Source organism: Sinohyriopsis cumingii, chromosome 1, assembly GCF_028554795.1.
Source record: "Sinohyriopsis cumingii isolate HCF-2022 chromosome 1, ASM2855479v2, whole genome shotgun sequence".
Taxonomy (NCBI): domain Eukaryota; kingdom Metazoa; phylum Mollusca; class Bivalvia; order Unionida; family Unionidae; genus Sinohyriopsis; species Sinohyriopsis cumingii.
Window position 1 is genome coordinate 135981121 of NC_142961.1, and position 72089 is coordinate 136053209.

The 72089-nt window shown below is 36.2% G+C and overlaps 1 protein-coding gene across 1 annotated transcript; it reads left to right on the top strand.

The window, feature by feature from the left end:
* The first annotated feature begins 314 nt into the window (after positions 1–314).
* Positions 315–45812, top strand: LOC149807915 (uncharacterized). The gene is made up of 12 exons (XM_089948156.1): positions 315–423; positions 952–999; positions 9661–9740; positions 12617–12688; positions 15959–16094; positions 25487–25581; positions 26875–26946; positions 32686–32917; positions 33245–33814; positions 40819–40898; positions 43148–43228; positions 45606–45812. Exons 1-12 carry the CDS (start codon positions 399–401, stop codon positions 45774–45776), a joined length of 1662 nt encoding a protein of 553 aa, XP_089804282.1. The 5' UTR covers positions 315–398; the 3' UTR covers positions 45777–45812.
* The last annotated feature ends 26277 nt before the right edge of the window (positions 45813–72089 follow it).

A 72089-nucleotide genomic window follows, 5' to 3' on the forward strand; every position in this document is an offset into this window, starting at 1 on the left:
CATTACATTAAATAATGTCCGTGAGTGCCGACAATAACGTCAGTGAGTGCCAACAAGGAGGTCAAAAACTATACAATAGTAGTTGACTATTAGAAGCTTTTTGGTATCTTCTTCGTGTCGTCGTATGTGTGTACTCATGTGTCTGCAGAAATGACACAAATTATTTGGTTCAGCAGGATAACGGGTACATTTTAGTATTTAGGTCTATCATTTTTCTCAATAAATGCACCGAGAACTAGAAGTTCTGTTCATTTTACCGTTCTTTTCAGGACACGATTCAAACATATGTTCTTGATTTTGCACCTTGAGTTTGTGAGATACGGTATCAAAATCTTATCTGGCAATAGACTGACAATATAAATCTTAACTGACCCTTCTACGGCGGACGCCAAGGGATAATGGAGATACCGTCACTTTTTCTTGGTAATTACTAATGTTTATGTTCTCATATTAAATTAAATCACATATTTCTGTGAATGGAAGACAGGATCTAGTTCATGTATTTTTCTTAATTAATTTGGATTCTTTGGATGGTAGGTCATTAAACAAATCGATTACTTGCATAATTTTTTTGCCAGTTAATCACTATCATTAACGCTCTTTTACACCAGTCGATCACTATCACGACTGTTTTCAATCTAATTGTGTAGTGAAAACTTATAAAGATCCTTAAAATTCTGAAAGCTTTAAGTTAATTGTAAAGATGCAGTTTCAAGTTGGCATGCTTGCTCGCGATTTCTGGATACAATTTTAATTGAATCCCTTGTTCAGAAATACTTGTATTTTCATATTAGGGAGTTATTAAACGATGTTTATTAGAATAATTATTTGTAGAAGACAATGACTGATATATAGATTATTACGAAACAAAAATATAATCATTTATTGTATTATTTGTCACTTGTTCCTGCAGCTTTTGTTTCTCACTTGGCATCCGTTTTCAATTTGTAGCCTTCCTTATCCTTTTTGTGGAGGGACGGGGGAATGAAAAGCGGCAAAGTAAGAGGTTTTTATTACATCACTGTTTGATTTTTGATAAAACCTGATTATTCTACATGCATAAATGAAGTGATGAAAGATGAATAACATTGTTCACTACTTAAAGAATTATAATAAATAAACAATACAATACAATACATGATAATTCCTCTGTGGACTCGTAGTGAAATAAAATCAAGCTGCTGAGATCAGTGAAATTTAGTTCTGAGTCTTTAAAGGCGGTTAACCGGATATACAATTTCGCCTATTTAACATGACGGTGTTACTTGAACTTTTCCATTGTAAGAGGCAGCTAACTGTCATATCATTACCAAACAAAAAATGCATACTAGTATTACAAACATGCATAATAGTATTACAAACATGCATACTAGTATTACAAACATGTATTTATAACAAAATATTTAATGTTCATATGATGTGCTTACATGTTTAGTTTTTATCTGTAATACATAGCTTTGAATCATTTGTAATGAAATTTATTGTACAACAATACTATCTTGACCTGTCACTCTGTTGCGCCAATCTTAACGCCTCGTTTATAATGTAATATTGTCTTCAATGCCGTTGTTTTATACTATAAAAATGTATTACAATATTGTTTTTTCTTTGAATGGAATCTGTATGCTTTGTTCATCTGCATGTGATTTATGTCAGCTTTTTATGCATCCAACTATTGGCCACTTCCACAGACCGGCTTTGGGCATGCTTGATATAAATAGTTCTGAGTAGTGTATACAGTGATTTGGATTTTTAACGTAGCTTTAACAATTTTTCAGCCACATCGCTACTATGTCTGCAGTGTGGCAATTTATAGTGATGTCTGGCACTGTGGCATCATGCCGCAGACATGTAGCACGATGTCCCACTAGTCACATTATTCTGACACCAGGCCGACCAGTCCTAACACTAACCTCTTAACGCTGAGCTCCAAGCGAGGCAGCTGTTAGTACCATTTTTGTAAGTTTCTGGTAGGACTCGGAAGGGAGTGTATACAGCTTATCAGCGTAATATTAACACATACCAGATAAGTTTCGTTTCCAATAAGGTCACCTAAACTGTAACTGCACAGATATTATCATACTAGGAACTAGAAATCCTTACACACTGGGGCCTTTCCGCCAATCATCAGAAATAAACCCACCTTGTAAATACTACAGCACTCACATGTACCTACTAAATGGCGTGGTGACGTGGTGAACACATCACACAAAAACAATACCGGTGACTCGACTGAGCTGACTTATTCTTGGCGGAAATATACTCACTAAAAAGAAACCCCCATCTTTTACTGAACTTGCGCAACAATAATTCCATAAAGGTGCCATAATGATTTGGACATGACTTCATTTTTCCTTGAGCAGTTTAGTATGCGAATAAGTTCTTACGCAATTAACTATTTTCCCCATCTTACACTGTCTCATTCCATAGAAGTATATGCGAGATGCAATTCTGCAGAAATGTCTCGAGGTTTGTGACCGTGGTAACTGAATACAGTCAAGCGCACAATGTCTGTAACAAAGGTGAAGGAAGAATGTGCATATTCTAGTCTGCCTTTGAATCAATTCATATAAATGCAAAATACAGTGAAATATCGTCCATAATCGCGCAAATTAGCAATCCAGCTGAGGATTGTTGAACATGAATATTTATAACGTACAAATTAATTACTAATCGGATAATTTGAATTTCTGATCTCCTCAAACCCAGCACAATAATTAAACCAATACACCGAACAAAACAACTAAAAACAAAAGAACCCCACCAAAGAAAATACAAACAAATAAACAAACAAACAAAACACCCCCACCCCAGAAAAATAAAAAATGGGGAATACATAAGCTATATGTTCAGAAATTATCCATTCACAATCTGCATGTTAGTTGAGGTTATTAAAATGCACTGAGGTACCAGAAACCGGAAGTTACACCGGATCTGATGACGACACTACCGAGTCAATTAATTAGGAAATACATTACTGCAACAACGTTACAGATAATCTGAAAACACTTTTTCTTGCTACCAACATAATCTGCTTTAGTGAAGACAGTTGGTTGAGTTGTCGGATTGGTGTTTGTGAACCAAGCAACCCATGTTGGTTATTTAGTTCCGAGACGATTTAAACAAAATGCTTTTTCCATGAGCATACCAGAACAATCGAATGCAAACGTCCCATGCTGGTGAGTTTGGAACCCGTATTATTTCGGTTGCACATCCGACATCCTATTCACTGATCCACCGCGATGGCGTAGTGACGGCATACAAGAGAAATGAAGAAAAGAAAAAAAAGATCTAAAATGGCGGCGGCCAAACAACAATAGGTAAATTGCTCTATCAAAAGGCATTCAATGTCAGAGCCAAGGTCTGACAGATTTCCACCGCTGACTACAACTACTCAATTTCTGTCAGAAGAAACCAGAAAGAGAAACAGTGCACCTGCGCCGAAGAGTCTCTCCATTATGTGCATGGTACACGTGATGATAACACATCTATCCAATCAGACACCTTGTCCACCGACATTGATTCACAATTAAAGAAAATGTGTTATTCATATCATTCCCATATTTCTAATCCGGAATGTTTCTCTCATAGATATGGTATTTGACGAAAGATCCATGACTATCTATTTTGGAGACATTCTGAATCTTTCTATGGCATTGACAAAAACATAATGACCTGGTATAAATCAATGCTGATTAAATGGATGAATCCTTGCTCAATTGCTTTCAATGTGTCCCAATTATAAGAAGAAACACTAACAAAATCATTCTAGCATACAAATATGCACAATGATGCTTGAACTAAAACCTAATTATAATGGTGATCGACCTGCTAATATTAAAGACATTTTAGTGTCCGTGATAACCACTATATTAATATGTCGGGCAGTGTTTCTGATGTTCGACAACGGAGTTAACTACCAACTTTACGATATTTATACATTCACTAAAAGTGACATTATTGCACTGCAAAATGACATAAAGCTAGCAGTAATTCGCCTTGCATTCCTTGAACGTGAAATCAGACAATTCATGTAGGATAATGATAGCACGAATGAGGTAATTTACTACAGATTACAAACCCGTCCAAGAACAGCAACTCATCTATTCCTGCTGTGACGGCTGGTAAGAACCATCTAACATCTTGTAACATCACCAAGAAGAGATCAACTTCGACAGAATAAATACACTTTACCATAATACAAGCCTGGAATTCTGAGCATCATCTTCACGACCAAAAGCTGATATCACATCGCCAAGACACTCTTGACCACTTAGATTGGTCAAACCAGGATCTCCTGCAAATAAATATAAAGATGACCCACACACTGAAAAAGATTCTCCAATGTCTTGAAGTCAACGCCAAGTCTCTCTCATGATACATCTTCACAGAATATCTCCTGAACGTCAATGGGGAACTAATAAACTGCGAAAACACGTCAAATTTCTCTCACATCAGCTTATTAACATTGTATGACAGTGCATGCACTGGGTTATATGGCAACAAAGACACAAACGTTCATGCTAATGAACCGCAATTTACAATAAACGTACCAGTAAGACATTCAATTTCTTCTAGCAATCAAAAATATTTACAAATGAAAATAGCCAATAGAAGAAAGATTTTTTAAATTGCCTATGCAAATAGTATCTCAGTAAAAGACGTGATTCAAACTAATTCACAAAATGCATTTGCAAGTTCTAAAACACCTATCATAATCAGAAAAATAAGAATCTTACACGACGTCATCATATATTTGTCTCAACATTTATTGAACCTGTATGATCCTGTCCTATCGTTTCATTCATGTTTTCCCAAAACAGCAAATACAATAATTGTACTTGTTGTGAAGATCTGTTTAATCCTTTTTCTCGCGTTACTTGTCAAAACAGGGTGTTTTGCTGATGTATCGAAAGAACTTGAAACAAAAACTGAGCCAATGAAATATAAAAAATAGCTTAATAGGCGTGAAGTTTGTTGATTTTTTTTGCAAACTCATGTACTTATCGTGTGCATATATGCCTTCGCAAAATGATATCAAAGATTATAGACAAAGCATATAAGTTCTTGATGACTTGAACGATGTTAATTCGAAAAAAAGGTGTGCATTAATTGCAGGTGTTTATTCGAAAGAAAGGTGATGCATTAATTGCAGGTGATTTGAATGCAAGCGCTCTAAAGGAAACATTTCCAGATGTAATGAATTGAAACACATTTTTAATATGACTTGTATCCATGTTATCAATGCTTACCAAACTGCTCTGGACAGAGGTATTCATATAACCCTCTAAGAACATATTTAAGGACGATATTTTCATGTTCATTGTATGTAGCTGTGAAATAAATGATGAACGAAAAACGTTCACAATATCGGATGACAATAGCCAGTTTAACCGCTAAGAAAACTTGGCGGCCAGTTTAGAATAAGCGATGCCTCGGGGTGTGGGGATGGGGGTGGGGGACAAAGTGCAAAGTTCGTCTACGGCACCAAATACCCTTGTACCGGCCCTGCCGCTGACTTGTCTATATTTCGCTCAATCCATACACAAAATAGCGTGCCGCCAGAGCTAACGAAAGTACAATATATAATGCCGTGGTGCAAAGTTGACGAAAAGTGTCTCTGTGTGTGTGCGTACGTGCGTGTGTGTGTGTGTGTGTGTGTGTGTGTTTGATTAGGATTTTTAACCTAGCTTTAAAATGTTCAGTCTTATCGCTACGATGTCTGCAGTGTGGCAGATTATTGTGATGTCTAGCACTGAGACATCATGTCGCAGACATGTATTATGTTGTATCACCCAGTCACATTATCCTGACATCAGGCCTACCAGTCCTAACACTAGCCTCTTAATGCTGAACGCATGCGAGGCAGCTGTTAGTAACATTTTTGTAAGTCTTTGATATGACTCGGCCGGGGTTCGAACCCACGACCTCCCGCTTCCGAGGTGGACGCTTTAACCACTAGCCATCGAAAACTATTCGCAAATATTAAAACTCACTGAAGACTATCTTACATGAATGCCGAGCACTGGCGATTAACGGGCTTTGACATAAAGCAGTAGGAGTAAAGAAAGGGGATTTGGGACCACTATACCTGGGAGCAATAATATTACCCGTTAGCATTTGGAGGGGTTGGGAGGGTGTGTCTATGTAGGTCTCTGGCTGTCAAAGTAACGTGGGTGTCTATAACCAAAACACCAGTTAAAGAGTAGATGGGACTATGGGATTAAGTGAGTGTAGTTGGAGTATTAATTAGGAGCTATCATTTCTTAAGCCGGGTTGTCAGTTTCGGTAGTTACTGCTTATGCAAGAACACTACTGACGGTGTACGTTACTCATGGAATATATATCGCTCCTTTCCAAGTTAAAATATCTTCTCGGAGGTTCTTTCCAAACAGGGGAAATCTGTATATATCTTGCAACGAAAATCTTGTTAAGTTAAAAGTTTCATAGGACGCAATAGCCGCAAAAATGGCAGCTTAGTAAAACAAAAAAGCCCTCACCCACATCGGTTAACAAGTGGTGAACTACACACCAATTTTAGATGCAGGTTACTACGATATTCCTTTATAAACCATGAGTCTCAGAAGATCACAGATATGCACCTGGACGCCCTTAGGCCATTACAACAGTCTTTACCAAGAAGTGCTTTAATACATACTGTGCCATTTACGCCCATAGATATAGACGCATAATTAAACCATACTACGTTCCTAATTGTGTTTTGTAAGTTTGTATACTTGTTTATACTATATATCGACAACCAGGGGATTTAACTCGTATGACCCATGCTTCCACCAATCCGGTGTGTGTTTATAAAGACTAATTATAATGATGAAAGTGGGCTGAAAACAATGTTGCGCACTGGCCTTGTCCATTGAGATGACGAATAAGCTAGATTGCGACTCCATGCCGGCGAGCTATTGGATCCAGCACTGTCGACCTACAGACGGTTCGTCTAGAAAAAAAGCTGGGTGTGACCATATGCATAATGCCACGGGACATTGTCAGACGTTTGCTAAGAGAAGAGTCGCTACCTGGCATTCCTAAAACCCTTGACCAGTATTTCACTATATTCGAGTTGACGGTAACCTGCAGCAATTGCTTCATCGGCTCCCACTCCAAATGAGCTAGCTGTATCCGCCGACAACATCGGAAACATGAGGGCCTCCGACGTGAACTCTTGCTGTTGACCCGCCCGGATATCGTTGAGGCGCCAGTTAACCTGGCCGTTTACCATCCCACTGTTACAACAGGTCGTTTGATAGTACACAGACCGATAAGGGTGCCAGACTGGCCCTTTGAAATGTGGCCGACAACATTCAACCCGCAAATGTTGCAGCAAATCATATATTGACCATCAACATGCGCACGCATGAAAGGTACTCAGACGATAGAGCCTTTTCAGTAAAAAGATATATATACGACGAGGACGGGAAGGCAAAGAGTATGGCAACAACACGAATGTGGCTCTAAAAGACCTCAGTCCCACTATTGAACGGTTGTGACTTCAGTGTGGACAAGGCTCGTGACATCATGACCGGTGGCGACAAACATAATAATTGGCTTTGCCGCCCCTACGAAGTACCACGACACAGCAAAGGAGGATACGTAACCAGAAAAAAGATGGAAAGGGTCTCTGAGGCTGATGATAGCATGACTGATGCCTTGAGTATGGACCAAACTAAAATGATGCTCAGGACAGACTCGTAATCATACAGTGACCATTCTACTAATAACCACGGTTACCTGAGTGCACTGATGTTGCCAAAATCATGCTGAGATCAAGGACAGGCAGACAATGACTATGGTGATGTTAATGACAAAGACCTGGGGGTCTCGAGTGTAGCCATATCTGTCGATACCATGTGGGGACATTTAGACATAAAAGGGAACATAATGGTGGGTATAAGAGAGCATCTTGGTCCAAGCGTCGCTGCCAACAAGCCATACGTTAGCAAGGTTAGTATTTCAGGTTCATTGTGCGCTATATCCACCCCTCTGATTAAGCAGGCTAATACAGAGGTAAACATGCGAGAACCAACCGATCCTCAGGATACCGCTTAAAAGGTATATTACCGATGATGGAAAGCACAGAGCGGACGAGGGGAGGGGTGGAAACTGGGGATATATCCACGGGGTTCGGGCCCGTAACCCGGGACGAACAACACTTTTTAATTTTATGAAAGAAATTTTTGTTTGAACAAGAACTAGGAGAGGTCCGGGTGTTTCTTACCCCAGGGCCCATGAACGCTACTCAACGGCCCTGGGGATGCATCCCACCACCATTTATATGCTACTAATAGGTTTGCCAGTTTATCCTTAATTTATGCTTATTGATTTCATTGCGAATTGCACGGAAGTACTAACAAGTGTCGAATACAGAAAAGGTCCGGTATTGTTAGTCACAAAAAGTACTTTTTCTGACCTTTTCTCCTGCTGCAGATATATCAGCAAACCATTGGCACAGCGTAATGTACCGGTACTGTCATCGATTCTAACCATTGGCACAGAGCAATGTACCGGTACTGTCATCGATTCCATAGAAATCAACAATCTTGACAACAAGGTCATTACAAGCAGAAATACTCATGCAGTGTCACTGAAGGTGAAAAAGACATCCTTAATCGATCTAGATATATATATTTAAACCAAATTTTCATTTCAGTGGCCTCAATACAGAACATACTCTGTTGGCATCGTGCTGCAATTTTTTAAACAAGAAATGGAGTTCAAATGTCATCAGCATTAGAGCTCTCACTTCAATCAAAGCGGTATCTTCATCAACATATGATGAATGCTATATTTTATACACGTACTTGTAATGATGCTCATATGTTTTTGTCCCATCATGTTTTTATTACTTACTCCCTATTGCCCTTATTGTTGTATAAATATACATTGCTTTGCATATGTGAATTCATCCTCGTTTGCTTTAGCAATCTGCTAGATTTATTGTATTTCTTTTGTCATTGTTTGCATCGATATCCAAATACAGGTTATGAAATTGCTTTCATATATTCTTAATTCCATTCCGACAGATTTGATTGTAACGCATATATTCTGTTTTGAAATAGTTTATTCTTTGAACATGCACATTTTTCACAAACACCTCAAACAATATTTTATTTGAAACAGTGTTTTCAAAAAAGGAAGTCCGAAAGAAAGGAATATTCAACATAACAAAATGATGTATGAGCGAAAAACAAGATATATTTAATTGACAATAGGAATTGGGGTGTAGTTACTAATAGTTAACATTATTACACACTTTAATATAAAGCTTTGTTAGCTAATTACACTGTGTTAATAATTTTGATTATCCTAGTATTATATAACAATTTGACGTTGATACTTTATGTTTGCTTTCAAACTACTGCAAAACAAGCCAATGATACTGAAGTTGTAACACCAATTGAAACCGTATTTGCAAAATGTGCTGGTTGTACTTCTATTTTCGCGTTCTTCTAAACAAGTGATGCATCATTATCCAAACAATGTATGCAAATGCTTTACTTTACATCAACATATTTTATACAATCTATACTAGTATTTTTTAGTCAATTAAGAGTTTATGATAATGATGTATTTTTCTACTAACAGTATCTAGCAAAATCGCACTTGTTCTTATATAAAACCTTGAATACCTTTAAACAACTTTAGCTGGACCGGCTTGCTTGCAATGTCTCAAGTACGCAGAAGCCCACGACTGCGAGACTGTTACAAGATGCGAGGCAGACGAGGTAAGATATTTAGAGCATAAGTCTGCTATGTTGTTTTATCTATCTGTTTATTCCGATTGCGCAGACTTGTTTCGGTTGTTACATCGTCGCAAATGTATTCTTATCGGCAAAGCGTTAGATGCAAAATTTATGACAGCATTAGCACAGATATATGACAGAAAATATAAAAACATCATACACTTATCTCTAGTTAAACACCTCATGCAGTTTATCTCTAGTTAAAGACACCATACAGTTTATCTTCAGCTAAACACACCATACAGTTTATCTCTAGTTAAACACATCATACAGTTTATCTCAGCATATCTCTAGTTAAAGACACCATACAGTTTATCTCTGGTTAAAGAACCATACAGTTTATCTCTAAACACATCATACGGTTTATCTCTAGTTAAAGACACCATACAGATTATCTCTAGCTAAACACATGATACAGTTTATCTCAAGTTAAAGACACCATACAGCTTATCTCTAGTTAAATACATCATACAGTTTATCTCTAGTTAAAGACATCATATAGCTTATCTCTAGTTAAACACATCATACGCTTTATCTCTAGTTAAAGACACAATACAGTTTATCTCTAGTTAAACACACCATACAGTTTATCTCTAGTTAAACAAATCATACGGTTTATCTCTAGTTAAATGCACCATATAAATAATTTATATCTAGCAAAATACACCATACAGTTTATCTCTGGTTAAATACATCATACAGTTTATCTCTAGTTAAATACATCATACAGTTTATCTCTAGTTAAAGATATCATACAGTTTATCTCCAGTTAAACACACCATACAGTTTATCTCTAGTTAAACACATCATACAGTTTATCTCTAGCTAAACACATCATATGGTTTATCCCTAGTTAACGACACCATAAAGCATATCTCTAGTTAAAGACACCATACAGTTTATCTCTGGTTAAAGAACCATACAGTTTATCTCTAGTTAAACACATCATACGGTTTATCTCTAGTTAAAGACACCATAAGTTTATCTCTAGTTAAACACACGATACAGTTTATCTCTAGTTAAACACATCATACGGTTTATCTCTAGTTAAAGACACCATACAGATTATCTCTAGCTAAGCACATCATACAGTTTATCTCAAGATAAAGACACCATACAGATTATCTCTAGTTAAAGACACCATACATTTTGTCTCTAGTTCAAGACACCATACATCTTATCTCTAGTTAAAGACACCATACAGTTTACCTCTAGTTAAATACATCATACAATTTATCTCTAGTTAAAGACATCATACAGCTTATCTCTAGTGAAACACAGCATACGGTTTATCTCTAGTTAAAGACACAATATAGTTTATCTCTAGTTAAACACACCATACAGTTTATCTCTAGTTAAACAAATCATACGGTTTATCTCTAGTTAAATGCGCCATATAGATTATCTCTAGCAAAATACACCATACAGTTTATCTCTAGTTAAATACATCATACAGTTTATCTCTAGTTAAACACATCATACAGTTTATCTCTAGTTAAAGACACCATACAGTTTAAGCCAAGTTATAGACACCATACAGTCTAACTCTACTTCAAGACACCATACAGTTTATCTCTAGTTAAAGACACCATACAGTTTATCCCTAGTTAGAGACACCATACAGTTTGACTCTAGTTAAAGACACCATACAGTTTATCTCTAGTTAAAAACACCATACAATTTATCGCTAGATAAACACATAATAGTTATCTCTGGTTAACCGTATAATGCAGCTATTTGTAGTTAAGCACGTGATATAGTTACCACTTGTTACACACATCGTACAGTTATCTCTAACTAAACACATCATACAGTTATCCCTCGTTAAGCACATCATACAATTATCTATAGTTAAACAAGTTACAGTTAGCGCAAGTTACACACGACATACACTAATATATAGTTAAACACATCATACAGTTATTTCAAGTATAACACATTATACAATTATCTCTAGTTAAACGGATCATATAGTTAGACAAAATTTGATAGGAAAAATCACTGCTTCACCTGAAAATATAATTGTTTGTTGTACTACATCACAAGCTGACTCATTACGTCACAATGATGTCAAAGAGTTTGTGTCTGCTAATCTGCAGTATATTCTATCGTTCAATAAATCTAGAGGCATTTATGTCATATTTGCATATATGCTAGAGTAAATTTAAATCCAGTCTCAACCAGGGTAAAGACAATTTAATTTGGGATATATGTGACCTATATAAATCTCTTATGCGCTTTTTTGTCAGGCGTTGACCATCACTGAAAGTATGGGCTGAACGTCGCTACTCTTTAAGGAGATTACTTAAACAAATGCAATTTGCAAACGATTAAGTACAAAAGAACAAGAAGAACAAAAAAGGCAAAACAATTTTAGATGAATAGGATTTAACAGTTATGGTTCATTAAATGAAAATGTTCATATATAATGACTAACTCCTATATTTCTTTAATGCTCACCAAAAAAGGTAAAATTGCTCAGCTCGCTTCAGACATTTTATTCGAAAGGATGTCTGACGTAAAATCTTCACCATAAAATTTTATTTTTTAATTTCCATTGCATATATAATACAGTTTTCAATTCAAATTGGATGAATTATTGTGCCATTAGACTTTGTGTCATATAAATCCGAAGAAATAAAAAGCAAATACAAACACAGTTTGGCATGTTTTATTATAGTTATTGGCCGGAACTAGATATTTTCTTCATTTCGGATTGAAAGATAAGTACGAAATCGATATGTAACAAGGAGATACGCAAACCAACGGGGAGGTATTTACAGTATGTCTAGCAGTGATAAGACAATGCAATATTGTAATGTAGACTGCTCTTTTAGCAATTCTCTGTATTATTTCAGGAATGCTTCACAGAGCAGTATATTACCTTAGAAGGACATATCTTCTTCGACCTCGGATGCAAATCAAAGCAGGTGCGTTCATTTAATAATTATGTTCTAAATTTTACTAATTATTTGTAACCAGCATTTAGATTATGTGAAGCTAAAATCTAGGAGTTGTTTGTCCACAGCAGCACGAAGAAACTATTTGCGTATTCAGTTCCTACATGATTTAACAATATTTGCTATTAATGGTCTGAACCCATTTCTTGAAATTCGTTAGACGACTTAGACTTCTTTGTGTACAGAATTCATGAAATCATGAAGCTGCGAATCGAATGCATATAATCCAAGAGCGGCGTTCGATTTGCTACGGCGGTTAGTGCAATATAAACGATTTCCAATCTTTATGATACATGAATCCTGCAAAATATGAAGTTCAGTACTTAATGGGTGGCATATTAGTGATATCAAACAGGAATACAGTAGATTTCAATAAGAATAATTCGCCTTTTCGACACATAGTTTCCAACATCGTTAATTCGTGTGTATTTTAAATATGAAAACCATTCATGTTCAGCATACGTACACCATCCAATAAGGAAATGCATTACATTGAAAAGATTCAAAATCCCTTTCGCTAAAATGTTTACTCTCTTTTTACTTTTGTTTCTGTGAAGTGAATGCCATTTGAAAGAAAGTGATAGCTTTCAAACGCCACTTTGCTATGTTACATTCACATATAAGCATTATCAATTATGTTAAAGAGAAGCTGACGGCCTGTTTGATCCGAAGGGTTACCATCATTTCAATTGATTGCATTGGGAATAGTTTTATAGCTTGCTGTTATTAATAAAGTTCGTACGGTGCACAGAGTATTTGTTACTGCTACCATTCCGGTATATTCCCGTGTGTTTCTCCATTTTGTGAGAAATTAATTGTAAGGAACTATTCAACCAAATTCCAAGAAATTGCAATACTGACTTAGAAAAACAATCTTTGAAATAATGATTTCGTTATGAACTATCAACAGTTCATCAAGTACATACATCACTGAATTTTAAGCTCATTCAAGACATAGTACATGTAAACATAAGCCTCTGAAATTGTGACCATTTAAATATTACTCTTTTCTTTACACATTAATAAATCAAACAGATAAAGAAAGATTTAAACAAGACTAGTCAATTTAGAAGTTTTAAGTTGTAACAATGAGGAAGTTACATACCCTTCTCACAGCAATCCTTTTTCAATACATATGTGGAAGTTACATACCCTTCTCATATCAATCCTTTTTCAATACATATGTGGAAGTTACATACCCTTCTCGTAGCAATCCTTTTTCAATACATATGTGGAAGTTACATACCCTTCTCACAGCAATCCTTTTACAATACATATGTGGAAGTTACATACCCTTCTCGTAGCAATCCTTTTTCAATACATATGTGGAAGTTACATACCCTTCTAATAGCAATCCTTTTTCAATACATATGTGGAAGTTACATACCCTTCTCATAGCAATCCTTTTTCAATACATATGTGGAAGTTACATACCCTTCTCATAGCAATCCTTTTTCAATACATATGTGGAAGTTACATACCCTTCTCGTAGCAATCCTTTTTCAATACATATGTGGAAGTTACATACCCTTCTCATAGCAATCCTTTTTCAATACATATGTGGAAGTTACATACCCTTCTCGTAGCAATCCTTTTTCAATACATATTTGGAAGTTACATACCCTTCTAATAGCAATCCTTTTTCAATACATATGTGAAAGTTACATACCCTTCTCGTAGCAATCCTTTTTCAATACATATGTGGAAGTTACATACCCTTCTCATAGCAATCCTTTTTCAATTCATATGTGGAAGTTACATACCCTTCTCACAGCAATCCTTTTTCAATACATATGTGGAAGTTACATACCCTTCTCAGATCAATCCTTTTTCAATACATATGTGGAAGTTACATACCCTTCTAATAGCAATCCTTTTTCAATACATATGTGAAAGTTACATACCCTTCTCGTAGCAATCCTTTTTCAATACATATGTGGAAGTTACATACCCTTCTCATAGCAATCCTTTTTCAATACATATGTGGAAGTTACATACCCTTCTCACAGCAATCCTTTTTCAATACATATGTGGAAGTTACATACCCTTCTCAGATCAATCCTTTTTCAATACATATGTGGAAGTTACATACCCTTCTCGTAGCAATCCTTTTCCAATACATATGTGGAAGTTACATACCCTTCTCACAGCAATCCTTTTTCAATACATATGTGGAAGTTACATACCCTTCTCGTAGCAATCCTTTTTCAATACATATTTGGAAGTTACATACCCTTCTAATAGCAATCCTTTTTCAATACATATGTAGAAGTTACATACCCTTCTCATAGCAATCCTTTTTCAATACATATGTGGAAGTTACATACCCTTCTCATAGCAATCCTTTTTCAATACATATGTGGAAGTTACATACCCTTCTCGTAGCAATCCTTTTTCAATACATATTTGGAAGTTACATACCCTTCTCATAGCAATCCTTTTTCAATACATATGTGGAAGTTACATACCCTTCTCGTAGCAATCCTTTTTCAATACATATTTGGAAGTTACATACCCTTCTAATAGCAATCCTTTTTCAATACATATGTGGAAGTTACATACCCTTCTCATAGCAGTCCTTTTTCAATACATATGTGGAAGTTACATACCCTTCTCATAGCAATCCTTTTTCAATACATATGTGGACGTTACATACCCTTCTCATAGCAATCCTTTTTCAATACATATGTGGAAGTTACATACCCTTCTCGTAGCAATCCTTTTTCAATACATATGTGGAAGTTACATACCCTTCTCATAGCAATCCTTTTTCAATACATATGTGGACGTTACATACCCTTCTCATGGCAATCCTTTTTCAATACATATGTGGAAGTTACATACCCTTCTCGTAGCAATCCTTTTTCAATACATATGTGGAAGTTACATACCCTTCTCGTAGCAATCCTTTTTCAATACATATGTGGAAGTTACATACCCTTCTCGTAGCAATCCTTCTTCAATACATATGTGGAAGTTACATACCCTTCTCATAGCAATCCTTTTTCAATACATATGTGGAAGTTACATACCCTTCTCGTAGCAATCCTTTTTCAATACATATGTGGAAGCAAAATATATATATGTTTAAGCACAGTTTGAAGAGGAGACTAAACTCGGAACGCTTCTATACATTAAAACACAGAATCATGAATTACTTTACATGGAAAATATATCACCATTGCAATCAAATATTACTTATATTTTCAGTGGAACTATATCGTATTTTTTAAATTTTAGATTTGTGATGCCATAAACAAATTCGGTAAAAGGTCACTAGGTCAGCCACAAAGGAGACAGTCGGATGGACGTATAACTCTTTGTGAAGAATGCTGTACTGGAGAGTATTGTAACGGCAAAGGATGTGACTCGTACAGTAAGTTTTCTAACAAGAACAGAACACAAAACGTCAAAGGACACAAAAGGTCCCACATTAACGTTGAACATAATACCTGTCAATACAGATTCTTAAATTAATTGTGAAAGTCAGGTTTCATATGTGCTATATTTTTTGACTGATATCTTGTTTTTATTTATTTATATATTTCATCTATGTATGAATGTCTTATTATATGCTATATATATATATATATATATATATATATATATATATATATATATATATATATATATATATATATATATATATATATATATATAGCATCTTCTTTTGAATTTAAAATAAAATGAATATCATTTCAAGGCATTCATCATCGTCCAGTAGGTATATTTCGCCTATTTTTTGCTTCTTTAGTGCCCTCCTTCTACGTCTATCTCTGTTTATTTCTTCTTCTGTCAAGGTTGTTTGCTTTGGTTCTATTGTTATTGTCTCTTTTGGTGTTGTCATTGTAGTTGGCTGATTATCCATCATGTACTCTAGGCATTCATCATAGACTTCCAGGTACATTTCTATCTGTTCATCTGTCTAGGCATCCATCTTAGTCTTCCACGTACACTTCTATCTGTTCATCTGTCTAGGCATGCATCATAGTCTTCCAGGTACATTTATATCTGTTCATCTGTCTAGGCATGCATCATAGTCTTCCAGATACATTTCTATCTGTTCATTTGCCTAGGCATTCATCATAGTCTTCCAGGTACATTTCAATCTGTTCATCTGTCAGACCTGATTGTGCTGATTGTACTGTTCCAGTTGTATTTGTTACTGTTGCGGTTGTAATTGTCGCTTTGTTGCACTGTTTTTCTCCTTGTTCCTTTTTTTGCCTAGCTATCTGTTTCTGCTTCTCTTTTTGTGTGTTTTCCTTCTTAATAATTTGATGTGTTTGTTTCTTTGTTTTTTCTCCCATTCTTTGTTTTTCTTGGATTTCGTCTGCTTTTTGTTTCTGTATTCCTGTTACTTGTTTCAGCAATTTCTTTTGTTGTTGTTGCTGGACTTGCTTTAGCTCTAGTTGGTGTTTTTGTTTCCTTGTTGGTGTTTTGAGCTTTGATTTTATTGTCTTTAGGTGGGGTTTTTTTGTCACTCCATCTCTTGTTTCTGATTGTATTGCTGCTGTTGTTGTTTTTGTCCATTTTGTTGCCTTTGCTGTTTTTTGTGGTTTTGTTTTAGGTTCTGTTTTTTCTCTTGGTGTTGCTGTTTGTCTAACTATCTCTTGTTTCTGATTTTCTTGTTGATGTTGTTGTTGTTGTTCCTCTTGCCTAAAAGTTGGGAAAAATTCCAGCGTTTCAGAGTAAGTTTGTTTATTTTCCTTTCTCCCTGTGTGGGTCTCCGCTGGGTTTTTGGGGCCTTTATGTGGAGTGTGCCCTGTCTCTCCACATCTGTTACACTTTCTGTGGTGTGTGCATCCATTCATCCATATACCATGCTTTTGTCGAAAATCCATGTAGATAGAAAGCCCTTTAAATTCCTCTAAGTTTTGTCTTTTCAATTTCAAGTATTCTAATTCCGTTATATATTAAAAATCATGGGACGGTCGCTAATCTTAATTTTCCTACCTTTACGTCAAATTTATTTTCGAACCGGTCGACGGTGTCTTCTAAAGGTATCTCCATGGGAATGTCGGATAAGTCAAGTTCTCCTGCTTGATTCTTGATTGTTTTAGGATTGGTACCGGTGTTTTTTACTACTACTGTCTCTCCTGAAGTGTTTAATTTTCCATACGGCATTACCGGCAGGTTCCCTCCGGGTCTTATCCTTTCCTGTTTATAGCGTATAGTTGTTGCAAGATGTCTGGGTTTCTGATTTTCAAGGCTATTATTACAGTTGATGTAACAGGTACTCTTTCTCTTGGTATGTTCCTCATGTCGACTTCGTGGGTACCATCCTGATAATAACATTCAAGGAATGACCCTTCTTCTCTCTCAATTCTCTTTGTCTTAAAATATTTTTCCAAGTTTCTTATTGCATTGTGGGCAGCCGCCATGTTTTCTTGCTTTCCTTGTTCGTGAGTAGAATTCACCTTTCATATTTACTTTTTCTGTAATTTTTTCTGTCTTCTTTGTATATTTTTTTATACTTTTGTATAATATTCCATCGATTCCTTACTTCTCTCTTGAAATAAAGTTAATGTGCGCTCTTAGGAGCAGCCTTGATTGCCAATTGCTTTCTCGGAGCCTTTCCTCTGGTGGACTTCTTGCTGTTTGCTTTGTACGTGTCATTGCCGATGATAAAACATACTTTTCTTCTCAGGAAGGAGTACCAGTATGAATAAATTGAGATAAACATTTTCTTAACATTTTTTATTATGTATAATGTATTATTTTTATTATATTATATCATGATATAAGATTGAAGATTGTTCAATAATCCATCAGAACTCAAATTATAAAATAAACATTATGATCTGCATAATACTTACACACATATATATATATACATTAGTAATCTATGAAAAATTAATCATAATCTATCGAGAAAATAATTCCTAATACCTCTTCCTTTTAAATTAATAAGTAAACTTATTATTATGATATTAGTTTATAACGTTCACTATTTTAAGTTATTCTTTAAATTAGAAAAATATAAAACTATTCTTAAATTATTGTAAAAAGGGACGTAATTCAAATGCCAATCCTTAACATAGTTTAAAGAACATAACACATTATATTAGAAGAAAATAAAAGAAGAAAAAAATTAATGAATGTCGTATAGTGTTTTGGAATTTAGACCTTTTGGATATGTCGTTTTAAGACGGTGAATCGATTGGGTTTCCTTTAACTGACGTTCCATCTCAGAATCAGACTATTGTTTAGACTTTTTAAATTGAAAGATCAATATTCAATATCATTTTATGAACATTTGTAGAGGGCAAAGGTTGGAGCCGACTACGTACTCGAATTGAGTGTTTTTATTAAAGTGCAACCAAAACTAGCCCTACATTTCAATATGACTTAAAATTAACGTGTATGTATTTATACAAGGATCTATTTAATGTCTGAAAACAAAGAGATTTGTCTAAAGTGAACCCTTACTTTCCATGATTAACATGTTACTCTAAATATCATTAGTACAATAAAATTAGTTTACAGTAAAATATATGATTGTCATTAGGACTCCAAAGGTACACTTTTATTATCAAAATAATATCCAGCATAGAAAAATATATAGGAATATTATCGTATTAAAAACATACAGAAGTCAGTCGAAACATCCTCAGTCTTGTCTGTCGCAATCAGTTTTTTATATAGAAATAAACAACTTTCTCTTTGAAGAGAGCGAGCTTATCAGGCATTATAATCATGTAGAGGAACATTACGTTTCATTGTGGATATCACGTTAAAGGAACCAAATTCAACAAAATTCCAGGAACTAACAATATTGTTTGATTTTGTTTTCACCTTGAATGTGGAAAAAATCAATCTCCTACATCAGAAAATTGTACTGGTTTAATTGAAGAGGGCAAGGTTGCTCATGTTGGTACGTTAGTGATATTAAAAGCATAATATTGACTCAGAAAACGGTTTTCTGAATTACTCTAAAACACACACAAACGGTAACATTCTTAGACACAATTTCTTTACCATTATATCTCATTCAGATGCCATCAGCGCGTGTTATAGACTTATCTAAGATAGGTTTGGAAATTATATTAAATTTTATCTGTTAATTTCAGAATTCATTTTTAAATTGGGTTTTGTATTTATTTTGTTTCTCTGTATGTTCCAATCGTAGTATTTCCTTTGTGCTTTGATGCTTACTCTAATGTTAAAAATGTGAACTTACATCATCATCCTTTTTATACAATGTGAACTTACATCATCATTCTTTGTATACAATGTGAACTTACATCATCATCCTTTGTACGTTTTGTATCGTCCTCTTGGCAATGAATTGTTTTAAATATTACATGATGCGTAAAAAGACAATCACATTTACGACTTGAATTGTCGTAAAAAGACAACCACATTTACGACTTTTATTGAGTACATGATAAGCATGCACTAACAACCTCAAATCGAATCTAGATGAATAAATGTGCTCCATGTTACGGTTGCATAAGCGTCAAGGGAACGCCGTAAGGCCGAGAGACAGTAGCTGTCTGATAGTACATAACAAATTTATGAAGGTGCCAAAATGAATTGCTTATGCGCCAAAATCCACCTATTTCAGTATAAAAATCACCGAGAGTAACAGCTATTCTGCACCACAGACAAATTATTGGCGAGAAAATTATCTACACCAATTCCAACCACATTCTTCCCAGAGCGTCTACCAGATCATTTTGCTAATTTCTTCCGTAACACAGTGATAATTATCAGACATCGATTTGACAGCATTTTATTAAAGTGCTTGGATGCTATACTGCCAGCTCTGACTGACAACATACATACTTCTCTTTATGCTGGTATTTTACAACCACATTTTAAAACTATTTTAAGGCTCCTTTTAAGAAAGCCGCTTATGGATCCTAACAACTTGAAAAACTATCGGCCTGTGTCTAACCTCTCTTTCATGTAAATAAAAGCTTAGAAAAAGTAGTTCTGTCTCAAATGGCATTTCACTTTAATTTACATAATCTCTTTAGCAATTCCCATTCGGCTGATCGCCCCTGTCACAGCACTGAAACTGCCATCCTAAAAATTGTTAATGACCTTTTGTCCTTTTGGATAATGGTAAAATATCAGTTCTCACACTCTTTGACCTATCCGCATCAGTTGATACATCGACCATGATATATTACTTGCCGTCTGCAGCATGTTTTTGGCATTCATAGTACAGCTTTATCATGGTTCAAGTAATAACTAACTGACAGAAGCTATTTCAGTAGATGGTAACATTCCAGCCCATATAATCTTTGTTAATGTGACCCAAAGGGTTCTGTTCTAGGACCAAAGCTCTTCGTTCTGTACACATAGCCCCTATCAAGTATTATAAACCACCATTCTGTGTCTCATCAGTTGTATGCTAAGGACACTCAGCTGTACAAATCAAGCTGTTCAAATGAAGTTGCTTTTACCATTCAAAACATAGGGAAGTGACATCTGACATTAAGTCATGGATGCGGTTTAACAAGTTAGAAATGACTGCTGATAAAACTAAAATTATGATCGTTCCCTCTCAAACGCCCAACATATACCAGAATCAGTTAATATCAGCGACAAACCCACTAAATTAAGACAATCACTTAGCAATCTAGGTGTTACTTTCATAGCTCTCTCTCTCTCTCTCTCTCTCTCTCTCTCACACACACACACACACACACAATGTACCAACATGTCTTTAACATTTGTAGAGCAGCATACCTTGAGCTGAGACGCATCATAACTATTTGCAATCTTCAAATACCTTAAAGCCACATACAACCCTGCCTGTTCATTAGTACTCTTCTTTCTAGCAGTGTTTTTGAGACATTTTCATGTGTTTTATGTCTTATGTATGCAAACTGTTATTATGTCGTATGTACGCAAACTGTTATTATATGGTATGTATGCAAACTGTTATTATGTCGTATGTACGCAAACTGTTATTATATGGTATGTATGCAAACTGTTATTATGTCGTATGTACGCAAACTGTTATTATATGGTATGTATGCAAACTGTTATTATGTCGTATGTACGCAAACTGTTATTATATGGTATGTATGCAAACTGTTATTATGTCGTATGTACGCAAACTGTTATTATATGGTATGTATGCAAACTGTTATTATGCCCCTATGTGGTAACTTGATGCTGTAAAGCACCTTGAGAGTTTCTTAAACATTTAAGCGCTCTATTAAGTCGTCATTATTATTATTATTATTATTATTATTATTAAATGGCAAACACAACAACAATACTAAATTAAAAACAAAACATGTCCCACCTTTAAATAAACGTGTTTGTTTAATGCAGCTCCTTTAAGAATGAATGTATTTCGGTAAAAATAGAATCTGTACCTGACCTACATTTGTCAACACTTTTTATTTTACATGAAAGCTATCACTCAAGCATGGATATGTTTTTTTGCAAACATCTGTACCGGGCGATAAGGCATAGTCGCCTGAGTGTTTGGAAAGAGGTCCAATAAGTCTATTTCACCTATGCTAGCGCGATAATCAGTATCACAAACTAATCGAGCATCTAGTTAAAAAAGGCAACATATGACGTGTACATAGAAAATCATTCCATTTTGTAGCAGGACTTTGTAACACTTTGCGCAAGATTACATGATAATATATGACTTTGTTATAACACTTTACACATGAGTACATGATAATAATGACTTTGTTATAACACTTTACACATACATACATGATAATACATGACACTTCTTTGAAAGTACAAAATATGTTCCTAGATGAATGAACTGCAGAAAACGAGATTCGGATCACGTTGTCATGAATTGCTTTTAGTAATGATTTCAACTCCGAATAACTATAATAAATACAGTTCAATATTTCACTTACACCACAAATTTACGTGGAATATTCCTGGATGTTCTTGACATCAGTACATCTGCAAACGTGTACAATATCAGTAACAATAACAAATGTTTAGTATGATGTCTTAATTTATAATTTAGGATTTTAGTTCAGTTTGTAGACTTAGTATTATATATGTGTTTTGAGTACCAGTGGTCATGAGGAAACACTTTCAGCACTTAAATGATACTCATGCCCAAAACACCAACCTCAAAAGTACTACACTCCGAGGATCTAAATAGGACAGAAAGTGGGTATGTAACAGTATTTGATACTAAATGGATTTTCGTTTTCTAACGTTACTTCTAACTCTACTATTCTTTAAATTTTCGCACTTTTTCAATTTCCGGACCTAAACAATTTCTTGGTGGTGGCATCCGGATGAACAGTATTGGTACACTGACCTGAGACATTTGTCCTCTTGATGGATTCTCCCAAAATGCCTTTTTGACGTAATGTTAATGTCTACCCACCATGCTTTCCTCTATTATAAAGATAACCTGAAGTTCATCACTGTCATGCACGATTAAAGCAAGAAAGGCATAAAAAGTCTCGCATTAATGGAATTAAGATATTGTGTATAAGTTGTGAAAGTTAGGAATTCCACCCTGTAGTCTTAAAGAATTCATATAAATTAAAAACATATTATACAATTAATAACACAATACTCTCTGACGAGCACAGGGTGGTAATTAATACATCGTTAGAATTCAATTAAAAAGTAATTAATAATAATAATAATATTCGTCATCACGTCATCAAAGTAAGTGATATCCTTAATACTATAATATTTACTTTAGTTGAAAATATTTGCTCAAGTCGGTGTTATGTTTATAACCTTAAGTTTGCAAATCAACTAAGTATCATTCGTTGAAAATGGGACTTCTTATGTGCAAAATTGAAGCTTGTGGATGTCTTTCATACGCTTACATGTACTTGCTCAATATTTTAAATCTATAATCATATAATATTCATACCAATAGTCTTGATTTATGCTTCCTATGGCCGGCCAATCCTATCCAGTCATTAGAACTACTATACTCGGACTGTCCTATCCAATGATTGGACTTCGTATCGTTGGCATATCCTACACAACGATTAGACTTCCTATTAGACTTCCAATAATCGGCCAATCATATGCAGTTATTACAGTTGCAACCACTGGCAATTCCTTTATAATAATTAGACTTACTGCCACTGGCAAATCCCACATAATGATTAGACTTCCTATTGGTGGCGCTCACCAGATAATATGTACTTTTGAGAGAGTGACGTATGTAAGGTGAAGTAGTTCGCATTTAAAACATGCACAGTGGAGAGAACGTTTGCATATCTCTATGCTACATTAATGTAATGTGGATGATATTTCTTTTGGATATTGTACTTTTGGAAATTTTACATGATTTAAGCACACTGCTAACTAAAATGACTGCTCCCTTGTGTTAAAAAATCAGTCTGAATTAGTCTAAAGTACACTATACATAGCAGCTATTAAAATAGGGAAAATGAATTTTGCCAGACTAGACAATACCAGCTTCTGAAAGTGCAATGAATGAATTACCAAATATATAAAATGTAAAAAAAGTTATCGGCTCTTTTTTATACAATTGACCTCTGAAGTTCAGGAAGTGAAAATGACCAAGTAGAGCTAGCACTTTTTTGAAAGGTGCACATTTGAAGTAAGGCCAAGCTGTATACTCTATAACCCATAGTACACCCATCAATCATACACCAAAATAAAGGGAATTAAAGGTTCTTTGCATTATACCTAAGATATACAAGGTCTTTTTTAAATAGCCAGTATAACCAGTGAAGAAAGCCGGGGACATTCTTTTTCTTTAAATTCCTAACCCTATGCAAAATGCGAAACTGTATAGCGCCACCATTATTGGCCAGTCTCTTCGAATGATTAGACTTACTATCGCTGACAAACAATATACAATGATGAGCCTTCCTATTGTTGGCCAATCCGATACAGTGATTAGAGTCCCTATCATTGGCCATTTATATACTACCAATTACCAATTCTATAAGACTAATTACACTTACCAGCACTGGAAAATCCAATATTATCATTGGTCATTCCCATATAATGATTAGACGCATAATTGGCCTGTCCATTACAATGATTAAACTTCCTATAATTGGCCACTCCCATACAATGATTGGACTTATCATTTGTCTGTCCTATACAATGATTAGTATTATTATCACTGACCAGACCTATACAGTGATCAGATTTCCTATTACTGGTCATTCCAATACATTAATTAGACTTCCTAGTATTGGCCAATCCGATACAATGATTAGGCTTGCTATCATTGGCAAAATCCTGTACAATGAGCATGTTTCCTATCATTGCCTAAATACTAAGCAATGATCAGACTTCCTATCATTTCCATACAGAACTTAAATAGTTCCTTCATATATTTACACATTTTCTCAACTATTATATTAATACATTTGTTCGCTTCTAATACCTATTTCTAAAAGAAATATCAAAAATACGTAGATACTATTTAAAATGCGGTATCGGGGTTACTAGGCAGGTATTGGAAGTTTTCGACAACAGAGGCTGTTTGTTGAAAACGGCTTTCGTTGAATTTGTTTATATATAATGAAGGAAACAATCCAGATATTCAGTATTGCACCACCATACAACTAAATTACATTCGATTATAAGACATTTATGCGGAGGTGGCTATTGAGTTTGATGTTTCGTTCAAAAACGCGAAGACTTAATTCTGCACTTGAACATGTCTACAGAGTTATAGCTCTATGTACTGTTGAACCCTTTTATGCGATTTAAGCATGATACTATGATATGATTGTTCTAAAGAGGAAGAATTACTGTCATAACAAACTGTACAAACTAATTAGTTTTGAACTGTAAACTTATTTCTAGATTCCACTAAACGAATGTGCTACACGTGTTCTGGTGAGCAAGCGGTGGAAAACCCGAACGATTGTGCAACAGTTACCATGTGTGGGACACATGAGGTAAATATTTTCTCTTGCATTCGTCTCATATTTAAAGACCCACATTTATCCTATCTTTCAATGTGTCCTGGCTGCCAAACAAGATGTCGCCCGTTTGAAACTCGCGGCGGCATCCCAATTAAAAAAATTGTTTGCATTTTTTTTTTTTTTTTGAAAATTTCTTTATCATTCCCGTCCTAATAAGCTGGTAAGCATATAGTAAACCAAGGTAAATACCTTCTGCCGGACACGATGTAACCAGCAATGTAAGGACTTACTCCCGACATGTTTGACAGTAATGTAAATCTACCTTATTTCTCTGACAATATCAAATGTGTTGCAGCCATAACGGTATTAAATACAGATGGGATCATGCTATTAGAGTTACGAAATGTACCTGTCGTATCCATAGTAATTAATAATCATTACAAATTTTTAGCAAACCTTTCTAAGAAGCATTAGATTGGCTAAAATCGCATCATGTGACTTGAAAAACAAACAACAAACTGGAAGTTATTAGCTTTGAACACCAGTTACAGACTTGTAAAAACAAAAAGTTTTACAAGATTCTCGAGGTCATGAAGATTGAAAATTTACTAATTTATTAATTAACCACTTTCACTTCAGTAACAGCCGTTCGTGAAATATGCTATCGATTTTCAAGTTTCTTGACTTTATAAATGAAGCAAAATGTAAAGTTCAATTCCCATATAGCCTTTAAGATCGTAACACATTTTCACATTCTGTTTGTTGATATTTGTCTTTCGGTCTACATGTAGATATATACTTGGATTTGTAATAGCTGAAGAGGGACAGCATTGCATTTTACACAAATGTAGACTTGAAAACGTAACCTTCTTCTTCCTTGTACACACATTCTATATTTATGTAAAATGTCCTTAGCGAATACTAGTCAAAATAATTTTCGATGGTAAAGAGACCACTATCTATCTATCTATCTATCTATCCATCCATCCATCCATCCATCCATCTATCTATCTATCTATCTATCTATCTATCTAGTGGCCAGGTTCTAGGTGACAATTTAAAGATGACCAGTTTGAACTTATGTTTTTTAAGGAGCGGAAACCTTACAAATGCATACGGGTAAAGTGCAAAGTACTACTGTGTCTCATGGGGATATTTTATGCCTACGAAGCTTCTGTCCATAACAATGAAAAATAAAACGTTTATTAATATAGAGAAAGTTAAGACATCATCTTTGATTTCATTAATTAAAAGTGTACAGAAACATTACTGAGTAATATTTAGGAATTGAAAGAGATGAATAAACGATCCTCTCGAAACTTTCAGCAATGTTACCAGGCATATGGCCTAACGGATGAGTTACAGGCACGCTATGCCATGGGCTGCATATCAGATCGGGTGAGTCTCTCTCTCTCTCTCGTTCAATTCAAACAGTACTTAGAACACGTATATGCCTAAACAAACAGAACATCTACTATTGATATTTACAATACCTGAAGAAAGTTTGTTTTTCTATTATAACATTTTACTGCGCGAATATTGCATCATGAAGTCGTGGACATTGACATTCCACTCGACAATTTCTTATTTTTCACAGATTTAAATTCCTAAAGAAGTGAGTTTCGACATACGACCTGCGCAGTCATAAGTTTTGGAATGTGAATCCTTATGAGGAACGCTTATCTTCTTGTGAACTGGGCCTTTTTTTAAAAAGCATTTTATATGTACTAGATATCGAGTGTATCTAGCTCAGTTTCGTTCCGACAGTTAACTCCCAGTGTCAGAAAGCAAAAATATATACCAGATGTTTGGGGAAATCAAAAGTTGACATATTTAGTTGGCCAGGTTTATTTCACATCTAGCCTATCTTATGGTAATTGTTTAACAATAAACAGTATTAAAGAAAGAGTGAAAACAACAAGCTTTGACAAATTTAACAAATAATTTATTTCCCTGGAAAAACAATGTAAAAATGAAAAATTAAGAACTTACGGTTTCAAGAAATCAAATCCAGAAATAATCCAAGAATAATCCACGAATTAAATTTTAGAAGTCCTAGTAATTAAATGTTCTAATGAATTCACGTTTGCGTCCCGACGAAAAATCCAAAATGGAAGGCGAAGACGTATACTGTATTCAGTATAGTGCTGTAGTGTATACAGTTCTTTGCTATTACACAGACAATAATAGTCTAGTGTTTGAATTTTTGAATAAAAATTCAAGAAATGTCTTTGTCCAAGAATTCTGTATGAGCACTCAAATATTTCCAGGACTCATCTGGTCACAACGAAGCATTTTTCAGTGTCCAAAGTAAAAGCACAATTGAGATTATTTCTCTATTGACAAAGGTATTAAACATGACTAGTGCGCAATTCTGGTAAAACAAGAATTTCGAAATAGAGGCTGTTAACATCTAAAGTCGCGTATTCCCAGTATGACCCTGACAAAAACGAATCATTTACTCTAAGAATAAGATACAAACAGAAAGTTATTTACTTGATTCTCAATCGAGGTAAGAAATCTAGGTCAGCATAAGGATACAAATTTCTGTTTTTAGGTTTTTCGACAGAACAGTCAAGTCAAACTAATTTCTGGAAAATATCAAATTAATAGTAAACAAAATTACATTACTTTGACATGCAATGAAGTAAAAATACAAAGATTTTAAAACTTACAAACAATTAAGTTAAATCAAATATAAATTAAATCAAATATACATAACACCTACAGAAGGCAAATATAAGTAAGTACATCTGCTTTCAAGTGTATGAAAATTCGTTTTTCAGAACAGAGACAGGCAATCTAATTTCAGCTACTTTAAATTCATTTGTGCTAACTTTCAACCTAGATTTAAACAGGCTGAATAATCCGACTTGATATATTATAAAAGCATCAGCGACACTGATAAAGAATTTTATTTTCGATCGTATGATATAAGAAAAAGTTCCATTGTTTGGCAGTTTTCAATGCAAAGATTGAACCTCAAGCAGGCGACATACGTATCAAAAAGTGACTTTTTTTTACAACGGTGGAACGTAACATAAACTTATCTTGGTGCTATGAAATCTGGTTAAGACTTGATGAAAATGCACTGGTTGCAACTGCTGTGTCTCATGAAATAATGATAAAAGAAAAATGATTGATCAGTTTTAAGAAACTCGTTAGCAGCTATGTGAAGGAAAATGATAATGACAGCAACAAGCACACAAGAACTTGGAAAATCTAACGTACTTTGGCCGCACAGGTATTCTGCTGCGGAAACCCGATGTGATCTCAGTACCCGTGTCATACTGGAAACTTCGATAACCAACATACAATTCTGTTTGTCTGTTTTATACAAGGAGTCTACTTTCTCCAAATTGTACAAATTCGGTCAATTCTTAAATACTCATTCACCAAAACTTTATGGACAATTGGTAACAAGTTACAATTCTCATAATTTACTATGTAACGATCATTACTTTGTAATAAATTTTCAAGGAAACAGAAGATGCAAACCTGCAACGTTTTTAAGTGCTTTTAGATCGCTTTGAATATTACCTTTGTAAATATATGAAGTTTTGAAAAAATGACATTCATTAATGTTTCACAAGTGCCCATCATTAATGTGTTCTGTATAACTATAATTTTGGTAACACCAACATGGTTTTATCTCATTTATGCAATTTCTATTCATGGTTGTAAATCGTGCAGTTTACCTTTAGGTAGATTTTACCTACGTGACTAGGGTCTGTTTTAGGATTATTAAGAGTATAAAATTGCATAGGATCCATACATAGTTAATTATGTATGTGTTGACAATTACTATTTATAATCTTAATAATAAGACTTGACGACTTTGGGTTAACGTCTCTTTGTCTGGTGGGTTGTGGCGGTTTTAGAAAAGTTAAGTAACTTACCATCAGTTGGGCTAGGTCACATGAATAGGCAATTTCGAACTAAATTGATTAGTAAAATCTGTCAAGTGGTTATGTTGTGAAATATAGTCGTAATGGAATCTGTGTACAAGGAGAAAACTGAGATAAGAGATTCATTCCTATTTAGGAGTTATCCTCATTTCTTTTGTTCATGTTGTAAGTCTGCAGACGTGTTTTATGGTGTACTTAGATAATTGTTCTAGAGGAGATATAATTGTTTGGACTGTTCAGTGGAAATAAAGGTGCTTATTATTTGGACTATAATACTATTCTGGAACTATTGTGTATTATTGAAAGGAGTGCTGGACAACGCCATCTTGACAACGTCATGATTATAGGCGACCAGTACATTTCCCTTCTTGAAATTTAATCGGAACTTTTCAGTCTTTTGTGACTTTAATGGAACTTTACCAATATTATTTTGGGTTCTCTTCATGATACGGTAAGTTCCTCTCACATTTTCATTTACAACATTTATGATAAAATTATGTGTTATGTTTTACATAGCTTATTGATTTTGCTTCTTTATGTTGCTTAGTTTATGGTCTCTATGGACCTAATGTTAGTTGTATTTTATCTACGATTCAAACTCACCCAGATACGGCCATCAATATTTTTTAAAGGCTTCTCTGGCTCAAGATCTCAATCAGAAATTTTGTGACCGTTAAATTTCTAATTAACACGTCATAGGTCACATGACCTCTCTGTTAGTTATCGCAGTACCCATCACTTGCCTACCGTTTTTTTTTTTATCATATTACCTATTGCATGACTACTGTTATTGGTCACGTTACGTATCAGGTGGGGTAATGCATTATTATTGTCAGGACACTGAACAAAATACCGATCACTTGACCTGTGTTCTATTTTATTTTTTTTAAATCGGCGACCTACGGCACGCGTGCCACATGGCACGCCTAGAGGTTTTGTGTAGCAAGCGAAGGGTAGCCAAATATCTCAATTATTTCAGTGTTACTCTCTTACTGGTGGCACATGCTCGTTCATTTTATAATTAATCCGGAAAAAAGTGGCACGCTTTTAAAAATAGGTTGCCGACCCCTGACTTATCGGCTGAACCTTTAACCTGCCATTCGTTATGTGATCAGAGAGTATTCTCGATCGTCTTATATTATATGTGCAATATTATTAACCTGGGCGGTATAACGGAATCTTACAACGATTACTACTGAGCTGAACTGTTTCCCTTTAACAAGACCGTCGCATTCCATCTTGTTATGGTGGCTATTGAAACAAGTGCCGTCTGCACTAGGCCGATAAATCAGCCCTTTACCCGTGATGATATTGATTTTCGGGTGAGGGGCTGATATCACCTATTCATTAAAAGCTGCAATTATCTGCATCCAAACTTGGTTGCACACATCGGTGTACATGTTATACACTTACCGGTATTTATGTGGCTGTGCAGCTAACATCGGCTGAAGGGTTCTTTTGGTGACATGTAGATTATATTTACTGAGCAAATCATATGTTTGGTGACTTGTAAATCCACAAGGAAGAGCTGTTACCAATTACCGGTATGTGTCTAAAGTGTATGCAGGTTTGTTCCGGGATCATTCGCATGCAGCACAATTTCACATTTTAATGAATAGCTGCCATCAGACCTACAACATCGTCCATCAGTATCAACACAGATTTGTGGGGTTGATTTATCGGACTACGTCTGCACTGGCTTGGAAGTTTGGTCCAGCTGGACACAACAAATATCTTGATCTATCATCGCATAAAATGACGGCAAATCAGGGTCTGTGCTGTTTGTTCTATTGATTAGTCCTAAGGAATTGCATAGACCCAAACCTGCCTTTGCATTATGCAGTGATAGAGAGGAAAATGTGCAGTATCCAAGTATACAATTGGATTCGACTTCTTCGCTAGACGGCAATCACGGTGCATGTAGGACTACAAATGTTCAACTAAAACGAATAAACGTGAAGACAAAGAAATTGTATATGCGTTTATGTGTATCAGTAAAAGTTATATTGTTACTTTATATATAATTACATTTTTCTTTCGTCGTTACGATTTACAACAGTCTAATTGTCCAGGTCCTTTTGAACGTTTTGGGTTCATACCTATACGAATCCAATTTATCTTAAACCACGCCCACCTGCACTAGTATTCCCTACATGTACTCAATGAATGATGACTATATTTAAAATATAGGATCACTCAGATTCAGACTTCTTACGCAAGGTTTTAATTATGAGCCAAATGTTTGACTTTTTATTCCTATAAATGAGATATTTTTACTAATGCTACGAATGAAATACACTTTAAATGAATAAATAATCATTGTCTACTTACACATCTTGATTTGAATACATGAGGGTACTGTGCGCGTATGTATTAATGTATTATATGAAATTTTTGTACCGTTACAATAAATAAAATTACATAAAAGAATGATATTAAAATATGAGTGTCTTTAACTATGTATGGTGTTGAATTTAACCATAAGGATTGACCGTTAATTGTTTTTAATTCATCGAAGTATGATCCGAAAAATGCTGTGCAAACTTTTGTAAGATTCGCTTCGCGGATCATACACCTTGCAATGCGTTTGTTTGGTATATATATATATATATATATATATATATATATATATATATATATATATATATATATATATATATATATATATATATATATATATCTGATCCTATTTTAAATACAGTCATCAGTCGTTGAGTACATGTAGAGAATACTAGTGCAGGTGGGCGTGGTTTAAAATAAATTGGATTCGTATAGGTATGAACCCAAATCGTTCAAAAGGACCTGGACAATTAGACTGTTGTAAATCGTAACCACGAAAGAAAAAAATATATATATCACTGCTCCATAAATCAAGGTTTTAATTAATCCTTACTAAATGGAGCAGTACATAAAATCTGTAAAATGCACGTTGTGTGAGTCCATTAAGAGTAAATCAATTACGACGTAAATAATTTTTATGAACTGTATCCAAAAAAAATACATGAAATTTTGTAGTTCTAACGGAATTTAATACAAGTAAACAGGTCTGTGTCCTACATAATCTACCGACACTCATCCTCTATTTTAGTATTTTTAGTATTTCTGGTTTGCTTTGAGCTGCGCTAATTATTAATATTATTATTATTTTATTTAAATGATGTTAGCTTGAAAGAATATTACATTGGAGCAAATTTATAAAACTTCTGTCAGTTTAGATCTATCTCTTTAGGCTTGCAGCGTGATGTACACATCAGGTGGTCCCAGCCTTGGTCATCCCAGTACTCTATCTAGGCCCGGACGAGATGTAAGCGAGATCTATGAGCGAAATCATTTGAAGAGAGACATGGGTGATATATCCTTCAAGCGTCAGGTTAGACCTGATGGCAGCCCAATGTTCACGCTGACATCGTGCGAATACTGCTGTAATAATAGCTACTGCAACAAAAACGAATGTGTTAACGGTTTGTATATTTCACTTTTTTACTCTTTAGTTTTCCGTATCAATCATTACATAAGGTCTCATACTTTATTTAGGCTGAGTTCATGGAATACATTCTGAAAAACATGACTAATTTCAGTTAGCATGTTATGTAATGGCAAAGAGACAAGTAGAATATTAAAGTTTCTTGTCCAAATAAAAAGGCCAGATGACGGGTTTCAAAAAGACAGGACACATACTGGTGTAGATACTAAAACACTATAGTAAGAATGATACCAACGAGACACCTCTGTGCCTCCGTCTTTGTGTCCCAAATAATTTCAGGGTTTATTTTCTGTTTCATCTGCAGGATTTATCAGGACTGCTCCACCGACTACCCATACGACGACAGATGCCCCGAAGACTCCAAAGACAACACAGGCACTAACTACAATAAATCACACAAATGCGCCAACGACCCATGCACCTATAATAGCACTCACAACACAAAAACCTACTACACATGCGCCAATAACTGCAGCACCAACATCGGCATCCACAACTCAGAAATTTACTACGCATGCACCTACAATAGCACCCACAACACAAAAACCTACTACGCATGCGCCAATAACTCCAGCACCCACATCGGCATCCACAACTCAGAAACTTACTACCCATGCGCCGACGACACATGCACCTACAATAGCACCCACAACACAAAAACCTACTACACATGCGCCAATAACTCCAGCACCCACATCGGCATCCACAACTCAGAAACTTACTACGCATGCGCCAACGACACATGCATCTACAGTAGCACATACAACACCAAAACCTACTACGCATGCGCCAATAACTGCAGCACCCACAACACATAAACCTACTACGCCTGCACCAACAACACAATCTCCAACAACCAAGCCTACAACTCCAGGTTAGTAATTAATTGTCGTATGAATTTATTTAATGTTTGCTTTCTATTTCATAATGTTTCCAATATAAACATTAATACATTCAAAGGTAGTAAAAGAAGATCTATCCAAAACTAGGGTGGTGCAAGTAGAGCAGGAGTGAGAATATATAACATATCCAATGAGCAAACCTTCAACTTCAAACAAGGCAATCACCCTTGAACTTCAAACAAGGGAATCAACCTTGAACTTCAAACAAGGGAATTAACCTTGAACTTCAAACAAGGGAATCAACCTTGAACTTCAAACAAGGGAATCAACCTTGAAGTTTTGGAACATGTGCCTTACAATTATTTAGTGTGAACACAAATTGCTCATCACATATAAATGAAGTCCACTAGAAATGAATGTTTGCAATTAAGTCAGTTGCGGCTTTTAACAGACAAATTACATGTATATGATTTAATCCTGCATTTCTGTTGCAAAGGCAGATTTTAAAACATTCACGAAAAGTGTGTCACAAGGGTTTTCACTCACATGGAACAAGTTGCTACATTTCTGATCGAATACAAACACGTATTCGATACTGTTAAGAAGCGAAGAGATCTCTGTGGATTTAGATACAATATTACATGTAGTAAATCAAAATAATAGCAATAAACTAAATTTGAAAACAAACATGAAATTATTCTCCTTAATGACTAATTTATATTTTCATAAATTCATTTGATTTTAATATTATTTAACAATATATAAATAGTTTTAAAATAAACTAATTAATCAAACAGTGGTCGAGACAGGCCTAAGATTTGCTAGGAACCATGTATATCTGAAAAATACTCAACTCGTTGAGCACTAATTCAGATGAATACACAGTTTCCAATGTTAGAAGATAATGCCGAAAATATCAAGGTTGATAACTTTCAAAGTATGAAGAATTAAGTTCGAAAAGTATTTACCTAAGAACATGAAATAGGCATCGAGAACCTTTCACAATAACAAAACAAAAATTCCTATGAAAGCTTCATATTCTTTGCTGCTCTATATAAAATTGAACAATTATAGATCAATCGGCTATGTTTATATTTTACGACTACTGCACATAGTAAGTATATACGTGGATTGCATTTGTTCAGATATTCACAGATAAAACATCGACACAATGGCAAGATTAGTTTTGAAAACTTATCATTATTACGGTGATAAAACCCACGATAAATGAACGTAAAATTAAAAAAATAACGATAAAAAAGCCCAACATTGTCGCCACTTTGCAAGCAATAAGATAATGTCATACCTATAATTAAGAGAAAAGAACTCTTAGTAATTCCGACACAGTTATCCTCTCTGTGTCTGCATCACGAAAGCAGCTTGCATTGAATTCACTGCCCCAAATTTGCTGCACCTCACCGAAAATGGACACAGCGAACAGGTGACTAGCGTAACCCTTGTAGCGTAACGCTGTTACGAGACAGAGTGCACGCTTCACTTTACATTACATAATATGTTATCTGACTTCATGGACATAATGAAAAAAAAAAGAGAAGAAACTGACTGATTTTCTGTACTCTAATGAAATGTTAAATGCTTCTTATCGACATGGTACATGAGAGATGATGATGATATTCTTTTATTCCTCCATTTTCTGAAGATTTTAAGACAAAAAAGAAATGCATTTAAATACATAGAATCACAAAAATAGTAGATTCGTTACTTATTGAATTATTTCCAATAGCAAACGAATAAATAAATTAAAATCATTATTAATCTAGATAGAGATATATATACGATAAAACATTTGAAAATGTATCCTCACAACAAAAATAGTTTCCTACTCTCTTTGCAATCCAGTACAAGTGTTTCTTTCCTTATATTTTGAGTGAGCTCTCTATTGAATCGAATATATAATATCCTTTATCTTAATGAAATACTTGGTAGATAGTCTGATCATATTTATCCATGCCTCATATTTATCCAAACCTGCCTTTGCATTATGCAGTGATAGAGAGGAAAATGTGCAGTATCCAAGTATACAATTGGATTCGACTTCTTCGCTAGACGGCAATCACGGTGCATGTAGGACAACAAATGTTCAACTAAAACGAATAAATGTGAAGACAAAGAAATTGTATATGCGTTTATGTGTATCAGTAAAAGTTATATTGTTACTTTATATATAATTACATTTTTCTTTCGTCGTTACGATTTACAACAGTCTAATTGTCCAGGTCCTTTTGAACGTTTTGGGTTCATACCTATACGAATCCAATTTATTTTAAACCACGCCCACCTGCACTAGTATTCCCTACATGTACTCAATGAATGATGACTATATTTAAAATATAGGATCACTCAGATTCAGACTTCTTACGCAAGATTTTAATTATGAGCCAAATGTTTGACTTTTTATTCCTATAAATGAGATATTTTTACTAATGCTACGAATGAAATACACTTTAAATGAAATAAAAATTAGGGTAAAAAAACGGGAAAGCAACATGATTTGGACGTAGGGGGATCGAATCCACGAGCGTCACGTTTTTACTACGTTTAAAGCATCTGAGCTATGCAGCCACTTGACAGATGTGGTATTAGATAACGCATAAAAGAAAAGAAAGTATAGTTTACTTAGAGAGTTTATGCATACACCGTCAATTTAGCATTGACTGTTTAGTATGAAACATATTAGACTTGCATAAAACACACGTTAGAATCTAACATCTTCCAGCTGACAAGAGTTGTGTACTGGCGTTAGCCAGCGACTTTTTCTCTGACTGGCTCTATATATATATATATATATATATATATATATATATATATATATATATATATATATATATATATATATATATATATATATATGTTCTGCACCTTATTGAATGAAAATCAAAATAAAATTACATAAAAGAATGATATTAAAATATGAGTGTCTTTAACTATGTTGAATTTAACCATAAGGATAATGAATTTAGTAATTCCGACACAGTTATCCTCTCTGTGTCTGCATCACGAAAGCAGCTTGCATTGAATTCACTGCCCCAAATTTGCTGCACCTCACCGAAAATGGACACAGCGAACAGGTGACTAGCGTAACCCTTGTAAGCAGAAAAGATGTTATCACTTAACGCATTTCTAAGTGTCGGCAAAAGAAAGGCACGCTGTTACGAGACAGAGTGCACGCTTCACTTTACATTACATAAGATGTTATCTGACTTCATGGACATAATGAAAAAAAAGAGAAGAAACTGACTGATTTTCTGTACTCTAATGAAATGTTAAATGTTTCTTATCGACATGGTACATGAGAGAGAGAGAGAGAGAGAGAGAGAGAAGTTATCTGCATGCCTGCAGGTGTTATGTAACCTCAGCTGAAATGGAGGAACATGACAGTGGGTTCACTATCTGATTTTCTTTCGTACTTAAAAAGACAATTCTTTACGGTCAATAGGCGGAGTCTATTTTATGAAACACTGCAGCAAATTCATTTGTAACACTTGTACAAAATCTCGGGCAACGTTAGGTAAATTACCTAAGTATATGTAAACAATGCCTTTACAACGTTACATGATTTTGCCTAATGATTTATTTTGAGCGCGCCTTCCCTGTCAGGGTTGCTATAGGTTCAATATCTAGAAATATATTCTGACTCTCATATTTGCATATGTATATAACATATTAGATTTTGTCCACATCGTAGTTTGCGACGATGCGTCAATATTCTCTCTTATTTGGTGAGTTCTTTCGTACAGATCTTCCATTGTCAAACCTACATAAGAATGTTTCAGTTGGCTGTCAGGATAACATTTGTGACTTCCGAGCCATGGATGACTATCAAATTAGTACTCTATCAGTGGGATTTATAAATCATAACCCTCGACGGAGTGAGAACCGAGCTTCATTCTACACTGCTTTTGACATGTTGTATCCATTTGTCTAGAGTCTGGACAAGTAGCGTAATCAACGCTAAGCATTAGTCGCATACAGACAACCAGCTGATAGATACGTTTGAAACTCACAAAATCTAGGGTGTTCTCTGGCCTAAAATTATTGCAGTATACCAATCAACAAACTTTGATCATGGCATGCGCTTCGTCCAATGGATCGATACCTCCATTCAAGAGGAATAACTCACAATGTTTCTTCACAACCTAAAATTATTTCAGTACGCCAATCAACAAACATTGTCATGAGTTTCATCCAACGGATCGATACCTCAGTGCCCGAGAAATGCCTCACAATGTTCCTTCACATCATCGTCGTAGACTGTCGTCATCAGACAGACAATGCTTTAGCACTTTTTTCCTGCAAATCATTAGGATTCGAGGAGTAATCTTGCTCTCATGCGTTGAAATTTTCCATTTGCTCTGCTCCCAAAAACATTTGGGTCGTACTAGTGTCCTACAGACACATGAGGTAGCAAATGAGGAAATCGATTGTCCACTTAAGTCATTCAAAACCTTTTTGGCATTTTGCTGAAAGACAAACATATATAGAATGGTGTTTCATGTATCATGATATCTTTAAACTGTAACGTTTTCCATTTTCATGCAAATGAGCTTGACTCCATTCACGGTGACTTGAATAAATTAGGTTCCCTTTTCCGAAAAAAAAGATCTTTCAAAAGAAACTGCCCATCGCATTCCGATGGGTTTTTAGCGATCCATGTGGTGATGTTGTCGATAGGATCTAAATCTTCTGCGCTCCAGTTTTCCATGAGTTCGAGATTTCATGCGGGTTCAATTATTTTTCAAGGGTTGTTCAGATGACGATATATATATATATATATATATATATATATATATATATATATATATATATATATATATATATATATATATATATATATATATATATTGAAAGAGAGGCATATAAACGATCACCTTTCTTCATTAAAACAGGCAGAACAAAAGCATATGCTTGACTCTGTCTGCAACTAATCGTTTGCAAAATTATTTTTTAGTATTATTTGCAAAAGATTAGTTGCAAACAGAGTCAGTCTATTCTGGGACACTACGTTTAACGAAAATTGCCAAAGTTCACATTGACTTTGATGCCTTTTAGTCAAGATTTTTTGTTAGTCGCTGTACTTTTGACCCATTGGTCAGTGTTAACCAGCACTTGCATTTTTGCTGCGCGATTTGCTAAGAACAAGAATTTTATAGACACCGTGAAATTATAAATCTCCAGGCCTTGCATTCTCAAGGTAAGGTCCTATATTATGAAGGATAGTCCCTCTATGTTGGCCCTGTATTCTCAAGGTAAGGTCCTATATTATGAAGGATAGTCCCTCTATGTTGGCCCTGTATTCTCAAGGTAAGGTAATATATTATGACGGATAGTCCCTCTATGTTGGACCTGTATTCTCAAGGTAAGGTAATATATTATGACGGATAGTCCCTCTATGTTGGCCCTGTATTCTCAAGGTAAGGTACTGTATTATGAAGGATAGTCCCTCTATTTTGGCCCTGTATTCTCAAGGTAAGGTCCTGTATTATGAAGGATAGTCCCTCTATGTTGGTCCTGTATTCTCAAGGTAAGGTCCTATATTATGAAGGATAGTCTCTCTATGTTGGCCCTGTATTCTCAATGTATTGTCCTATATTATGACGGATAGTCCCTCTATGTTGGCCTTGTATTCTCAAGGTAAGGTCCTATATTATGAAGGATAGTCCCTCTATGTTGAATAACACGTAATATGTTACGAAGGATAGACGATCTATTTTCAGGACATGTCCTATATTATCAGTGACTATCCCACTAGTTTCAAGGTCAGATCCTATATTTTTACGGACAGACTATCTATTTTCAAGGTAAAGCCGTATATTATCAAGTGTAAAATCTGCAAAAGGGTTCATTTGTGTTTAGTGGAAGAATCCTAGATTTCCTTATACATTGGCGTGAGAGCATTGGCTTTTGGACACGATATATTCAGTGTTCTTGTAAAATAACAACGTATAGGACTTTTCCACTTATAAGTGTATACCCTATGTGCAGTGTCGGACCTGTTTGGAAACGGAATATCAAAACAACAGTTCATTGTTTCGAAGACAGATTGCGGAGATCAAAACTAAAACCGAAACCTGGAGTTTTACATTGAACAAGTGACCATACTGATCTTCAACCACTCGCTGTCTGGAAGCTCGGAAAATATTTACGTGACAGGAATTGATCTTTTGCAAACATTGCATAATTAACAAAGTGTTCAGTTTCCTCTGAGGATGAGTATTATTTGTAAAAGATTAGTTGCAGACAGAGTCAAGCATATGCATCTGTTCTGCCAAAACCCAGACGGTTAACACAATGTTATGTGTCAGCAAATAACAGATTCAGCAGGCATAGTAGTCTCAAACTATCTTTTCTGTCAGGACGATGACACTCTACTTCACACACAGTTGATTAAAGGAGTGGAAAACCTCGTCTTTTTAGACGACCATGTACGGCAAAAATCCTTGTGCTTGGCGCCAAATGGATTGGAGCTGATGTACAGAATAGCCAATGAACATGAACACGATATCTAACAATATATTTGTATATTATATTAACTCCAAAAACCCTTTTAATGTCTGACCACATTACATATTATTTACAACTCGTAGTGTGCAAAGAAGAGATAACGAGATCGGTCGTTTTAAAAGGTCCTTGCCAAATGTAAATAATTCAAATTCGTCCAAGATGTTTTTAGTATGTCATTCTTGATGATGCTTCCTTTTATAATTTCTTTTCCTGTGGGTCTTCTCGCTCATGTGATTTTATATGGATACGTTTGTCAAATCTTCCATTTCTATGATATTTTTCTCCTCTCCCCCCGATATTCGCTTACTTTCACAAAAACACGTATGTTAATAGACACACGCATCCATCTATCGATACATACATACCTACATAATACATACATACATACATACTATATCCATGCATGCATGCATACATACATACATACATGCATACATACATACATACATGCATACATGCATACATACATACATACACGAAATAATGGATGAAATACATTTTTTTTCGTTGTCAGCCCATCTGTCTTGCCTTGAGTGTTCTTACAGCAGTCACGAGATTGAATGTAATCATACCAGTGTTTGTAATTCCGGCGAGGTAAACTATTATTGTTACTTTTATTACTATTATTATTATTATTATTATTATTAAAATACAATATTCATTGTATGAATGAAATTTATCCATATTCTGTATTCAGCCATACCTGTTTAGCCAGTTTGCATTTGTTCTTTATACTGGTATTGTTTACCAGGTAAACCCATTTTCCGGATAAAACGTGTTTTTATGGAACATAGATAATGAACGTTTGTCCTGTAGATGTTTATGATAACGATGATGATAACAGGTGTTATATTATTATTATTAGCAGTTGTAGTAGTGTTAGCAGTAGGAGGAGCAGTATAAAGTCACACCGTTTTGTGGGATACAAATTTTGAAAGGCGATTTCGTGCTTGCTGCAAATCGCGGATTTAAAGATCGACAGGAAATATGATTCTTCTGTTGAAATTAAAAGGACCCTTTCACCAATCTATGAATTATATAAGTATCAACGAAAATACCATTTATCCCTAAACCACAAAACTTTATACCAACTGTAACGTCGCCCTCTTAGTAAGAGGGGTGATTAATTGGATTTGGCTGGCGTTATTTAGAGGATGACGTCCCTCGATATTACAGCCCGGTGGGAGTGGAAAGATAAAATTTCAACAGAAAACTGAGCAAGAATATTGGGAAGAAATAATACAATACCAGTCCCGTTAGAAAAGAAAACTAAAACATTTAATCAAAACAAATTAATAGCGGAAATTCAAAATCAATCTAAATTATGTCAACATAATTTAATACCAGTGTCTAATTTGGATTCATTTCATCATGATAAGGAGTGGTGAAAAGGGCGCAATGTCCACGACTGATTGCATCACCTTCCTCCCTTGACCGTGTATCAACGTCTTCCTATTTCCTCGAGCCTTCCTATTCTCTATGCTTCACCCCTTCCTGGACTTCTTAGTCCTTTATTCTGAACTCGTCACTTCTTTTTTCAGACTTCCGTCTTCGGGTTGTCCTGTCTCTCCCCAAAAAGCTGTTTCTTAATACTGTTTTCTTTCAGAAATTGTGCGTCCTAGCATAAATCCTGTCTTTTCTTACAAGACAGCCACCTGGTCCCCTTTTCTTGTTTAATGAGGAAAGCACAATTCTTTTTAGGGTTCCTCGAAGCCACTCACTCCTCTCAGGATTTTTAGACTAAATAATTTAGACTAAGGTCGTCACTTTAAATTTACATTACTTCTAGAAAGTAAGCCTTAATTCACTCTGGCCAATCGTAAGCAACATTTTCTAAATTTTTCCCAAGATAATCATTTCTTTCGTCAGATCTCAGACAGCATAGAATCTGTGAAGTACGGGAATATCAATTTCCCTTTGAAATGATAATTTGACCTGGATTCCTATCAAGCGGTGATGGTTGGTAGCTCAAATGTTTACTTTCTCAGGACAGGGTAGCAATGCCCTGGTCAATCTCACTGAGTCATAAAAATTCTAGCCTTTCACGTTTTAACACTGACATGGGGGAGAAAAGAAGAATGGGTTTAGTGACCCTTCACAAAGACTTTTATGGCTTAAATGTGATACATTTTAATTCTCAATGCATTCAATTTTAAGGTTCAATACAATTGATAATTCGACACTTTACACAACATAAACAAATTAGCATTATAATTGTTGTCATTATTATTGTTGCTCATGTTGTTACTATTGCTGATGTTGCTGTTTAATTGAAGCTATACTTTTTCCTCGTGCTGCCGTTGTCTTCTCGTCTTGATTAGCTACATCTTCTTCTTCGTTCCAGACGAAGATGATGAATCAAGATTTTCACCTGCATTAGCAGTAGCAGTAGTTGTTGATGGTGTTGTTTTTCATTATTTTGAAGTAGTTGCTGTTCTTGTTATAGTTAATGTTCTTGTTGTAATAGTAGTAGGTGTGTTGTTGCTGTTGTTGCTTTTTGTGCTGGTAGTAGCTATAGTGGTAGTAGGTCTTGTGGTTGTAGTTCATTTTTATTAATAGTAGGCGTGGTAGCTCTTTGTATCCGGATTAATCTGTGAACTTAAATTGTCCTGAAGAATGTTACAAGTCAAAACACGATGAAACCTTCAAATGGATATCATATCATTTTTTAAGTTTTATTTCGTGCCGCGAAAAGACTGCAAAGACAATTTAAAAATTGAGTGAAATTGCAAGAGTACATTTGTAACGTATCCCAATATTGCAGCAGTGGGGCTAAATGAGAAATATTATAAATATCCGCCTTTGTCTGCATATAACAGAAATCTTAACTTATTTTTTCTTAGATTTGTTTCCTTGGACGTTTAGACTCAACAGAACTGAATAACAAGTATTGCTTTTACACAACGGGATGCATGCAGAAAACGGCAAGTATCTAAAGATAGTGATATACGAATTCATACCTACCTACCTACCTACCTAAATACTTACGTACATACATACATACATAAGTACGTACGTAGATACATACATACATACATACATACATGCATGCATGCATACATACATACATCGAGCATGCATGCATACATACATACATACATGCGTACGTACGTACGTACGTACGTACATGCATACATACATGCATGCATGCATGCATGCATGCATACATACATACATACATACATACATACATACATACATACATACATACATACATACAATAAATAATGCAATATCTACAGAGACAAGGCCAGTGTAATATCAGTATTCATGGTATCGTGATTATACAATGCATTCATATAACTATCCATATATTTGTAATTCATTTATTTATATATAGCAACCTCTGATTCAGTGATAGTTACACATAAATGTAGTATCACGTCTGAAAACTATTCTGAGTAATTGAAATTAGGCATAGTTTCGGAATCCATAAGGGAGATGAAAATAATGACCAATTATACCATCGACTCAAATATGTTATACCATTTTTTTTAATAGAAAAATATATCGAAAAACATGTCAGCAGACATCTTTCAAATATTCAAACAATACCAGCTCTTCCATAATTCAGTTTTCCGACAAAGTATTCATGTCAAACTGACTTCACAAAAGGCATTGACCAAGGCGACTAGCCATTTTGAGTGGATAAATCTTGTTTTTGAAAACCATTCGATTTAGGTCACCATTTGGTGCTGATCAAGAAAATATCAGCCTTTAGGTTTTCTTCAAACTCATTTTCATGTCTCGAGTCGTACGTGCACTTCTAAGCATGAGGAAAGGATCTTCTGATTCTAACCATATTATTAGTGGTGTTCCCCAATACTCTATTGTACGGCCTCTTCTTTTTCTACTGTTAATAAACGATTTACCTATGTATTGAGTGCCCTCGAGCACTGGTCTCTTCGCAGACGATTATACACTACAACATACGATAAATATCTGAATTTTAAATTTGATTAAGTCGTTCTCGACACCTTTTCTGTTTGGTTTTGAAACCTTGCATAAGAATGTACCAAAAACGAACTGTGCTACAATCAGACCACTACGGCGCCTAACTACTGACATAGACTTACTTCTCACTCTTTGGATCATATTTGCTACGGTTATGAAACAAAAGCGAATATTCATGGTGTCTACACTGATGAACTCCTTTGCTGGAACTAAAGTAGTGATCATCTAATAACCACCAAAAACCGTATGTACTAATATTCGTGTCCAAATTTCTTCTACCCAAGTCACTTGAGCTTTATTTTTCTGGATGTATAATTCTCTAATAGACTTCGGATGTACGATCTGGGAAACACATCAACATATAATGTGTCCAGGATTGATAATTGATATTGTTCCGACGTATACCATGTAAATGCAATCAGCAATTTGAAGGAATCATGACATAACAAGTCTCTAAACAACCTTTCTCCAGATCGTATATCCGAACATAACGAACTAAGATCGTAAAGTACGGAACAGAATCTTACGTTACCACTAATCATAAACTTTAGACTTCTAGGTCTACAAAGTGTTTTAAACTCCTTTACCGTATCAGCATATGCATTTTGCTGTTCCTTACCACGTTGATACGTAATTCAAACTTCCTTACTTCATTTGAAACTTTATTAGACAAATAGAAATTTTGGGCGAGTAAATTGTTCAACTGCAGAAGAACTTTAATATTGTATCAAGATCTAACGAGACAGCGTGTAAGTGTGCAAGTAAACAATGCATGAGTATTGTTCTAGATTATTGTTTTTGCTTTCAAAAGTCTTATTTGCGTCTTATTCTACGCATGCGCGTAAGTGCGTGTGGTTTTATTATAAAATACGTTTACATTCGTATATGGCAATATGCAACGGAAATTTTCAAATAGAATCTATATATTAACTAGCACATTTGTAAGAACTTTAAAGGATTTGGGCCAAGTTTGATTTTAACCTAATTACGCAAGTACTTCATGCCCATGACTTTTTCGTTACGAATATATGAAGTTGTGACGGTGCAATATTCACATAATCTTGATTCTGTTCTTGACGTCAAACAATCACAGAAAATGCTGGTTTGGATTGTAATTGATGCTAACTGAAAATATGTAAAGTCAAGCTAAAAATTGAAAATGTGATGGGCGATTATTCTTGGTAAGGGTGTTTGGAAAGTGGTCTAAATTATATTTTTTGTCAACCACCCTTCATTGATATCGTCTGCTGTGCGCAATATAAAGCTGCTATTATACAATCGACTAAAATGACTGAATGAAACAAAACAAATAAACAGGCTAATTTAGATGGTCTTTTTGCATCTCAGGAATGTGATGGATACCAGAAACAGCAGACCAGTCAGGGCATCGTATCTGTGTATGGGGACAACTACGAATATTTCAAATGTTGTGCTACATCACTTTGCAACGAACACACTGTAGAAACAGCGCCTGCGCACTGCATACCTGTGCCACAGGTTACTACTCCTAAACATTAGATGTATCCGAAATAAAACTTAGTTCGTTTAATGAAATATTGACTACTGTTACTTTTTAATGTTATCTACCTTCCTACAAAGAATGAATAGCAAATTAATCACAAGATCTCTTTACAAACAATTTTGGAGAATTATGTAGGAATGCCAAATATTGTTCCTGTAATTACCTCTTTGGAACAAAAAATCATTGACCTGAACTGACCTCGTGGAAATACGATAACATCTACATACTTGCTGCTTAACTACTTCTTTCAAACATTTTGGAAACGATATATGTGATGGCTGATACCTAACCTTTAACTATATGGTGCCTGATTCTGCAAATTTTAACATATATTGTCAATGTCAGACAGAATTAAAATTGTATCCTTTACGTAACAAAAGCTACATTGGTATATATTTCTTATCAAGTATATTTACGTTTTTATTTACACAGAGCTAGCGATTGGATTCGCTGGCAATTCATTGACCGAGTTGTCAATTTGGATGTAGTCTCATTTACCCACTTCATTGTGACGGGACGTTTATCGACAGCTCGATCGAATTGTCATTCCACATAATGATATCAATGGAAACGTCAACATAATTATAACAATAGAAACTTCCATATAATTATAACAATGGAACCTTCCAAATAATTATGTTAATGTAAACTTGCACATAAATATACCAATGAAAACTTCCACATAAAGATATCAATGGAAACTTCCACATTATTATAATAATGTAGCCTTCCACATAATATACGAATGGAAACTTCCACATAAAAATAGTAATAGAAACCTCCTCTTAACTATAACAATGGAAACTTCTGTTATGTACACTTGCTTAATAGCTTGGGCATATAAATATAATATAAATATAAACAAATAGTATAACATCGCTTCAAAAATGCATACACATCCAGACACACACACACTTACACACACACACTATGTATATATATATATATATATATATATATATATATATATATATATATATATATATATATATATATATATATATATATATATATATATGTGTGTGTGTGTGTGTGTGTGTGTGTGTGTGTGTATCTATTTATATGTATATATATATATCTCTCTCTCTCTCTCTCTCTCTCTATATATATATATATATATATATATATATATATATATATATACATATATGGAGCAGATTTACATATGCACGTACTACACTGATTTAATAACGGGTCCATCTTGTCATCTGGTTTTGTCACACTTGATGATTAATGTACAAGTGTAGAGATAGCAAAATTCATGAAAACGTATTTTAAAACAAAGGAGTTGATCCATATCAATCGCGTCATATATGTTACGTGTTTTAACATGGTAGCTTGCCGGCGTATGCATCATAGCAGGGTATCAAAATGCATGACGAACGTAAGCATTCTTAGTACAAATAACATCTATTAGTAGCACATTATTTAGTCACAAGTGTAAGCAATATATACGTGTAACGGGTAAAACATGATAATAAATTACACACATGCGCAGTGATAACTGTAAATTACTCCTCCACATGACTATGAAAGTAAATGTTACTTTCTTGCAATACGGTTAGCGAAAGGAAAACTATCAATTTCCATTATATAAAATATGGACAAACTTTTTAATTAATGGTAAGCTATTAAGACAAATATCATTTTTTACCTTAAATGTTTTGAACTTTTTCGTATTTTGGTAAAGGTTTGGAAATTGTAATAAAATTAAATCATTTTTCCAGTGCCGGTTGATTAAATATTTATACAAATGTAATTCGATGATCATACCAGTGTTAATTAATTAAAATATTTTATGTCTGCTGTTCTCATTTGAAATCGTGGGGGACATATTTCAAGGAATAATGACTAAAAAGGGAAAATTAATTTGAAGACATTTTCATTTTGCTTACCAATTAAGGGACACCAAAATAGACTATGATTCACATACTGTGACATTTCAATACATTTCATCCTTGAAGCATTTAGGTCATTCCTAATTATCTGAAATTACCCATTGCAAGGATAAAAAATACATGTGTTGGAGATGCAGTGAGTGAGAAATGCCATGATGTACGGTAATATGCTCGAGATGACAAGGTGAACTGCAAAATAGTACAGATGAATTGGCAGGCATAACACGATTAACTAAAAATAGTACAGATGACTTGGCAGGCATAACATGATGAACTACGAATAGTACAGCTGACTTGGCAGGCATAACACGATTGATTAAAATAGTACAGTTGACTTGGCAGGCTTTACACGATTAACTAAAATAGTACAGATTACTTGGCAGGCATAATACGAAAAGAAACTACGTTGTAGAGATGTAATTGGAAGACATACTACAGTTGACTTGACATGTATAACATAGTGAACTACAAAACAGTACAGATGAACTGGCAGGCATAACGCGATAAGCGACACATTAGTAAAGATTTTCTTCGTAGACATTCTACAGTTGACTTGGCATGCATAACAAGGTGAACTACAAAACAGTACAGATGAATTGGCAGGCATAACGCGATGAGCGACACAATAGTAAAGATTTTCTTGGTAGACATACTACAGTTGACTTGGCAGGCATAACATGGTGAACTAAAAAACAGTACAGATGACTTGGCAGGCGTAACGCGATGAGAAACAGAATAACACAGATGTGCAAATAAGGAATAACGTTACTGGCATAGTATATAATATATTAGTCACTGAATGTGTGCGTGAACATCATGAACTTGTGGAATGTGTTGCTATTTTTTCTATTCCCCATGTATTGTATATATTGAGTTTGCATCATCACTATTTTTGCCTTTGGGCACGCGGACGATTTGTTCTGCCCAACTCCCTCTGCGGGTCCGGGGTTGTAGAATTGGCCCGACGTGTCCTCACTACGTGTCGTTAGAGGCGACTAAGTAGAAGCAAGCTGTTTGCCGTGGGTTGCGTCTCTTGTCAGAGGAGGAAAGGATCCTGGTAGTTGAGCAGAGGCTTTCTGATGCAATACACTGCTTTGGTCTCTACGTCTTCAAGACGGGTGGTCGGGATGGGCCCGGTCTCGACAAATCGGCTGGTCAGGTCGAGCCCTAGGAAGTCTTTATTTACTCATTCACTTTCTTTATATTTCTCCTTGTATCACTCTTGATACCATTGTTGCCCCTGCAGTCCACCCCTTTAGCTTTCCCTTTTCCAACCCTTAGAAGACTCACTACAAGGCGGTTGCTTAACTGGTTAATTGGGAGGTAATTTTACCGACTGAGTATAAAATCTGTGTATTCGTGGCACTTGAAAATGTCCCCTTGATGGGGTCCGTGGTAGGGGTGGAGCATGGGTGCTGAATTTTAACCAAATCAACATGAAGAATTCAACAAAAAATCAACACAAACGAACGAAAACTTTATCTGACTCGGACGACGAACCATTTAGTGTGGAGCCCTTCCCAGGCTTCATGGTAATACAGTCAAAAGATGCTTGTGGCACTCCCTCCGTTTGTTATAGAAAAGACCATTACAGGATCAATCGGCACACCAAAAAGTGTATAAAAAAGTTAAAATCGAGCTGCCTGCTGGTTGAGTGTAAGCGACGACAACAATCAGAAAATATCCAGAAAATTAAAACTTTCTTTGATATTCCAATAATCGTATTCGCTCACTCAACACTCAATACGTCCAAAGGCGTGATTCGCTGTCGTGAATTGGCTGGAGTCAGCGACACAGATATCATCAAAGGGATGCAAAATAAGGGTCCGTAGAATACGTATTAAACATAACGTTTTGCAGGATATCAACACTATCGTACTCACCTTCGACAAGCCAAGAGTACCCAGAGTGGTCATAGTTGGCCTTTTACAAGTAAAGATTGAGATACACATACCGAACCCACTGCTATAAGTGTCAGAAATATGACCAACATGAAGATAAATGCTCACAAAGTCAGGTATGTGGTCGATGCGGAGACCATTCACATCGGGAATTCGAGTGTAGAGTAACTCCTCATTGAGTGAACTGTGTGGCAAGGAGTACCACGCAAATTCTAAAGACAATGAAACAGAAGCAAGAGAAGGAAATACAAAGGATAAAGTACACTTCTAACATTCCCTATCGAGATGCCAGAAAGCTTGTACAGGCTACAACGTCACTTCCTGGCCCAGCCTTCTCTACTGTAGTGAATAACAATCCCAAAACAACGAAGGACGCTCAATCTCAGAAAAAATCACCGATTCACCATCGAGTTCTAACACACCACATTGCCACGCATAGAAAAACACGGTATCTACTCAAACAAATTTGAATAATACCCCACCACTGAAATCATCAAAGAGTAAAACAAGATCTCAAGGGTATAGGCAGCAAAAGGTGTCAGATAAACCCATAAACCTCTATGATTGGTTTGGAGACATTGAGAACATGAATGCAGAAGAAACTGCTCCATATGATGAAGGTGGCTCCAGACATACCACCAAAAAATTCATCACAGTACTTCCTCCAAAGAAATAACCACATAGATAGGCCCCGCGAAAGGTCTAACCTAGCTCCACAATCTCCACTTTAAACATATAATGAAGAATACCATTATACAATGGAACTGTCGAGGACTTAAAGCCAACTACAAATTAATTTCCTCTGCTTATAAACGAACATCATCCTGCAGTTCTATGCCTTCAGGAAACTTTCTTGAAAAATGCGGATAATATCACACTTAAAAATTACTCTCTTTTTAACACCTACTTTAAAAATGTTGACAGGGCATCAAGAGTAGTTTCTGTTGTTGTGAACAATGGGTCCCCTCATTGTGTCATCCCTTTAAACACAAATTTGCAAGCCATTGCTGTAAGTGTCACTCTACATCGAGTGATTACCTTTTGTTCTATTTACATACCACCAAACACCAACCTACTACCAAATGAATTAGACAACCTTGTTAAACAACTGCCTGCGCCATTTGTTCTACTCGGGGATTTTAGTGCCCACAAAATTTTATGGGGATCAAAGCATATAAGTGACAGAGGCCAAAAAAGTACAAGACTTCATTTCTAGGCATGATTTGTGTCTTTATAACACCAAACCTCCGACGTACGTATATCCATGAATGGATACATACACGCGTATCGATTTGACTATTTGTTCTTCTTTGCTGCTTTTGGACTATGACTGGAAGGTCGCTGATGACCTTCACAGCAGTGATCGCTTTCCAATCTCTCCTGAAAATGTTCACTCTACAATTGATGATGCAATTCCACAATGGAATTTAAAGAAGGCGGACTGAGCTAAGTTTGAACCACTTTGTACAACTAGGTTTAACAGGGATACTTTTCAAACGACACTAACCCTATTCAATATTTTACTTCTGCCTTAATCGAGATTGCAGAAGAATCCATTCCCATGTCCTCACCGAAAAGAACCCCAAAACCGTGGTTCACCAATGAATGCAAAAAAGGCATTAAACAACGCCGAGAAGCACTGAGAAAATTTAATAATCGTCCAACGTCCAAACATTTAACGTTTACCGTATTGTTCGGGCCAAAGTTCCCGTACGATTAAAGAACGTAAAAGAGCATCATGGAAAAAATATATTTCAACTTTAAAGCTTCGTTCCTCTATAAAGAAAGTTTGGGACACGATCCGCAAAATAAATGGAAACGGGAACACACATTTCGCTCCGACATCTGAAATTAAACAACAATTTCAATTCCAAAAACGATATTGCTAATATACTTGCTGATAGTTTCTCTAATAATTCATCATCGTCTACGTATTCAGAAGCCTTCCGAAGATTAAAAAAGCAAAATGAATAATCACGGTTGAAATTCGATTCGAATCACTCAGAAGGTTATATTCAACCGTTTTCAATGTTGGAGCTTATGGAAGCTTTAAACGAGGCCCATGATACAACCTTGGACCTGAAGAAACACATTACCAGTTTTTGAAACACCTACCAAAACAATCATTAACGGTTCTTCTGGAAATCTTCAATGATTTATGGATTACTGGTAATGTACCAAAAATTCGGAAAGAAGCAACAGTAATACCAATTCCCAAACCAGGTAAAGATAGTACAGCTCCTACCAAATATCGTCCCATTGCTCTGACGAGCTGTGCGTGTAAAACAATAGAACGAATGATCAATTCTCGACTTGTACGGTACTTGGAAATTTAATATCTCTTTTTCAAAGTAGCTTTTGATATGGCCGTAGCACCAATGATCATCTGGTTAGACTGGAGACATTTATTCCTGACGCTTTTATCAAGAAGGAACATTTAGTAGCGGCTTTCTTTGATTTAGAAAAGGCCTATGACACGACATGGAAAAAAGGATATTGAATGATCTGCACGATCTGGATCTAAAAGGCCGTCTGTCATCTGTCATATCGAACTTTCTCTCCGAATAAGAATTCAAATTACGAGTGGGTTCCATCATTTCTGATATGCACGAGCAAGAGATGGTGGGCCCCAGGGCAGCATTCCATCTGTGACTCCTGGTGTGAATTGTTCCCTATACGTTGATTATTTTCTAATATGTTATTGATCAATCCACATGAATACAATTGACAGACAACTACAGCGAGTCATAAACAAGATTCAAACTTGGGCCAATGTTGAAGGTTTCAAATCCTCGAAATTTAAAATGGTACGTATGCATTTCTGTCAGTTTCGAAGACATCATGATGAACCCAATCTCACGCTGGACGGAACACCTATTCCAGTTGTTGAGGGAACGAAGTTTTAGGTTTTATCTTCGACAGAAAACTGACTTTTATTCCTCACTTAAAGATCTTGAAAGCTAAGTGCTTGAAATATCTATATCTACTTAAAGTAGTAGTGCACACTGACTCGGGTGCTGATAGAAAAGTCATCCTCAATTTATATAGAACGTTTATTCACGCCCAACTGGACTATGGTTACGTTGTTTATGGTTCACCTAGAAAGTCATACTTGAAGATGCTTGACCTAATTCATCATCAGTGAATAAGTCTCTCTCTAGAAGCATTTAAGACATTCGCGTGTGATAGCCTTCTCGCTGAAGCGAACGAGCCACCTTTATAACAACGTAGAGAAATGCTTTCCATACAGTATGCTCTCAAATTAGGATCAAACCCACTGAACCATGCTTTTTCGGATGTTTTTCAATCCAAATACAAAACCTTATACGAAATTTAAAAAAAAAAGTCTTACCGTCCTTTGGCATTACAATATCAACGAACCTTGACAGTATAAAAATTGATCTTTCTAAAATTCAGAAAACATCCATCTACAAACACCTCCCTGGCTACTGAAACAACCAATGATTGAAAAGAATCCGAGACAAAGTCTCTATCTTCCACAACTCTTATCATGAACTCCACGACGAATTTAAAGACTACACAAGAATTTATACTGATGGATCAAAAAAAAGGAGGAGGAAAAGGCTGCTGCAGCTTTCGTTAGTGGAAAACACACAACAAAAGTTCGCTTACCAAATGGTACATCGGTTTTTGCAGCCGAAATCAGAGCAATATACTTTGCTCTGCAATATATCGAAAGTAAACGTATTTTAAAAAACATCATCTTCTCCGACTCACTATCAGTACTTCAGTCACTACACAACAGAAAACTGCAGAACTCATTATTAACCAATATTCTCATCAAAAATACTGAGCTGAGTACCTCCCACAATATAATATACTGTTGGTTACCCAGCCATATTGGTATTAAAGGTAATGAAAAAGCAGATGGCGCTGCTAAACTGGCCCTATCCCTAGAACCAACGGATTTAAGATGCCGTATACTGATTTTAAACCTAGTATCAAAGAGTCTTTACGTCAGACATGACAGGCATTATGGAGCGATGCAGTGAAAAACTATACTTCTTGCAGTCAAGCAAATCCTAGGACTAGAGCCATCCGTAGAGAGGAGAGGTGAAGACCCACCAGAGTGTGTTACTTACAATGAACCATTCACTGTTTAGCACATTATAACGGAGTGTTTCGACCTCCAACCTACGCGCGATCAGTACTACATCGTGCATAATATGAATGAACATTTTGATACAGTAAACTTCTCTTGTATTTGAAAATTCCTGAAAGAAGTAGACATGTCTTCTAAGCTATAACTTTTATGATATGACCTTGAGCATTTTTATGTAATGTATATAGCGTCCTTTATATTCAATACCTTTTCATCTAAATCTTTTTTAACATACACCATTCACATTCCCCGTTGATGGGAATGCTTATATATTTCTTGTACCATCTTATCGTGTTACTTTTAAATGTTTGGTTTTTATATCGTTGGTCAATACGAAACCTTTTATCATTTTTAAATTATCACACATATAACCTTTTGTATGGTGCTAAATAGTGCTGGTGCGCCGTAAAAACACAATCATTCAATCAATCAGTCTTGCTTAGCGTGAAGACAGATGTGATGTCGGCCTCGTGAGAACCGCAGTATTAGGAATTTTGTCTTACCACTTTATCTGCATAAATCCGTCGTAGAAAACTCATGTGGATCGATTGTGTTGTAGGAAATGTCCGAAAGTTGTGATCCCTCATCGTGGGTAAACCGATCCTCTTCTCCGAGCCCACGTCCACCATCGACAGCAGAAAAACCAAGCTCCATATAGTTCTCCTACTCACGATCCGAAATCAGCTATTAGTATAGTGGCTAAAGCCGTGTAGTACACGATACTCGGTCAGGAACGAATGCTGTGACATACATTATGCTTGCACTCAGATGAATTTGCTTCGTTATATATTATATCATTTCATCCTTAAAATTAATATTAATTATTACAATAACCAGGCTATCCAACAAGAATAATCTCACTGAATTATAAAACTAGTCCATACGATAGCATGATGTTATATAATATAGATCGGATTATGTATAAATTTATTTTAAATGCCTGGAACATACAATATATCAAACAATTCCATCACATAACACGGATAGTGGAAAACGAAAGCAATTTGAAAGTTCACATACCTCTACAACTGAGGATTGCATCCGTAAAGGTTAATGGTTTACGTCTTATTCAACACACAGTGAATACCTGGTTTGAGCGAAATCCGCTCTAAGATTTTATGAGTGATAGCATGAACTAATTTTATATGGAAAAATGATATTATCGTTAGTATTATGCAGCTTAGATGGTTAGAGGGATAGCACTTCGGCCCTGTTTGTTGTCTATTGGTAGCTTACAATGGAAACAGTTATATACCTTGATTGTACGCTGGTGAAATCAGGAGTGACATTATTTATGGAGCAGTGCTAAGCATTATGTCCTCAACATAGCGTGTCTGTTATGCATGAATGCCTGTATTTAGGAAAAAGGTTTATAATTTTCATGGTTGGGGTTCTTAGTTGTAACGTCATGGAGGTTTGTCTGTGCAGGAAAGGCTTTTAGTGCCGTAACTCGTCAAGCTAGGATCGATTCTCAGTAAGGAACGAATCATATCTTTCTACCCTGTATCATAAAATAATGATGATACTCTCTCTCTCTCTCGCTCGCCCTCTCTCTCTGCCTGTCTCTTTGTCAATCTGTCTGTCTGTCTTATTTAGTGTCATGATTTACTTCTTGTATGGTATACTGTTGACCAGTGTAATTCCATTACGACCGATGGTATATGAGAAACTCTGTGGCCGTGTGTTTGATATCACATTAAATGGGTATATTCCCAAGTATGAGTTTAGCATTAAGTTTCGGTCTACGGAAACTGTTCAATTCGTATAGGCAAGTATGACACCATGTGGGAATTTATCATTACGTTTCCTGTTATGGAAATTCAACATTATGCCTTTGATATTATGGTCTATATTGGAATTAAACAATGTGTATGGACAGAAATCACACAAACATGTTATGGCGAGAAAAGATCTCTCTGCGTGTGTTTGCTTTTGAGGATGGCACTTTTAATACTTTGTTAACTATATCATGTCGAGGAGATACGAGTTTAGTGCCTTTCACAAGGACACACCGAGTCAAGCGACAAGGCTTGGCGAAGGCAGGTATCACGACCGCGACCTTTAGATTACGAGTCAATCGCTCTTCCGACTGAGATACCGCGTCTAATGTCTTATAGCAAGAGCACCCAAAGAGACATACAAATGTCTTATATCTTTCAAAATGTCGAAAGAAAAGTTTCAGGACGTGAAGCGGTTGCTCTACGTACCTAGGCTGGACAAAAGAGACTAACATCCTATATCTTCCTAAAAAAGTAGAGTCTCCAATGGCGCAAAAAGCAGAAGGTTGTTTGGTGTGGAAAATGCAGGCGAACATCATATAAGCGGAAACGATATAGACAAACACTCTTTGGCGGGAAAAAGAAGAACAACATTCTATGCAATAATTCAGACACGCTCTGCCAAACATAAATCCTACCCATAAAACCAACATCTATGGGAGAGTGTGGTATGCACACACGCGCACATACACATAGGCGCACTTGAAAAAGGAATATAAAAGTCAACTTGATTAATTCTTCTTTTTATTCTGTTGTTGTCCATTTTTTATTATCTGAGAAAATAATAAAGGCGCTGACTATAGAAGCTAAAACAGGTTGAGAAGTAGACAATTATACATTCGTACAAATGTCCATAAAGACAAATACACATTTGCTAAAAAAGATAAGTACATATCGTTGTCGACCATTTAATCATCCTACCAGTGGCCTCGCCACGTCACACCGTTTTAACAACAGTTTTGTAATGTGTAGGTACAGATTGGTGACGACCTTGTTTTACTGTACCTCATATATAATACCGTATTGAAAACCTTTTGCGCACCAATAATGACAGCAGGTACTGTTCATGGTCAGATTAACACAATGGAATCAGTGACCATGCTACATCAAACTATATTGGAAAACTCTCTGCAGAAAGTACAGGTACAGGTACGTTATAGATCGTCGTCAACTTTGATACAATACTCTCAGTATTCCTGCTTTTTATGCCGTAATAATAACAATTTTATAGAGATAGGTATAAATCGCTGTAGGTTTCTCTTAAGTATAAACGACGCTTTTTATGCCGTGATAATAATATTTTTAAAGAGCGATAGATACAGATCGTTGTCAGTTTCACTAAAATACAACGTCGCTTTTGAAGATATGCAATAATTTTGTAAATTTTCGAATCTTAGCTTTATGTTTAGAACATTTCAACTGAAAGTAAATTTAAAGACAAAAAGGCATAAATAATGCCGCCCAATTGTTTGATAATATACTTTCACATAATCGAGATATAGATAAATTATAATTTTAGCTGAGATTAATTGATTTAGGGGAAAACAAAATAAAAATAAATATTTTAAAGTTACCGAGAGACGGATAAGAGCAAGAAAAATGTGATGCTTATTTGTTTCATTTCTAGATTTTGAGTATTTCTTTTTAATACTGAAAAACACTGTAAGTGCTGTGCTTCCAATATGAATTAAAAGTTCTCATAATGGTGTTATATGCTCAAATGAACTATATCTTTTTATACCACAAGGAATCACATACACGCACAGATACAAGAGAGAGAGAGAGAGAGAGAGAGAGAGAGAGAGAGAGAGAGAGATTATTCGTTTGTTTGTTTTTTTTTTTTCTGTGCCAATTAACACATTCGTGTGCCCCTCTCATCTATACCAATAACTCACTAACTCGGTAACAGATAATAAAGACTGGGAATGCTCGATATATAGGTTTTCATATCAAATTCATTCATTGTCACGGTGTGCCGCAAACAGTTCAGAGCACACATTGGCCTAATCAGCCATTCACGCAATCACAGAAATCAAATCCGTCAGTGACATCACAATCATCTTCGATCTCGAAGTAAGAAAAACATCTTTTATGCGAAGATATTTGGTTTAAGTTTCTTATCAGTAATTTCAGAAAATTATACCTTTATATTTAAAAGGTTGCTAATATGCCTCAATATTAACTTATTTAAAGTAATATCTTATTTGCAAGCATGCGATATCACAAAAACATTTTTTTCTTTTGTATATTCCGCATTTCTAAAATGAAAATTAAATATTGCAGGGACTAACATAACTTTGTCCTTTGCGAAAGGCACAGTATAAAGAACTGCCACAGTAATAAATATAAATTTGGTTGAAATCATCGTGCTAATGCATTCAGTAACCGTCTTTATGGTTCGACTGTTGGTTTGTCTACTTGGAAATTACGTTCATGAGACATTACTCTGTAGTATTGTTACCTACAGAGACAGATAGGAACAAGAAACGTTTATGAATTGTTTATTGATTACCATACGCTGCGGGAAAGTTCCATAACATTTTTATCTGAAATCTTTCAATAATAATGACAAATAGTGCTCTCTTTTTATTTACCAAACTATAAATGTAATACTGAAAACAAAATTAAAAATAGTTTAATTTATTTTAATGATGTGTTGTGAACTTGGTTATATGTAAAATACAAAGGGAGACTATTCCTCAGCATAGGACATGGGACCTTGATCCAGCGTTTGAAAATGGTGTCACAGTGATTTTATTTTATATTTGATTCACAATGACGTGATCTGGTTTACTTTATAAATACTACAGTCATGCTGCCATGGTGGGTGGATGATAGAGTAATAATTGATTTTGTAAATGCATAATTGTTCTAAAATATTTAGAATGTTATCGAAGAAATTCGTGAATATTTATTTCGCACTTCACCCACAAGTAATATATAACGTTATGTTTATTTAATTTCCTTTGTTTCCTAGTTAGTTTTGTTTTATTTTATTTGATTACATTCTATTGTAATGTAACATTGTATGTTGGAGTTGACCTTGTCCAAAACTGAGTTCATTTCTGCTTGACCCAGATTGGCTTTTTTATTTTATTCTATGTAATCAACTAATACATAGCTAAACTATTTTCTATATGTATGGCTTTAAAATCAATATTGTTATTAATATAAAAAGTAAATATGTTTGTTTGGGTCCAAGTTTTGGAATTTGCTAAGTGAATTATACATAATTCAGGTTATTGTTTTGTAAACATCAGGATCATTCTAGAAGGTTATTTTCCATTAGGTAATATTTTATTTTTAGAAACTGCTAATTGTCACATGAGGTCAAGTAGGGAACTATATAATTTTGCAACTGTGAGGACTTGGTCATTCGTGCTTTAAGTTTTAGCAAAATTTAATTGTATGCTGTGTCCAGTATTTGGTTTTTCTTCGGGCTGAAAGCAAAATTGTTTTCTTTGGAGATACAAAAGAGCTCTGAAGATATTTTTGGATAAAGACATTCATTGGATTTATACTGAATTCAGACATGGAATTTTGTTACTGTGATTCAAGAAAAGACTGTTGAAAGATCAACAGTCTATAATCTATAACATACACGTCATTGCCTTCAGCCTTTGGATTTCTTCGGGACTTGAGTTTTATTCTGGACTTTACATTATAAGGACTTGTGCCTGTAATTCTTGGATTATTTTGTGATTTAATTCGCAATACCGTACGCTCTCTTTTCTACGTTTCACTTTTGTATTCTAGGGAAATAAATTGTATTTGTTAAATTTTACAAAGCTTGCTGTCTTTTACTATTTTCCGTTACTTATTTTAAGAGCACAGACTCGTAACAATATATATATATATATATATATATATATATATATATATATATATATATATATATATATATATATATATATATATATATAGAGAGAGAGAGAGAGAGAGAGAGAGAGAGAGAGAGAGATTACAAATCGTATGGCGAATAACAGTCCTTTCAAGTGCACTGGATCCAGCAAGGGATCACGTGAGTCAGGGATTGATTAAGATAAATGCAATAAACTGACAACGAACAGTGCGAAACTAGTGTCTAGTGAACCTGAACGCTTTCGACCCTTTAAAGAGTCTTTTACAAAGGCAAATACAAAACAGACAAGACAAACAAATAAAACAGAAAAACGGTTATGTTTACGAAACTTTACATGGGCGTTTCTACAGGAATTTAACCTTTTAACTCTGTTATGTGTCAGCTAGTTTATTTCAGCTTGTTGCTGATACTGGAACATATTTGTATTAACCTAGAAATTGATGAGCCATAATTACATCTACTGTTTTATATAAATTTATGCAAGCGCATATTATATCCCGGATATTTCATTGCTATTAAGGAAAATTTAGAGAATTATTTAAAAGAAAGTGTGTCGGCTGCAAAAGATAATTTTATTTGTGCATGGTTGTCTTTTTCTAGTCTTCTTGGTTTAAACCGCTTGGTTTCAATGTTCTAAGGCGGCGTATCCAGTAAGATTCCTTTCTTTCCTGGTTTGGGGACTCCATGTTGGGGTTGTGAGCAATAAGTGGTATAGCACTGAACGTGTGGCCAGGAGAGGAGAAATGTTCAGCGACCGGGCTTCTGTACAGCCTCTTTGTCATCCAATCAGATCTATGAAGGTTGATCTTTTTGTGTAGCTTCTCAGTTTCTCTGACATACTGAAGGCTACAGATCTTACATCTGATGAGATAAATGACATTCTCTGTTGTGCAAGTTTTGTTTGGACCATGTATGTGTAATTTTTCTCTAGACACTGTGCGTAGTGTAGTGGGGGATCCTTGCGTCAATGGGAATTATCATTACAGAACCCCATGGGCCTGTATAGCGTCAATGAGAATTAGCATTACAGATACACACACCCCACTGGGCCTGTATAGCGTCAAGACTTTGAAGTACACCCTGGGCCACTATAGCGTCAAGGGAAATGGAACATGGGGACTATTGGGTTATGTAAAAAAAAATTTTTGAAGGTGTTAGGCAAGAAAGTCAAATTTTTTCGAGGCCAATGAGGGGCCCTGAAAAGGGCCTTTGTCTTCTTCTGCTTCTTCTTCTACTTTCTCCTTTGACCACCTTTCTTTAATATTTTTCACTTCTTGGGTCAGCACAATTCTCATGAGTTCTTCGGCTTTCTTCAGCTGGTCCAACCCCCATTTTATAAAAGATCACTCTGTCAATTTCAGCATATCTTCTAAAAAACACCTCACTTTCATCACAATATCTATGGCTTCCTTCAAATGACCCACTTTCACATACTTAGGGTGAATAAAGCCTCTTAGTCTCTTCACTTCTTCCTCTATCATGTCTTTCACAAGATTCATAGCTAATTTGAGGCTAGTTATTTGCCTTCTGACAAAATCCTTGGTAAATGGATACCTCCATTCACGTTCAGTCCTTTCCACTACATAGGCTCCATCCACCATCCAATATCAAATGTCCTTCAACTGGTTAAACAAGTCTGATACTCCTGTCATCTTCTTCCTTGCTTATTCCGTAGAATGGCGCGAATGGCGAACGCTTTGAGATTTTATATCTAAAGCACGGACGTGAAGGAAAACATCCCCTACTTTTCTCTTCTCATATTATCTACTATCCAAACAAACGTAATGAGACAGTAAAACATAACCAAAATATACTATCCACACACGGAAGAAGCAAAATCAAACCCAAATATACTATTCACGCACGGGAAGAAGCAACATCAAACCCAAATTATGCTATCCAGACACGGGAAGCAGCATAATCAAACCCAAATATACTATTCAATAATTGGAAAAAGCAATATCAAACCCAAATTATACTATCCACACACGGGAAGCAGCAAAAACATAACCATAATATATATTCCACACACGTGAAGCAGCAAAAAACAAAACCATAATCTACTATCCACACACGGGAAGCAGAAAAAACATAACCACAACCTACTATCCACACATGCGAATCAGCAAAAACATTACCATAATCTACTATCCACACACGCGAAGCAGCAAAAAACAAAACCCAAACATACCATCCACACAGAAGGGAATGTTTAATAACCACACACTCTACTATTCACACATACATACGTGAGAGCTTACAAACTTAGAAACCCCAATAATCTACTATCCACACAAACGTACGTGAGCACTTACAAACACAAACACATAAACACACACACAATCACACCAGGAAAGGAGTGAGTGTTTATATTCACACTACAACACATTTACACATTGGCAAATTGAATAGTATCTCTTTTCTATAGTTTTGGTTAGCCCTGAAAAGGGCTGTTGTTTGTAACTTCAGATGCACCTGGCTAATGATGGCATCTTCCAGGTCTGGCACCGCAAACACATCTCCTGCTCCAGTCATTCTCCCAGTTGACTGATGCAGATGGGAGTGCAGAGGCTTGATGGTTAGCCTCAGCACCCAAATCTTCAGTTTCTGGGCTTTTGAAGTTTTCCTGCCTTCTGTGCCACACCCGTTGATGGCGAATTCGTAGTACTAGTGGTTGTTGTCGTTGTGGCTGTGACTGTGGCTGTGGCTGTGTTGCTGGTGCTACCTGTGGAGGCATCCTTGCCTCTGGCTTCACCTTGCACTTAGGTAGCATCATAGGGTGAGACCTGATTCCTATCTTCTTTTCCTCCTCTTCTTTCTTCCTTCTCTGCTCCTTCTCCTTCTCTATCCTTTCTTTCTCTTCAATGGCCTCTGCTGCCAGCTCATTTAGGAGGCGCCTGGCGTACTCCAGGTGCATCTGAAGTTCTAAAATCTTCACTAGTCTACGGCTCATTTTCTTGCTGTTGATGAATCAACAGGTGTAGCCAGACTGACGAGCTTTTTTTTTTTTTTTTTTTTTTTTTTTTTTTTTTTTTTTTTTTATTATTATTATTAACCCCGTAATAGGTTGACCAATGGGTCGGGGAACCATCCCAGGGTCACCTTACAATCAAACATTTCTGGTTATCAGATAATCTAGGGATAATAAATATAATCTACAGAGAGAGTAAAAAAGAAAAACACACACACATATACACATGCATATGGCACACAATCTAGGTGACATGGCTTTTGTGATATTACAGTATTTTGTTCCTGTTTACCCTCAAGTCAGAGACAAGTTAAATGTTCATTGCTGAGGTCCATTTTTGAAGAAATTGGTCCTCTTTTTTATTTACCTTAGCAGTGTAATTTTCAATGTTCTTATACATTGCAACTATTTGCTTAAAAGCAAAAATAGAAGGATTTTTCATATTGAATCTGCAAGTATAAATATAATATTTTGCCAAAATAAGCAGAAAATTACCCAAACTGTCCAGTTGTTCACTTCCTAAAAATGTTTCTTTTTTGGACAGATGTACAATATTTGGGCAAAAAGGTGCAAAAACTTCAATAAAACGGTACCAAAACTGTGAAGTAATACTGCAGTCATAAAAGAGATGCTCAATACTTTCAATTTCACTCTTACAGAAAGTACATTTGTTGTCATCAAATACGTTAATTCTTTTAAGAAAATCATTAGTAGCGATTATTCTATGGATAAATTTAAAGTTAAAAGAGATCAACTTGGTATCCTTGGTACAGCATTTTGCCCGGCTATATATATCAGACCACTCCGCACTACTTATATTTTTATTAAATACTTGCATCCAAGTTTCTTGCTTCGCAGTGTGTTGCCTTTTAGCTTCCTGTAAAAGATCTTTGTAAACAAACTTGAGTGAATCTTGTTTTCGCAAGTTCGTTATTTTATCCTCCTGCTTATCAAAATTATTATGTACTAGGTGGTTTTTTATGGCATCTTTCCATGCTTTAGGAATTCTGGATATTAAGGAGAAGTATTTCAAGAAATCATCGCTTCCAGTTTTTTGTTTTATTATCTCAAAAGGTATTAAATTACCGTGAACATCTACTAGATCGTTCAGAATTTCAAAACCAGCTTCTGTCCAGGATTTGTATTGATAGATCATTTTAGGGGGGACAAAATTTAAAATACTCATGGATAGATACTCGTTAGGACTTTGCGGTTCTTCTTTCCATTTAAATACTGCCAAAATTACATCTCTCCAAAAACTGTTTTTAATGAACTTACAAAATTCTTCTAATTTCCTTCTCCCTAAATTCCAAATATCCTTTTTATTTCTGAGTATAGTTGTATTGACTAAGTTCTGCCACGTTCCATCTTCCTTTTCCAGCAATCTTTTAACCCATCTTATCTTAATATACCTAATGAATGAAAATATGTGTATCATATTTAGTCCTCCCTTGTTTTCTGGGGAAACTAGTATATCAGGTTTTATTCTCTCTACTTTTCCACCCCATACAAATTTAAATAACATGCGATTTAGTTCTGCTTCAACTTTTGCTGATGGGTTAGGAAATGCTGAAAAAAGATGTATGAATATGGGCAGAACAAGAGTCTTTACAACAATTACTTTACCAACTACTGATAGATGTCTTTGACTCCAGCTTGCCAGTATTCGTTTTGCCTTTGTTAGTTTCTTCATATAATTGATTTCCACCATCTGTTGTAAATCTGGAGAAAATTCTATGCCAAGGAGTGTAAAGTTAGAAGAGGACCAAATTAGGCCCATTTCGGGACATATTCTTTCATTGGAAAATTTCCTGTTTCCAATCCAAATAGCTTTTGTTTTTGTTATGTTACATTTAAGTCCCGATAATAGAGAAAAACCTTGCAAGATATTCATAGTTGCTTCAAGAGAAAAACTAGATCCATCAAGAAGAATAAAAGCGTCATCGGCATACTGACCCAATTTATATTCACTGGAGTCAAAGATTACTCCCCGTACATCCATATTTTGCTTTAAAGTTATAGCTAAAATCTGACGAGCTTTTCCGCATATATATCTAAAGCACGGACGTGAAGGAAAACATCCCCTAAGATCCAAATTTACATTATCCATATGATTACCAGAAAAACGCGCGGACCTAAAAGAAACACTCACTCACTCTTTTTTTACTAACAATCACTATTTTAAAATTTTTGGAAAGCCACTTAAATAAAATGCTTATACACGCACTTTATAACCAAGATAAAGAAATCATGTTCTTATAGACGCAAATCTAATTTTTTCTAACATATCATAGGCAATTGAATGTTATTTCTTTTCTAGGGTATGGGGTAGCCCTGAAAAGGGCTGTTCTTTTGTGTGAACGAGGAGCAATCTTTTAGGGTCTAAGATTGCGACCTCCTCTGGCGACAGGCTTTCTCACAGGATAAGGTCTGCTTTTTCGGAAAGAGAAGGAGAACTCTTTGATGTCGACACGACAGTCGACAAAGCCTCTGTCAGGTTCCTGATGCTGCTCTCTCTGCTGTTTCTGAAGTCTGTACTTCTCAGTCCATTCTTTTTTCTCCCTGTTAATTTCTTCTCTGAAGAACTCTTCTATCAGGTCTTCAGTGACTTTTAACATTCTGACATTCTCTATCTCTTCAGGCTTCGGTATCAGACTTTGTCTGATACGATGCAAATTCACGTAGGCTTCGCTCAACTTGGCTAATCTTCAGCGCATCTTCGTAGGAGGATGAGTCGACAATGAATGGTCAGACTGGAGACTTTCCCGCTTTTATGGTAAAAGCGCGAACGCGAAGGAAAACATCCCTACACGGTTTCGAGTCGGAACGCTAAATTAGTGTCATGTGAGGGATAGAGAGAAGTCAAAGAGCATGGCTCATGATACCCATAGCAAAACTAACAACAAACCTATTTTTTTATTCCAATAATTTACCACTAATAATTAACAAATTCTTTTAACATTAACCATTCAATTTAACTAACAAATTTTTTAAAACTTACTATCTATTTTGGACATGGCTGACAACGTTGTGAATGAAATTGTGATTTCCACTATTGGAAGTCATTGGGCCATTGATGTACACTACGTTTCCTAGATAAAGACGAAAGTTAAGCATAATGGTCACAAAATCATCGATCTACTTTCTCGTCGTTTCTAGAAGAATGACGATCAAAATAAGTCACTAAATGTTCTAAAGAATATTCCAGACTGCGATGATGCAGAAAATACACACAGTATTGTCCACACACCAATGAATCTATGCCTTGTAATTTCACATTATTGAATCGTGTGGTCTGAGAATTTCTTCTCATAAAGTCAATGATATCGTCTTCCAAAGGGGGCAATCCATACGAATCAAAATATTCCACACATCCTTCTTGACGAAAGTAGACGGCTACCCGGTGGGTTCTTGGGAGATGACTGTCGTCCATGTGGATCACATAAGCTTGATGGTCTTAAAGTTTGCGATGAGGGAGTTCATCTTTAGCACATACGACAGGATTCCAAGAAGCAGTGTACGAACTGTGGTTCAAAAGGTAATAAAGTTCCCAGATATCCATGTTTGTGTTCTTTTTTTTTCTTCACAGGTGATAATAAGTGATCAATTCGATCCTGACTTTCTCTTGGAAAATGTCTGACAAGTAAATGGGTATTAGCTCCGACTTACTTCGTACCCTGGTCCAAGAGACTTTCGATGCGACGGATCTCTAGAGGCGTTAATGGAGGACAAGAATATTTACGCAAGCCTTTCTACCACTGATCAAACACGTCTTCTTCCGAGATGAGACTCCAAGCTTTTTCCAGATACTCGTCCAGTTTCTCTTCTTGACTCAGCATCAGACATTTATTGTGTTGAATTTTACTGGGATGATCGTTTTGACATCCGAAGCAATCTTTCTTGATCAATTCCTTAATTTTATCTCCCATTACTGTAGCAAAACAGGAGACTAAATGTGCTTCTTGTTCTGGCCATCGGGACTTCATCATTATGACTTCTTCGTCTTTGTCTTGGGGTTCTCCTTTCATTGTCTCCTCACATTCGATGTCCAAAGATTCTCCACTAGATAAAGAGGGATTACAGTCTTCCACGGCTTCTAATAGTCTAGAATGAGTTCTCTCAAACTGTTGATTTCTATCGTATTGTCAAATTCAGCATACAGGATGACGTTCACTGTGTTATCTGGAGTTAGTGGATTCGCAAACTGAAGTTCCACACGAATCTGACCGGATTGTATAGGGTGAAAATGTCCCTCGTCGCTGCCTTGGTCGGGAGTGAAATCAAAAGCCCACAAAGCATAGCCTCCTGCATAATCCTCGTACGAAATACCGTGACTGGTTTTTTTTTTCTCTAACTGCCCGGTGGCTTCGTACAGGGACAAGTACGATCTCAAATAGTTCCTGTCACCAAACTTAGGTTCGAACGGCCTGGTACACAGTGCCTTGCCACCGCGACTGACTTCGATTTTGGCTACGTTGTAATGTTGAAACTGGAAAGGGTTTTCGTTGTGAAGTCCATTGAAGGCTGAATTCTTGACGATGCCAAGGATCAAACGTTTGGGTAATTGTCCTTGGAATAGATGATCTTCAACCATGGATCGCTGTCCAGCAGGAATAGTGAACGTTTTCACTTCCACTCTTCGTATCGGATATTTGGCGGTCGTTCTGCTCAAAATGTGACTGATGTCATTTCCCACTTTAGGTAACACTTCCACACGACCCACGTAGAGCCTGGCTTCTTGGATGATAGTTTTGTATTCGTTGGCATTGGCCATCAAATGGAAAGTGTCACTGCTACGATTCAGTCTCAGGCGGATATCCACTCCGTTCAGCAAATACTTTTCTTGCAACCACATGTCCAAATGCAAACGATCCAACAGTTCTAAACTAAGTCCTTGCATAATTTTCTTACGACGGTCATTAAACCCCACATTGTGAGGATCGTCATCTGCTGTCAGGACTGTGTCGTTAAACGTGTTCTCTCCCGCTGTGTCAGGTTTCCATACCACGCAAGCATCCAGATGAGTATTCTTGGCTTCTTTTCCGTACGTCAAGAGATTTTCCAGGTAGGCCCGATATGGGTAAGTATCCATGCTGCTGCTAACCAGTTTGTTATTCAAGTACAAGTCCACATCGCTGAACAAGGAATGCATGAAACTGTTGATAGGAGCTACTCTAGCATTGGCTCCTGGATTAGTGTTGTCCGTTTTGATCACTTTGACTTTCAAGTACAGGTAACTGCTATTCAGATCAATATAACCTTCGGGCTGATATTTGATATCAAACTCAGTGGGAGCTGAATCCGTGAAAGAGGAGACGGGATGAAAATCGACCCACTGGGATTCTTGCATCGTCATCATGGTGGGTGGCATGGCAAATAGATCCAGTTCCGCCTTGGAACAGGCGCAAGACTCTCGGTGCATCATTTTTCTGTTTCTCAATAATTTAATAATCGAAAACGTCTAAGTCTCGAACAGTTCTTCTTTTCTTTGTCTTTCTAGCTTTAGAAGTGTGAAGTCTTGTGAACAGATGTTTACTTCGTCGTCTCTTTCTGCCTTGTCCTTGCTGTTTCGTCAGGGAAGTAGAAATGCCTGACTCAGTAGCGCTCAGGGCATTTATAGGAGTTTCTCGTCGGCCCAAAATGTCTTTGCCTGTTAGCAACAAGACATTTTTGCCTGCTCTCAAGAAAGCTTCTTTAGGGTTTTATTTGTCGATGATGACATTTTGGAGAAATTCTTTGCCTTGCGTCAGTGCGGCATCTTTCAAGGCGTGTAATCCGCGTCTCTCCATCGGTTTCAAGACTGGGGCCACCGAACGAAAGGCCGATTTTAACATATCTCCTAAACCATATCCTCGCTATCGACCAACACCTCGGTACACTGGATACATGACTTTCAACTCGTTAGAGAACTGTTTTCGAAAATGGAGTTTCACCGTGACTGGTCCTTTGGTGAATAGAATATTTTGTCCAAGATCTCCTTTTATAGCAATGTTGACAGTGTCAAAAATACGACTTACTGACGGGTAAATAATGAGGATGCACAAATTCGCGTTGAACATGATAGGTGTTTCCACCTTCCTCGTCCGTTGCCGTGGCAAAATCCACTTTGAAAGGAATGACACGCAGTAACGGTACGGAGGTGTGTCCCACCACATTGTACTCCATCACATCGGAAGACACAAAGATCAAATTCAGTCCTTGGGTCATTTCTGCTGGGGAAGGAAATAACTTGGTAAAAGAATCGTTGTCGGAAATGACTGGTAATTCGTTTTTCTTCATCATTGCCATCCTCATCTCCACGTCCCCGCCCAAGATGTCAAACAATTCAGGACAAAATAAAATGGACATCGTTTTACACCCCTCAAATGTCATCAGGAAGCGACGAGCTACTTTGTGGTACTCAAGGGTGACACTTTTTCTGACACTCTCCAAAGCTTTAAGAAACACGACATTAAACCTGGATGCAATAGTGCTCACCAAATGTTGACCACTAAAATAATAGCCTGGGGTAATGATCAAATGATAGGTCCACTTTTGAGTTTGTTCAGGATATGTTTTATTGTCATATTTTAAAGTATTCAAGTACTTTTGCATTTGCTCGTCATGAACTTCGACCGTAAAAACAATTTTGATTGGGAAGGACATTGAGGACTTGGGTCGGGTGAATGATTTCCACTAAAGCCACTTCCCATTAGGCTTCGTGATCTAATTGGATTGCCTGAGGTAATTTGACCGTGTAACAGCACAAAGTGTTATTGGGAAACACCTCTATGGAACTGTCACTGGGTTTCTGTAAAATTGGTTATGGCGGCTCATACTTCCAGAGTTCTGTGTCTGTCCGAGGGGTTACTGGAAGTCAGAGGAGTGTCTCCGCCCAAAATGGGGTTATTGTTGTTGGAGTGGTGACTGGCACTGGACACAAGATTGCCGTTGTTCCCGTTCGAGGTGAATTTCAGGGAGGGATTGGGAAGCAGGTGACAGATGCAGCTGCTCAATAAAATGGTCCACAATTGTTTGTCTCCTTGTTGCAAACTCAAATTGGCGATTGCTGCACCGATGACACGATAGACTACAAAGATTTGACAGAAAAAGACGATTTGCGTTTTAGGCACACGTTCTCCACACCACACCCACAGGGTTGTTTCTGTAAATCTTGCAGAGAAGAAATGGGCGAAGGAGTTGTCGCTGCAGTGGTAGCAGTAGCTGAGGCTGTGTGAAAGGGCATGATGGTCATTTCTTTTTATAGTCGATGACTTGCGAAGTGTCGATCCAAGAATAAAAGCTGGGTGGATATCCTTTCCAACGTACTTTAACTTCTTTGACACGTCGTTTGCCTACTTTACGGGTTCTGCGTTCGAGAATGCTTTTAATGTCGTACACGTCGTCTTCGTTTTTGGTGACACGTTGTAACTCAGGCAAATAAAACGTTCCTTTTAACACTTCTCCGTTGATGTCTTCCAATTTATAGACGGCCATGCACTCGTCCAGTGACACGAAACAGTTCGGTGGTCGAGTGAAGTAAGTAACCTTTGTCGAAAGTACGTTTGGTTTTGCCAATGCGCACCCAATCTCCTACGGCCAACACTCCATTTTTCTTGGGGACAGCCCCCGTCGGGGACGTACCAAACAGGGGATCAGAAACCAGCACTTCGTTGTCGGGAGTCACATCTTGCGGGGCACGTCCAATGCTTCGATGGTAAGATTAGTTGTACGCTTGCACCAGGTGCGGTAAGATGTCGATGTACTTGAGAGTGTGGTGATTGGTAAAATATTTCCACATGCGTTCTTTCAAGGTTCGTTGAAAACGTTCCACGATGCTGGCTTTGGTCTCGGGATTCTCGGTGGTAAAAAATGAATGTCACGTTTCTTTAATTCTTTTTGGAAAGCTTGGTTCAGAAATTCGGTACCTTTGTCCGTTTGCCATCGAGGAGGGTGACGACCACTTTGTTTCAACACCAGTTGCAGGGCTCGCACTAACTCGTTGCTCGATTTGGAAGTCAATGGCACGACCCAGTCAAATTTGGAAAAGACGTCGATGACACAAAACAAATATTTGTAGCCGCGATTGTAGGTGGCCAAATGAGAGACATCGGCTAAAACAGCTTGCCATTGATGATCGAGCCTTCCACTTGGGTGCGACTTCTGGAAAACGTGAGTCGAATGGGTTTGGATAAAGTGTAGGTAGCTTGTTCTTGAAACCATCGTTGCACTTGAGGTAAACGGAGACTTTTCAGTCGAGTTTTGGCAGCACGATACAATTTTTGAACTCATCCGTAACTTCGGGATGGATCGTAGTAAATGCTGGTTAACACCTTTTCCATTTTTTGTTAATACGTTACCCACTCTTCGCTGATGCTACTTTGAATGGGGCGACAGGGTGGCTTGGAAACGGATTTACGTGTCCGATGGGCCACGGGAGTAGAAGTCGAAGCTAGTGGTGGAGGTGTTAATGGAATGGCTTTGGTCTTCTTTTCTTTTTCCACTTCTGGTTTCCCTTCTTTCTTTTTCACTTCTGTCGAAGGAGGACTGGATATCATCTTTGTAACCCAAGCTTTCATTTATTCTTGTTGGAGTGGGGGGAAGGGGTCAACAAGGATGCTGCAATCTTACTAGAAATGGGAGCTGCTGACGGTGTTTGAAAGACTTCTCGTATCTCTTCTTCCTCAGGCTTTCGTGGTTTAGCGTCTCTCGTGACCCCTGGGGATGGTGGTGGTGGTGGTGGTGGTGGTGTAGGGGATGGACTTTTCATCAAGGTCTTAAAATCTTTCAGAGTGGGTAGAGCTGTTTCGTCTAAAGTTTTCTGGTAAAAGAGTTGCAGGCGTTGCAAGAGTTGACCGTACTTTTGCGATTTTTCTGTTTCGGACATATCGTGGCGATCCATCAATGACTGAAATTCGTGTTGTAACTGGGACATCTCGGTCAAATTGGGATTGGGAGGCAAATGCGGGGTTCGTTGTTCTTTCCAACGATGGTATTCTATCCATCGTTTGTAAGGCACTAAAGCCAGTTTTCGTCCTTCCATTCGATGTCAAGGGTCACATCTGAGATCTTGGGACTTCCGAGGGCTTTTTTATCTCGCTCCGACGAGTCCTCCCAACATGGTTCCCAAGACTCCTTTCAGTAATGGGCCTAACAATAGTGGTAAAATTCCTCCACGTTGGAACTACATCTTCTTCTTTTGACGAATGGGGATTTTCTTTTGCACCATTTGGTGACGAACGTGACGATGTTTGCCTAAGCATTGTTTCTGCTGTTTGGACAAAGGGATCGTGCCTTTCAAATCGTTCAAACAACATTCATACACGGTATCGATTACGTCTGTGGAGGCTGTTTGAATAAGTTTTCTTCGCATGGGTGGAGAAGCTTTGGACAGGACAGATAACATTTCCCCATGTTTGAGTAAACGAGGAGGCAGTCCTTTCCTTTTCTTTTCTTTGGGTTTAGAAGAGGAATGTTTCCTGGGGGGTGACATCTTTGCTTGTTGGTTCCGGGACATTAACCAAAAATACACTAACCTTGATGAATTAGCACACGCCCTTTTATCTCTTTTTTTTGGACTATCGCTTGGTCAAAAAAGTGACAATGTGTTTTCCGAAATCGCCAAGGAATCATCCCCTTTACTGACTCCTCTTTTTCTTTGAACGACTGTATCTTTTCTTAGGGTAACGTCGATGCTTGGCTAAGCGCTTTGTCGGATGACGAGACTGTCTTTGTCTCTTTCTTTTTTGGACAGGAGAATGACGATGGTGACGGTATGCACTTCTTTGAGGTGACAC

Coding starts and splice junctions, on each gene's coding strand:
- LOC149807915 (XM_089948156.1), top strand. CDS start 399: ATGGAGATACCGTCACTTTTTCTTG. Junction 33,815..40,818: donor AACCAAGCCTACAACTCCAG/GTTAGTAATTAA, acceptor TTTCGTTGTCAG/CCCATCTGTCTTGCCTTGAG. Junction 43,229..45,605: donor CGGGATGCATGCAGAAAACG/GCAAGTATCTAA, acceptor TTTGCATCTCAG/GAATGTGATGGATACCAGAA.